Source organism: Puma concolor, chromosome D1 (genome assembly GCF_028749965.1).
Source record: "Puma concolor isolate L17-30 chromosome D1, mPumCon1.1.hap2, whole genome shotgun sequence".
NCBI classification, from domain to species: domain Eukaryota; kingdom Metazoa; phylum Chordata; class Mammalia; order Carnivora; family Felidae; genus Puma; species Puma concolor.
The window spans coordinates 27,172,713-27,233,660 of NC_141676.1; the positions used below are offsets into that span (position 1 = coordinate 27,172,713).

The following is a 60,948-nucleotide window of genomic DNA, read 5'->3' on the forward strand; positions in this document are numbered from 1 at the left end:
TCAATGGGACTCAGCAAATGAGGCGGTGGAGTATGAGGGACAGCACATGTTAATTTTATCATCTTTCAGAACAAGGAGTCAGCCAATAGTGTCTTAAGTGGAAACATGTACCCTCAGAAAGCATAATCACCCCAATGTCAATATTCTTTATTGTCATGAACTTAGAAGTTTCTGGTTTGAACTAATATGTTTCATATTAAGGAAACATTTATTTGAATTCAGAGATCCCTTCCATTTCGTTTTCTTCAAGTTGAGTTCAAGTCAAATTGAATGGTATGTTTTCATTGTTAAGCAGTATTTAAGGTCACGGTTTTATAAAATTCTTTCTGTCTACACACCCATTTTTTACTGAGTAGCTAATACATTAATATGGTTCAGATATAAGGTTTTACAGTGAAATCTTGCTTTCACCCGTATTCTCCACCACCTTAGTTCCAGCTCTCAATCTGTCTTTCTATTTATTTTTTATTTTTTTATTAACTTGTTTTACTTTTCATTTTTTTAGATTTATATCCAAATTAGGTAGCATATAGTGCAACAATGATTTCGGAGTAGATTCCTTAGTGCCCCTTACCCATTTAGCCCATCCCGCCTCCCACAACCCCTCCAGTAACCCTCAGTTTGTTCTCCATATTTATGAGTCTCTTCTGTTTTGTCCCCCTCCCTGTTTTTATATTATTTTTGTTTCCCTTCCCTTATGTTCATCTGTCTTGTCTCTTAAAGTCCTCCTATGAGTGAAGTCATACGATTTTTGTCTTTCTCCGACTAATTTCACTTAGCGTAATACCCTCCAGTTCGAAGGGGCACATGCACCCCCATGTTTCTAGCAGCGCTATCAACAATAGCCAAAGTATGGAAAGAGCCCAAATGTCCATCAATGGATGAATGGATAAGGAAGATGTGGTGTATATATCCATCTATCTTTTTATTATTCTAGAGACCTGGAATGGTGTCTACCAAATACATACACCGGTTATTTTGAGTGTTGGAATTTGAGGTATGTTTTTAACTTTCTGACTATTTATATATATAAACTAATGATTAGACACTTTTTAAAGTTGTCATATTAAAAATGAAAATGCTGTCTCTCCTCCAATGGCCAGTTAAATCCCACTCTTGTAAAGGTTTTGCAGGTGGTTGGGACCAGAAATTACCTTTCTCTTCTCTATCACTCTGTATTCCTTATTTGGCACCACTCAACTCACACAGCACACACATATTCTGTGAGACCAGCACTGTCTGTGGACGTAGAACGTCTGCCTCACGCAGCAGCTCCTTGGGAGTCCAATCTGTTGTTCCACCATTAGCATTACTGGGACCCATCAGCTCGAGGAAAGGTGGTATCTCTTGTAGGTTTTGAATTTCAGACTATACTCAACGCCTCAGGGTCCTGTTTATTTTTGCACTTTTGGCAAATTTTACTTCCTGCTTCTGAGCAAGCCTACTCAAAGAAGGGACTTAACTCAGCAGTTGAAAGCTCAGGCAGTGCTTCCCTTAGTAGCTCAGGAATTTATGTGATAGAAACATCATTGCTTGCGGGATGGGTTCACGTCCTAATTCTGCCATTTGGCAAATGGTCGAATCCTTCTGATCCTCAGTTTCCTCATCCAAAGGGAAAGACGGTAATAACGATATTACCTACCTCACAGGATTAAATGAGATCATATAAGCACAGTGTATGGGACTCTGCCCAGCATAGTAAGCGCTAAATAAATATATGCCATCACTGTCGTGCATGAGCCATTTCCCCAGGGAGCAGTCTCACCAGGCGAAGACACAGTTCTTGGATCCAGAAGGATGGCTTCTGCTGAAACTGGCTGCGTGAGTCCAGGGCTCCCGACTCTGCTGCTTTGTCACCGGCCGCCTCCTACTTCCACAGTCCTACAGAACCGCCAGAGACACCTCCGTATTTACTTTAGCAACCCAACTCATCCCAGGGCAGACTCAAACATTTAAATAAAATTTGGACTAGACTCAAACTTATTTTCATAAATTCCTGGAACTTTCTATTCGGAAACGACTCTGGAGATGATCTAGTCCAACCAGCCAATTAATAAAGGAAGAAGCCAAAGCAAGAGAGTTTAAGACACTTCCTGAAGGGCCATGGCTGGTCGGTGGTGGAGCCATGACCAGAACCCAGGTCTCACCTAACTGCATTTTCCCATCTTTGATTACACTACAGTGTAATACCTGGTTATTTGGCTGTCTCCCCCGTAAAGCATAAGCTCCAGCTTAGAACTCCTGCTTGTTTATGAGGAAGCTGAGCTTCAAAGGGAGAGGTTAAGTCAATTGGCCAAGGTCATCTAGCTTGTAGGGGAAGGTATGAGATTTGGAACGGGGGTTGTTCTGACTCAAAAGCCTATGCTTTTTACTCTGTTAACCTGTTTTCCAGTCCCCATGACTCAACGATGTCTCCTTCTTAAAGAAAACGTGGACATTGATGGAGACAATACAGCAAAGTAGGACCGGAAGTGAAGTGGGCTTTCACACGAATCTGCGATGTGAACTTGGACCACTTGATTTTGCCTTTAGTCAATCTGGTGCCGTGCCTGGTACCTTGGCTGTAATCGTCACGGAGTTGGAAACAAGTGAAGTATTTTTTCTTCTTCACCATGCTGCCACATCCTTTACTGCTTGCTTTCCCTCTCATGGGAAACCTCAATGGAAAGTCCAACATGGACCCAGAATCCTGTGCATTCCCATTCAGGTGAGACGTGTCCTCAGGTCAAACTTAAGAGATCACCTCTGTTTTCACAGCTTTGGCAGGGATCACCGACTCCATCAAGTGTGAATACACTGTTTGTTTTCCTTCTTCTCTTTCTATTTGCCGTTGGAAAAGTCCATTAATGCTGAATGACATGACTAAACAGTCAAGGGGAGAACAGTTGATGTGTTAATAACTCTTAGGTAAATACCATTTGTTATTGTCACCAGTGAGGCTTTCAAAGAGGTGGCTCCATTCCTGGTCCAGGACTGTCCTCTTGTCAGCCCTCGATCTTTCAGCAACCTGGAAAGACAGGTTTGGAGTGGGAAGGAGTCCTAAAGGGACTGGTGAGCAAGAGGAAGGAAAGGTATGGGAAAGAAATGAAGACTCTGAAAGACACACAGAGAGTAGGAGAGAGGAAGGCACACACACGCACACACACACACACACACACACACAGTGAAGCTTAGGAGAGAAGTCAAAAAGCTGATGATTAATTGGATCTTTTACTAGATTCTATACTGTCCCGTGCTCCTTCCTCAGTGATGCCAGGAACCTCTGAATTTCTGGTGTCTTAGCAGCTCTAACTTGGTCTCCTCTGCTATTTCACTAATGTCTAGGATGTGTGGTTCTCCCTCCCAGATCTGGCTGGACTCCGGAAGGAAGATGATGTTGGCCAGATTCAAAAAAATCAGCATAAGAAAGTTGTCTGGCATCGCCATGGAGGCAGAGGAAAAGGAGCTTCCTTGAGGACGTCTCCGTGTTGGGGACGAAAGATCGCTGTGATTAGGAGACCCCAGGACCCGTGGGTGTAAGGATTCATGAATGGGAAAACAGGAAAACTGGCTTCCCCTCCTCGTTACAAGCTTGCATGACCTTGGGTCTGTGCATTATGCTCTCTGTGTTCTTAGCATGGGATTTTGCAGCAAATATCTTCCAGCTCTGAGTGTAGGTAGGAATGGAGACGTTTTGAACTGAAATCTGCATGACCAGACGTAGCCATCCACATGAAGCTCAAAAATGCATTTTAGGTAGCGGGAAGAGCTAAAGCGAACTCCCTGGGGCAGCAATGAGTTTGACGCTGACCCTCAAGAAAGCATTTTCAGCGACTTTATGTGACCAGACGCCAGGTCATGCTAGTTCATAGAAGAGAATTTACTTATAAGGACATAGCGAGCTGATGGGTAAACTAATGATTCAAGAAGTTAGTCCTGAAAAGAAGAAGGAAACGGTGTTAGTGTCATTTGTAGCAGACAAATGACAAATGGCTGGCGTGCCAGCAGACAAATGGCTGGAGTGCCAGCCATTCCTATTTAAGGATCTTTCATTTCCCTGCCCATTTCAGTGATCTTCCCTCAACGCCCGTATTCTCAACCAGAAAGCCACATCCTTGGAACGCTCATACGAATGACTGTAGGGTATGTGTGGGGTTTGGAGATAAGAATAATAAAATCTTCCCACTCAAAAGCTCCACTGACAGCATTTAACTTGTTTGCACTCGCAGGTACTGTCACCATTCCAGCAACTGCAGAGATATTTGCTTTGGATCTTTATTTTTATTGTTCTCTACCATTCAGGGTCACCTTTAGTTTCTAAGGCTCAACGGATCTTATTTCACCCTGGGTTAGATTTGCTCGCCACCCTTTCCACCTCTACCCGCTCCTCCTAGCGTCAGATTCTAGAGCACCGCTGTCCAATAGATCTTTCGCTGATTACGAAACTATTATTCCACATCTGCACTGTCCAGGGACCGTAGCCACTAGCCACGTGTGGCTGGGCAGCACTTGGGATGTGGGTCATGTGCTTGAGGAACTAAGCTTTCACTTTATGTCATTTTAGCTAGTTGAAACTGAAATAACCACATGTGGCCAGCGCTTATAGTTTGGGACAGATAGTTCTAAAGAGTTGACATTCATGAGGGTTCACAGTTCTCAAAGAGGACTCTCACTCTTTGGCAACCAGCAAGTTCTCTGTGATTGCTGAGAAATGCATCGATGCAAATAAAATAATGCCCAGGGCAGGGAGGGAATTTTTTTCTCAATGAGAAAAAAATAGAATATATTCAGAGTGGGTCAAACGTGATGTGCATGAATATTATCAGCATACTAATTTGGCCCAAACATGAAAACACCGCTTCTTCTAAGTCAGAGAAGTAATCTTTACATATCATCACGTTCCTGGGCATCTAAGGGTGCTGTTTTCATCAAGACTTCTTTGATGAAAAGGGTCCATTTTATTTTATTTTTCAAATTACAAAGACTGTAATACTTTATTCAAGAATTTATTCTTTAAAATGTAGTTTATCGTCAAATTGGCTAATACACAGTGGGTAAAGTGTGCTCTTGGTTTTTGGGGTAGATTCCCATGGTTCATCGATTCCACACAACACCCAGTGCTCATCCCAACAAGTGCCCTCCTCAGCGCCCATCAGCCACTTTCCCCTCTCCTCCAACCCCCATCAACCCTCAGTTTGTTCTCCATATTTAAGAGTCTCTTACGGTTTGCTTCCCTCCCTCTCTGTAACTATTTTTTTTCCCCTTCCCTTTCCCTTTGGTTTTCTGTTCAGTTCCTCGAGATCCACATATGAGTGAAAACATATGATATCTGTCTTTCTCTGACTGACTTATTTCACTCAGTATAATACCTTCCAGTTCCATCCATGTTTCTACACATGGCAGGATTTCATTCTTTCTCATTGCCAAGTAGTATTCCGTTGTATGTATATACCACATCTTTATCCGTTCACCCGTTGATGGATATGTTTGGGAAATTGGGAACCCTTTTCCCCGCCTTATAGATTTACAGTGTGCACTGTCATAATAAAGATTCTAATAATTCCTACAGTAAATAAGTCTGTAGGACATTGCTTAACACAGTATTACTCCAACATATTTAACCACAAAACTGTGTGTGCGTGTGTTGTGTAACGGTAGGATCCTGATGAACTAGAGAATATTACAGCTTTACTGCTTATTACTAGCTGTGTGGCCTTAAGAAAGTCATGGAATCATTATGATTTTCATTTCCTTCCTTTGAAAACTAGAGATCATACCTATATATCAGGGACTTACAGGAGGATGAAATGTAATAATGTATATACAGAACATATCGTAGATCTTCTCCAAATGGTCAGATATTCGTTTCATGTTATTGTTTACAGAGTTAAACCAAATGGCTGAGGCTTTCTGGTCCCCAGGAGAAACTTGTTAGGAACCTCTAGAGTTCACTTACTGGCTTGAAGTATTTGTAAGTATTGTACTGGAAGCCCGGATGTGTGATCTTTTCTGCCTCCCTTTGTTCATCCTTCAGGAAGAATGTGTGCTCAGCATTGAGTGCCTCCCTGCAATTCATTCTCAACGCAACACCCAGAGGGGTTCTTTTAACCCAGAAGTGGGAACATGTCACTTCTCTATAGCTCCCCACCTCGCTCGAAAGAAAAACTGGAACTTTCATAACATCCTCCAAGTTCTATGTCATCTAACCTGCCAGTGCCTATTTGACATCATTTCCTACTATTGCTTATTTGGCTCTGGCAAAAAGTCTTCCTTGCTGCTCCTTGAACATGTCAGGAACGTATGTCAGGAACCGCAGGACCTTTGCACTTGCTGGTCCCTTCTGTAAGGTATCATTCCTCCAGTTACGTGCATCACTCCTTCCATCTTGCAGGTCTTCACTGAAATGTGAGCTAAACTTACATACATCCCTACATACACCCCAGCATTTTCCACTCCTTTTTGCTCTACATTTCTTTACTACACATCTAATATTTGCCTGTTAGTATTTTGTTTCTTGTCTGTTTCCATTCCATGAAACATGAACTTCATGAGAGTAGAGATTTTGTCCCTTTCATTCTCTACCATAGATTAGTGTCTAGGGTAGTGCCTGGCACATCATAGATGCTCAATAAATGCGTATTAAATTAAATATATGCAAGAATTACACGCATTTTGTTGCTATGGACTAAGTGCATTTCCTCTAAGCCCAGTTTTGGATGGCTCCTTGAAGCATGAAACACACAATTACAGGCTGGTCTTGGGTTTTTATTAGTGTTTTCTGGGACCCATCAAACAAAAAACAATACTTTGAAAAATATAATTCTTTCATAAAACAAAAATACTCAGTGTTAATTTCACATAAAGGGCAAGATTTCTGATTAAAAAAAAAAAAATAGCGGCAGTAGGATTGTTTTTCACCAACTGTCAGCCCAGAAGCCAAATGGGAAGAAAAGCAAGAATTATGCAGATACCTACAGAAAGATCAATCCCAATTAAGCTAACTGTGAGGGCTTATACATTTCAGGAGCTCATCAGGCACAGTCTTGGTGGGGTTTTACCAAGTGCTATCTTAATCCAGAAATGGAATCCTGAGAACCAAAGCTGAAGTTAAGTCAGCCCTGATATCATCGTTGTTGTGCTGTCCCTTTTTTCACACAGTATGTGTCCACGCAATAGGGTCCTATGGAACATCTGGTACATTTTGTCTAATTAAAGAAGCTCCTCATGTATATGGCTCCCTGTGCACTTAGTAGGCACTCAACAGTAACTATAGAAGAATAACATAATTGCCTTTCCCTCTCACTATTTTACCTTCTCCTATATTTTATACATTTGAAAAACAGCACACTTGCACAATGAAAGTCTAACATGCATGACTAACCTTATCAAAAGATCCCTCAGCATTTTTCAAAAAGACAAAATATATATATATATATTTATATATAAACCAACCCCCATATACTAAAATTCAGAACTGCTTTACACTTAAATAGCAATTTACATCGTATAAACACATTCATAATCTTCATTGGTTAAAACAGGTCAAAGGTCCATTACTGGCTTCTTGTACTAAATAAGGCTCACAGCTCCTAATCAGGCAACAGAATTCTCCTCTGATGTATGTTGGCTTGTGGAACCAAACAACTTGTCTGTTTGGTTTCATTTCAGCACAAGGAGGAAGGCAAAGTAAAAAGTCTCACAGTAGAATGTTCATCTAATAGATAACATGTCCTTGAAGTTGTGGCCATTGTGCTCCTATTCCAGTGAAGAAACGATTCACATCCCAATTATGGATATGGAGACATCTTCCAGAAGACATTTGCTCATTAAGTCAACAAATGTTTGCTGAGGACCTATCTCATGCTAGGTGCTGGGAAATATGGGTAAGATATAGTCCCTGCCCTCAAAGAGCTTACAGTCTAGAAAGACAAGGACTTTAAGGAAGGACCGGCATGTTCAAAGGAAAACTCATCACCCGGGTCTGCCCTGGTCAGAAGGCAAGTTCAAGAAGCCGCAGGTGTAGGTCTCTGGGATCCAAGGCCTAGCTCAAATTTCATCAAGTCAAATATCCAGGAGTCTCAGATTATCTAAATCTGGCCAAGTCTTAGCAACACATTTCCTGCCTCGGATTCCCATGAAAATGACAAATTAGAGCCCAAGCCTTGAGAATTCAAGAGACCAGGTGTGATAACCATGTAAGCATCCAACACAGATAAGCGTCTTGAGTGAGAAGCTATGAGTCCCCAAGAGAAGGTGGGGGGGGGGGGGGAGGGTGCTTCACCTGATGCTGGCTACTCTCTGGGATTTTGCTCTCCCTTGCAACACTGTGGTGGGAAGTATTCCGTTCACACCCTAAGTTGGCATGGCCCAATTGCCATGAGTTCTCCAAGTCACGAACAGCACATAGAAAATGCATCAACTCAAGCCAAGACAATAGAGAGATATGCTAAGAACTTAATACTCCAGCCTATTTAAGCAGGAACCAGGTGCCAAGAAACTGTCACTTTCGGCAAATAACACAATCTGTTAATTATCTGCAGAACTGTTCCAGTCGGTACTCCCCAGATTTACTTACTACCTACCAGAAAGTGCTCTTGATGGAGACGGTGCAGAAAGAGCCAAGGCCAATTTGGAGGAGTGTGAGAAACGTACAGGTTTGGGGAAGGGTGAACTCCGGGAAGGATCTAGCCACTTTAGGTGAAGAGCAGGCAAAGCCAGGGGGGAAAAGGCAGAGAGCACGTGAGCAGATGCCCCTAATGACGCCGCATGGTTCAGATGCACGCAGATGTGCAAAAATGCATGCGTTTACACCAATTCAGATATTTGGATGTTTAATTCATTCCATGTGAAAAGTGCTAAAATGCTGGAAAGGCCTCACACTTCTTTCGCTTCACTTGGAAAAGCACCTTGTGGTTTTTTACGCAGGCATGTTTCAGGTCTGTGTTGCTCGTTGTTATTTCCCTCAGTTTCCTCAGTAACTGTTATTTGACAACGTACGTGCAGGTGACCGAGGCAGGCGGAAATAAAAATGGACTTGGTTGTAACTTCAGAAGATCTCCTTAAGCCGGGCCTCCAAGGTCACCGTCCATAACGGCTCTCATTATAATCAGGACAAATTCTTAATTCTTACTTCCTACCTTCTGAATACATTACAAACACTTCACAACCTTCGACTATGAATCACTCGCCTTCCCTGGGTGAGACACGGTGGTAGGTGGTCCATTAGCTGATGAAACCCATTGTCTTCACCCCCACATTTTTGCTCAAGGTAGAGAGGCAAAAGGGGGGGAGAAAGCCAAGGACATGGGAAACCAAAACGAAAAGGTGCAAAAGGGATCTGAGTGTTTAAAGTCACTTCCAAAGTGTCCCCAGGCTCACGTTCCTCCCAGACTGCAGGGCCCAGTGCTGAGTCTCCAGGAACCTCTCAACAATTCCACCGAAGAAATCCCCAACTTCTTACTAACCATAACTCCGGAGCTGAGCTCTCTGTTTCCCTTCCCTCTTCCTTTCTTTTCTGTCTTTCCTTTTCAAAGCAAACAAAAATATCCCTCTGGACACGAATCTAGGCGACATATCATTCACTTTGGGATGAGTCGAGATGAGACAAGAAAGAGATTATCCAAAAGAGGAATGATGATAAGAATTAACATGTGCAAAGATTTTCCCTGGAACCCTCTCTCTTTCTCTCTCTCTCATTTCCTCCCTTCTTCTCTCTCTCTCTCTCTCTTTCTTTTCTCAGCATTTCCTTGTGCAATTTAATTTTTACTCCTTTTTAATTCTAGTGAAATGTCTTCTATTATAGTTCTTTGCTACATTACTATGTTTAGTTTGTCATCTGACTTTGGTTCTCATCTGGGGTTCTGAAAACTCCCTCTAGATGTCCCACTCCTGAATTCCCAACGTCCCTAACATTTTAAAAATTAAAAATTGATTGACTTTGCAGTCTTGCTTTTACTTCACTCTAGGGACTGAAAGATCTACACATAGCTTTGTCCTGAGAGTAAATCACCACCTTCATCTTGACTGGTTACATCAGTGGTTCTCAGCCAAGGACAATTTTGCCCTGCAAGGGATACCTGGCAATTTCTGAAGATGTCACAACTTTGGGGATGGGAGTGCTATTGGCAATTAGTGGCTAAAGGTCGTGGCTACTGCTAAACATCCTACAATGCACAAAACAGCCCAATAACGCACAACAAAGAATTACTCAGGGGCTATAGGGCTCCAAGAGCAAACTCATCACCACCTCCTTTTTCCCATTTATTTTGGAGCAATTGGGATAAAAACAACCAAGGCTAGACCCTCTCTTAAATATCTAGAAGTGAGCAGAGGTGGCAACTGAAGTTTCCACCCCCCCCCACCCGCCAATCATCCAAGCAAGGGAGAGAGAGAAAAACAGCCTTGGCATCAGGTAAATCATTCTTGAATGAGTAGAAAGCCCCCACCATTATTCTTCTCGCTGATTTAAGCATCACAAGTCCTGTGATTATGCAGTGATTATAGTCCACTTGGATTTCAGAAGGCTTCCTGCTCCACTCACCGGCTCCCAAAGCCCAGGTTAAACTTCCCAGCATCCTCTGGTTCATCCTGGCAATCTGAGACCTCGGGGTCCATGCTAACAACCACACCCACCTCTCTTGATGAGACCACGTGGATTCGTAAGCGCAGAAGACACATCACCTTTCCCTAATCATTTTGCACATAAAAACATTTAATGCCCTCTAATATTTTTTTCTTTCTTTTAGCAGGAAGCACAAGGCTACCAATCCTGTCATTCTTGCAGTGGAAAAGAACTTCAATAGAGGCAAAAACAAATCACGGCCACATACAAGCCTCATATTTCACAGAAAACTGTGTACGTTTGTTCCCCATATAGGACATACTTCAAAGTAACAAAATAATTTTATCGACTGTAGTGTTCCTTCTTCCCATTAGAAGCGGATGCTGTTCCCCCTCATGGTACATAAATATCAGAGAAAAGTAGTCTTTGAAATACGCATGTGCAGGATTTCTTGGTTTGCTATTGTCTGGGGTATGTGTTGGCTTGAGTTCCAAGTGTTGGCAGATTCAGTTTTCATTTTCTCTCCATCCACGTGCGTTTTTCCCAAATTTATAGACCAGTCTTCGTCCATCTACACGCTCCAGAATTTCTCTCTTGTAGTAATATCTGTAACAAAGGACATCGCATGAGGTGGCTGGTCAGACCCAGACCGCCGAGGAAACAACCGGTCACGGTTGGGACTGGAAACTCCTCACCTCATCGCTCGGCTGAGTTTTTCGTAGGTCATGCTGTTGTTGTTCTTCTTTTTTCCCCACAGCTGAGCCACAGCCTCCGATTTCAAGAACCTGAAGATGCCCTCAGACCGGTCTTCCCACTTGATTAGCCCTGGATTCTTGTCTGGGTTCAGGAGGATGTCACGGATGAATTCCCATAAGTGAGTCCCTCGTGGATCTGAGGAGAGGTTGGAAAAGTTGTGTATCAACGGCCTAAGTCACGGCAAAGAAGGGGCAGAGGAGGCACAGAGTTGTGACATTTTCTAGCAAGTAGGACACATCCCATTTCCCCCTACCCACCAGCAAAGCCAGACACGGGACGACCAAATATCGGATCGAAACAAAAGGCATTTGAGAATGAACTAGCACAGGGCTTTAGCTTATAAATCAGGAGTCTGAGACACAGAGAACGTAAGTGACTTGACCGAGGTCACCCAATTAACCAGTGTCAAAGCTAAGACGGAGGCATAGGTCTCGGCCCTCCAATGCCAGGGAGAGTCTCTTCGAATTACCGTGGACAAATTGTTCAGGATTCATTTTAAACTGTTATTTCCCTGAAGAGCGAATTTCAACCACTTTCGTTTAGGACCTCAGCCCAAGTAAATCGCTCTCACCCGGCAACTGTGCTTTAGTCAAATGCGCATCGACGGGGCTCTGGAACTTTGACTCCTAGAATATATTGGGGCAAGGTCTTGTGGGAGTTGAGGGGGCCAATATGAAAATGAAGCAGCTCCTATAATAAGATTAGCAACCAAATCCCACTTGACTCCCACTAGACTTGGGCCGCACAATTCCTCCCGCGATTTGAGGTGCTGTGTTCATTCGATTCCGTGGAGTGATGTGGAGTACAGATAGTGAAGATGTCCGATTCCCTATCACTTGTATATCACACCGTCTTGATTTCTTTCTGTGCCCTCTCCTCCATGTCTCTGATATTTCCTGTATCTTCATGAGGTTTGATTATTGGGGGAAATGCAACTTCCAAAGAGCTCTGCTGCATCTTCAGAGCAAACAGTCACCTCTTGGATCAATAACTTGACAGAGGTAGGAAGTCAACAGTCAACAAAAGGGAAAAAAAAATCTCAGCTGTTTCTTCCCACCCTTCTTCTCTTCCCACCCATTTTTCTGGAACGGGGGGAGTCACTAACCTCATGACTGCAAGAAGCGGTTATTCCTTTGGTATCTCAGTTTTAGAGCATATAGAGCAGCACGAGGAGGAACTCTCTGGCGGTGGGGGGGGGGGGGGTGTCTCTATTTGAGAAACTGCTTACCCGGGCAAGCGACGTCCCTACTCTCTCGCCCACACAGGCGGAGGTAGAAAAGTGGAGGCAACAGGCAGAGGCAATATTTGCCTAAAAATTAGCGGCCTCTAATTATGACCAACGTGAAAGGAAGGGCCAAGAGCCATCTGAAAGCCCGCCAACTTACTGTGCTTTTTGGTGTGGGACTTTGCAGGGTGGTCTTGGTCCTTTTTTATCTCGGGTGACTCTGCTAAAGGAAAAAACAAGAACTGTTTAATTTACCTCTTTCCTACAATCGTGATTTCCATTCATTCATCCACTCATTTAACCAATATTTTTTGAGCACCTAGTACATGCCTGGCACTGTTTGTATATGCGGTGAGTAAAATAAAACAGAGATGATAAAAACTATCCCCCGCGGATAAGGGGACCAGGAGGATGTGAGGGAAACAGTCAGCCATGCAGAGAGCTTATGGAAGAACCTGCTATGAATAAGAATAGTAAGTGCAAAGGCCCTGAGGTCAGTATGTGTTTGGTACATTCACAGAATAGAAGGAAGCCAGTGCAACTGTGACAAAGGGGTAAAGGTTCAGGCTTGATGGGACTCTGGATTTTAGCTCTTATACTCAGATAAGAAGCCATTGAAGGATTTAGGTCATTGAAGTAAGTTGAGTGTGTGTGTGTGTGTGTGTTTCTTTTTTTACATAATATAAAACGTAAACATTTATAACAAAGAAAATGGCTTTTAAGCCAGAGGAGTGCCCTTTTTTGGCATGCAAAGTTACATTTTAATCAGCCTGACAAAGGGACCATTGACTGGCCTGAGCTCAGTACAGAGGGCCACCAGTGGACTATGGAAACACAGATTAGTTTAACAAATGACTCATTATGGTAACCCTTGAGAGTATCACCAAAGAGAAGACGGCAGAGGCAGATCTGTGAAACGAAACTTCTTAAAAAGAAAACTAAATGGTCTAGCAGTACATGTATGCATGGGTATATGGAGTGTGTGTGTGTGTGTGTGTGTGTGTGAGAGAGAGAGAGAGAGAGAGAGAGAGAGAGAGAGAGAGAGAGAGGAGAGAGAGATTGGACCCCTCAGGTATTTGGAGGACCAAAGCAGATCTCACCAAAACTCTCTGAATCAGAAATCCACAATTTTAATACAGAGTAGTCTCTAAATGCAAGCCAATCCTGTTAAGGAACTGGGCCAGTAAAATGCATCTCTTCTGTGGGCATTACATCGGGGCTCCCTAAGCTAGGGTTCACTGACCCGTGTGGCCTTCAAGGGCATTTCAGACTGACTGAAACTGTATGCAAAGGGAGAGGGTTCTTGACGTTCATTCAATTGTCAAGAGTGTCATCATTCAAAGAGTTAGAATAACCATTAGCTCCTAATTAAAATGGTTAAGAAGCATAGCTACTGTTTATTGAGCACTTACTATGTACCTGTGCTAAGCTTTTTACCTGAATGACCTTATTTACTTCACTCCATGACCCTATGAGGTGGGTACTGTTATGATTCACAGATTATAGCTGTGGTGGAGCTAAGACACAGAGAGGTCAGATGGCTTGTGTAAAGTCGCACAGCCTGTGAGGAGAGTCAGGACGTGAACACAAACAGTTTGAATGCAGAGGCTTCATCCCAACCACCACTCGGTGCCATTTCCAAAGATGGTGGCACAGCACAGATTTCACAGATGTCTTCCCTGCCGAGAATCAGGGTCAGTTCTATAATGCTCTAGCTGGGGTGGGGGGGAGAAGCAATTCCGACTTGAGGATTCTGTATTTTCCAGCATGCATGGACACGTCCACCTATAGGAGCACCCGGCTTATCACGACTCAGCGTTCCGAGCAGTTTCTCTGTAAGCCATGGTGGGTGGACGGGGATTTCACCAGCTCTGGTTAGCAGAGAAGCCTCTCACTCTGGTTAAGACTCTCTCCCCAGGCGCTGCTGGCAAGAGGGCCTGCGCCTGACTTGGGTTTCTCTGAAATCTGGAAGGGCAAATTCACAGGAAATGTGAGGAGACTCCAGTCTCCCTCCCTGTAGGTTTCAGGGTGAGGTTGCAACATCCCATCAGGATGTGACAGTATTGCGACAGGCCTGGCACCCACCCCGGTTTCCAAGTGATACATCACTCTGACAGGGCCGCGTTGTTCTGCAGACAAAGAGTGGCATTTACCCAGGAGGCCACAAGCAAAGCTCATTTTCCAATGGCATCCAAGAGGGATATGGGGCCATTATTTCAGAGCCAGGGTTGAACTCAGAAAAACCCAAGTGTTTCTTGGCTTATTGGCCTCAATAATAATATTGGCCTAAATAATATTTAGGGGTTCCAAGCTGACATAGAGTCAATTACTTTGGGGGGAAGGTAACTTAGCGAATAAGATGGAAACCTCAGACCCTCTCCCCAGAAAAAATGCACATATGTGCATACTCAGGGAGAATCTGTGAACAACTTTAGGGGTTTAGGCTCACTTAGCAGTCCGTGGACTCTAGACTTAAAGACCCCAGACCAGACAGACCATGAGGGAGTTTCCTCTGTGAGATGTCAGCCATTTACGGAGACTGGACCTCTATCCAGCTTCAAGAAAAACTAAAAACAAAGAATAAAACAACTCTCCTAATAAAAGTGTTTCCATCATAAATAATACGGAGGACTGACTATACAGCCAAAGGCAAAAGGAAACTAGAGATTTCTTCCAGCCTCCTCTTCCTGTCCCTGGTGTGTGTGTGGACAAGCTGTGGAATCACCAACCTGCCTTAGCACTAAAGTCTTTTGATCTGAAAGCTCACTTTAATACGATGGCCTCTCCCCCTGTGTCTTCCCCTCACCCCAAAATAAAAGTCAAAACCTTTGAAGTTAGCCATGTGGTTGAGTGATTCACTCGTATAAAATAATGGCTCGCTCTGGGGAAGTTGTCCAGCTTGGCTTTCTCTTGCTCTGCTCCCAGGTACCTCAGGCCAAGGTCCAGTCTGGGCAAGGGCAGCACCAAGCCACAGGTGTGTGACGCAAGTTCCAGAGCATGACTTCAGCTAAGTCGCTTCGCAAGAAGTGCAGATTAGAAGCATTTGCATGTGATTCAGCTGTGAGCCATTTCTTTACGGGATATCCAAATGTCAGTGTTATAATAGACCGTGCCACCCTAGCTCTAGGCTCAACAAGTCAGTGAATAAACACATCAAGCCCGAGTTGGCATGATTGGCTCGAGGACTATCGGGCAGATCAGGAACACTGGCAGCAGCCATTTTGTGAAATGGGCAGATGACAGAGAAATCAAAACAAAGCCTGCTTCCCCACCTGCGTTTATCACAGAGGGCATCAGTTTATGTTGGGCCTCGCCTTCGCTTGGCTTGTAACTGGCATTAAAACATAGAAAGATATTTACCTGCACCCGATTTAATGGGAACTGAAAATCTAAAGACTCAGACAAATGACAAAGGTCTTTTTACAGGGGTTCGGCAGAGACTAAACCTTTCTGGAAGGAGTGACCCCATCACACAAGGCTGTAATTCACTATCCCACTGGAGGGCCGTTCCTCCAAAGAATCTCCCAGGCCCAGACACTGAGCTGATTCTTGCAGTAATGATTCTGGTAGAGGTCCCGGATTGTTTCACTGCGGTTCCATCGTAGGATAGGAACAGTGGACGGGGGAATCCAGGATCAATGGAGGCAAAGGTGTGCAGATCTGCAAAGTCCATTTTTCAGGATGATTCAAAGGTGGGATAAGGGGACAGTGAGTTCCCGGTTACTGCAAATGTGAAAGCAGAAAGGGCCCCTATTGGTTCTGAGACTCTAGAAGATAAGGCAGGAGACAGAAGAGAGAAGCCTGGACAGGCCGTGAGGGCAGGGGAGCTGTGACATGGCTTTTATGTATCCCAGGTGCCCGAAGACCTAACAACCTCTGAGCTTAGGAAGTGGTTTGTGCAAGTTTATTCTCAGCTGCCGTCTTTCGCCATAAGCCAGAGACCCAACCAGAAGGACGCAGGAGGCGCCACCTTGCAAAGCGTGAGAGGGAGTCAGAGTGCGACCGGATGGTTTCCTCAGCTCTGAAATCCTGGGTCTGGACTGGGTGGCAATGACTGCTGCAGAAATTTCCCCCCAATTGTTTCTGTTCCCCCAGAATGGCGAACCCACTGCAGAGCCTTTCCAGTGTCTGATCTATTTCCTAAGTTACACAAATCCTTCCGGTGACACATAACAAACACTCTGGGCCATCAGGGGAGGGGGAAGTAGGGAAACGAATTGGCCTTCATTCTTCACTTCAGTTCCAGATGCATTTACGCCGGCTCCCAGCTCTGTTTCATTCAAGGGGTTTGACCCGAAAACAGAACCTGAAATCTTGTTACTTCAGTTCTCAAACACAGTGAACAAAAGCAAAAAAAAAAAAAAAAAAAGGAGGGGGAGGTCAGGGGAGGAGAGGCCATTTGATTCCAAGTTCTTCATTTAAATCCCAATTCTTAAGATGCCCCGAATTCAATTCCAGCAAAAGAGCAATTGACTCATGACAAGTCTAAGCTCCGAACCTCACAGACCCAAGCAGAGCTACGGGTTCGTACCCAGGTCAAGGGACAACATGGAACCCTCTGTTCACCTCCCCAGTTCTCACATGGCACCTGCCAATGTCCCTGTTTGTGAGGGGAGGGAGAGAGAATCTGAAAGCGCCTCTCCAGACTCCCAACAAACCAACCCCCTCCGTGGAACCTTGACCGAGAGCTAAGGGTAGCCCCCCAGTTGCATCCAATTTTAAGCAAACACAACTAATGTGAACGTAGTTCATATAAAGTGCAGGTGGTCTGACTAATCTGAGCCATCAGGGGCAGACTTAAAAACTGACCTGTGAAAACCAGGGTTCTAGAAATGTCCAACTGCCACCCTTCTACTCAGAGACCATCAGCAAAGGTTCGCTGATCTCTGAAGGCCACTTTTAGATATCCTTCCCCTAAAGTCAGATATAGTTTGTTGAAAATTAGATATGGCCTTCTTCCCCCATAACTATGCCCAAGTCTGAATAGTTTTATCAGATAGTTTCCCAAGAGCAAGTCCGTGTTGAAAAGAGAGGTTTTTGTTGTCACGAGAGGGTGACTTGGTTTCACAGGAGACAAACACTTTTCCTAGAGGCTTCCCTGGTGGTCATTTTCGAGGTACAAATATTGGCTGGCAAGCAAGCCTCTTCAAAAGAGCAAGTCTTTTCCTTTCCTAGTCTTTTAACGAGAAAGACTCCATCCAGCAAAGTGGAAACCTAGGATGTGGGTGATTCTCATTCATTCTCAGTAAGGACTTGCAGGTGGCACACTTGGGCCCTGAGGTCAGGACAACTTACCGACAGGAAGGTGACCGGTGGTTGTCATGGAGATCTGGGCCCGGCAGAAAGTCTTGCTGTCCAACAGATCTGCGGCAATGAAAAGACAAAGGACATCAGGCGCCCCCACCTTACAATGTAACTTCGTGGCTGTTAGAAAACAGGGTAAAAATGTCAAAGGCCTTTAAGTGTCAGGGAGTTAGTTACCTACTGTGCTACCATAGCTGGTGTCATATAAATAGTTTTCTTCTTTCCAGGTGTTCATGACGGAAGGGTCTACAAAAGACGGAAAATGGGAATGGTCAGCAAGCATCTTCCCCTGGGTGATGAGTTTGCCTTTTCTAACTCCCTGCTCCTCAGAGAGGGGCGGGACATAGTGGGTGGTCCTCACAGAGAAAGGGTAAGATTCTGTTTCTGCCACATGTAACTCACTTTTCTTCCAGGGTCCTGGGGGAAATGGGCTTTATCACGGCCCCAGCCAGATGTTCTATACCTGCTGCCTCTTTGGGGACATGAGACAAGTTACCGCAGTGAGACCCGGTCCCAGACCATCGCTTTGGCTTCCTGGGAATTTTCCCAGTCCGCACGTGGCAGGGGCTGGGCTCGGGAGCCTGGCATTGTCTTGCATTCTACTAGATAAAATTCACATTAGGAAAAGAAATTGTTGGCGACAAATAATTCCTAATTAATGAGCGTCTTTTCCTAGAAATCTCTTCCTGGGAGAATTAATGTTTCCTTGCAGGAAGTCTAGCTAGTCTTATCACGGTGTCTTTGTGGCTGAAATTCTGGAAGTCCCCCTCCAGTTGGATGACAGCTCCCTCCCCCCAGGATTTCTCCAATTATCTTAAGGGGCAACATAAAATTCTCAAAACAAAATAGAGAAGGAGAAGAGCGTGTCACCTAATCAAGCAAACAACTTTGGAGAGTGAGGCCCCATCCCCTCATCTTGGAAAAGAAGCGTGCTTCTTCCCCCCACCCCCACCCCTGCAGTGTGCTGGGTAAGCATGTCTGACTCTTCAGATTTCAGATTTGAAGGAAACTCCCGCCCACCTACCCCAAATGGAGCCCAACTCCTACACAACCCCCACGTCTGGGCTGATCGCCAACAGAAGCATTTTCTTTCCCGGCCAAGAGCTGTGAGACCTGGCAGGAGCTCTCACCTTGTCCCCACCAGGAACGTCCTGCTTTTCCCTCTTCACCGATGGAGGCTGCCCTCAGCTCCCCTCCTGTCTGGGTTCTGAATTTCAGGGTCAGGGTGGTAAGCCACTGGCCGAGTTTCATTTTGTTTTTATAGCATAGATGGCATAAAACCTGACTCACTGGCTAAGTCCTCCTGTTTACGCCATAGGGATTTAGCTGGTATTTTAGCTAATAGCTACGTGTTTGGCCACCCCAAGCCCAGTCTCCTGGAGTCACACCCTCTCTCCTTGTTGGGTCACCTCATACACCTGTTGTTGTCTCTGAAAACAAATTGAACCGAAAAGTTTTGGGGGGTGTTGTCCCCTCTTGAGCCTCTTCTCCCCTCCTCCTAGGGTGGACCTTCTTCTCCACCCTTTGGCTTAGCTTTTCTGAACTGGCAACACAAGAATGTCTGGATGGTCAAGGAGGAATTATCAAGTTATTTGGGCCCTCTCCAATACCAGCTGGCTCCTCCAGTGGGGCTGTCAGGTCCTGGTGGGAGTAGGGGCGGAACCCCAGCCTCTGGGACAAGTCCAGTGTCTGCCTCTAGGGCAATCAGACCCAGAAGCACAGACCATCTGGGGAACCCAAGCGCTGGTCTCTGGGGGAGCAGGGGAGGGCAAGGCTAGGAAAACCTAATTAACATGCTTAGCAGCTATTGTTTTCTCTTTACTAATGGGAGACTAGCCTCAAATAAAGAGAGCAAATAACGTGTGGGGTCAATTTCAGCCCCTAGGGACTCACAAACCACCCCAGGTCAAATCCTGTCCTCCGTGACTAGCGTGCAACCCTCAGGGAGGCCTGTGGCAAACTTGTCCCACAATCTCACTGACATGCCTGTAGGGAGTGACCCTGGAGGAGCGGCAGCCGCACGATTTTATCGTGGCCAGTAGACTTTGGGGGACTTGCATAGGTCTCCCTAGATGGAGAGGTCATAGGCCAAAGGCCAATATGCAAGGAGATCTGATTGGTGCCAGGCCCTGGGGCGCAGTTTCTCAAGGCAGCTCCTGCCTGCCCTCTGCAAGTCCTACAGACCGGCAGAAAGTCCCCAGGAGAAAGATGTGGGACAGAGAAAGGAGGGTTGACTGGTCAGGGGAAGAACAAAAGTAAATGTAGATACTATGAAATTGCATAGCCTACTCAGAGCCTAGAATAGTGTCTTTTGTCTAAAAATGCACCTGAGGCAGGAGTTGAGTTCTGCAGCTGCTCTTAGATGTCCCCCCAGGGCCTTCCAGAAGCTACAGTGTCTACAAGAGCACGTCTGTATGTTCCTCCTTTTTGTGAAATATACCCCCATCTAAAGAGGAGCGGGGAGGAGACACTGGCCTTTGTCTCTTCTCTCCCCTTGCTTCTTCTAACTCGGCTCAGCCCAGTTCCCTGACTCTCTTCCTACAAGAAGGAGGCCCACCTAGGCTCTGCATTTTTCCTTGCCCTTGGACCAGAGCCTGCATGGTGCCTTGACCAGTAGTGGGAAGCAGAGAAGTGTGGGCAGCACCAGTCTAGATCAGAAATAGATGGCAGTCACTGGTCCCAAAGGCAAAGAACGAGGTTCATGGTGGAGTGGCCCGCTGGAGGTGGCCAGGGAAGAGGCATCCTTGGGTTTCCTGCCATCACACTGGATCCGTCTGCTCCCACGCTCTCCTGACTCCCTCCAACTGTCCTCCCCCGGGGCTTTGACTACCGAGTTGGCTCCCTTTGTCTGGGGCTACTCACCAGTTTGTTCCGTCTTGACAATGACATTGTGTGTGGACTGGAACAGGTCACTGCTGCACTGGCCTGTGAAGGACAGATTGGGAAAGTCTGAGCCGGCTCACGTGGAGCCAAAACTTAAACAAGCCACAAAAGCTTAAACAAGGATAGAGCTGGCTTCTCGGAAGACCTTATGCCAGTCCTGCCACCTGTCCGCCTCTGTTGGCTTATGCGAGGGCGCTTCCCTCTCAGCACCTACAAACTTGAGCCTGGAGTCCCGGCCCAGAAAATCAGTAGCTAGGGCATCTACATCGGATGGAATTATTTGGCCTTGTACAGGGACGCCATCCAGTATGATGGGAATAGAACTTCAGAAGTCAGCGGGCCAGTTTTCCCACTAATAGCTGCGAGGCACTTCGCCTTTCTGGGTCTTGCTTTCGTCATCTGTAAATTTAGGGGATTAAACTAGATAAAGTCATTAGATGGCCTCTAAGGTGCTTTCCCCTACTAAGATATGATACAAAATGAAAACAAAAATAGGCTAGAAACCATTTTGACTGGCTTGATTCTTCTTTGATCTTAAATGTAATGAAACCCATTTGATTAGATTCAATCTATGAGGTATGTCCACATAAATGAATACCAAAAATAAACACACACACACACACACACACACACACACGTGAATGAGTTGAGTATGTGTGTCCTCTCCAGACAGATTTTAAATATCTCAAGAGAAGAGGTCATACCTTTAACCTCTCTGACCTTTGGGTTTCCCGTCTGTAAAATGGGTACAATGTTTAGTTTTTGTCATAAGATCATTAAATGAATCAAGTCACTTAGAGTGTCCGGTATAAATAAACACTCAAAGAATATAAGTTAATATAATGTCTACAAAAAGGCGAACAAGGAAACAAAGGGAAGAAATCTGGTGATCAGGCACTCAGAGGCACCAACAGAATGCAGTGGGACCAGACAAGTCATAGGAGGTCAAAGATGGCCGCAGCACCTTCGCTCTCTGCCTCCCAAGCCTGTCTGCCTTAGGTTCCAATCAGGGCAAAGCTTTAAAGGAGTGGATTTAATTGCAGGTAGGGAGGTAAATATTTTTAAATCTTCAAGTGTAAGTCTGCTCCTTCTGAAGATTCCCGAGGGTTATTTATAGAGCCTTGTTTGGTCTGGTTCTAGTAAAAGAAAAATGAGCAACCGTCTGTGTGAGGTACTTGGGAAGAAGGGAGTGCCCGGGAGCTGGATGAGGTCATCCAAAATGGCCACCCCAGCTGCCAGCTTTGAGGCCAGACCCTGGGTCCTCCTCAGTGTTGGTAACGGCTGTCACAGTCTGACTCTGCTTCAGAGCCCTGGAACTGACGCCTTCCCAAAGTTACAGCTACCTGCCCAAACATAGGTTCTGCTAAGACAGACATGCCCGTTCTGATGTGGACAGGCCAGCTCGCAATTCCTACAAGTTACTGCCTTCCAAGATGCCCACGGTTCTCAGAAGAGCTAGGTTTTTACTGGTATTATCAGGAGACCCTTATGTCAGTGTCAAAGACATTCTGCAAGGTGAGTTGTCTGCCCTAGCGTGTCTGATGAGCCAGTATGGAAGGTGTGTGAATAAGCTATCACTGATGCACAGTGTGCGAAAGGGTAGCCTGCCTGTGTTCTAGGCAAGGCTTCAAGAAAGACACTTCTGGGGCGCTAGGGCGGCCCTGACTCCGGAAATCGCTGCAGAAACATCCCACACGTGCGCAGACCATTAGTTCTAACCCCACTTCTCCCCCTTTTTTTTGAGTTTCAGATCTTTTAAGAATCTGTTGAAATACCGCGAGCCATCTCGTCCCCAAAACGCAAACATAGACCTAATTCTGCATTTCTTCTTACCCCCCGTAGGTCCCATGTTAAGAACCTAGGTCCAGAAGTTTCAAAAAAAGAAAAAGTATCCATGATGATCTTAACAAGCAAGTGATCGGGAATTAAGCTATTGAAACCTGCTTGCGAGGGAAAGAAGAAAAGGTTTTCTGATGGCGAGTCTGTGAATATCCAGTTTAAAAATTAACCAGAAGGAGAAATGAAATGATCTTGGGTTTATATGGGATTAGACACACCTGGAACCCTAGACTTTGTGCCTATTCTCTCGCCTCCTTTCTCCGTCCCTCCCTCGGGACCCAGTCATTTGGAGGTGAGACCGTCCTCTGATGTCCCTGACAAGGAGCCCTGCCAGCTGAGGGGTCCCTGCTCTCTGCAGCTGGCTCCCAGAGGGGTAGACAAGAGATAGTCACCATTCCACTTGAGATGCTGCAGGTTGCTGTAGAGGAGCTGGCCCGCCGTGCCCGCCGCCCGGGTGAACTCCTGCAAACTCATGCTGCAGAGATGCTCGCCGTTGACGTCGAACTCCTGGAAAGGGATGCAGCTGGCATCGAGCTGGTTGGTGTCCAGAAGGTGCTGGAGCCACTCCCACACCTGGTACTTGGTCCAGTACTGAGGATGGACCTCATGCCACTGGCCTCCGAAAAACCCGCTGGAAACTGCAAAACAGGAGGCGGTCCCGTGAGCGCCCCGTGGTTCTTCCCGGACATCATCTCAGACACGAGATGCACCGCCGGCTGCCAGGCGTCAGCACCGCTACGGTCAGGGGACGGCAGCGTGGGGGCTGGGGCACAAGACGGGCCCTGCGAGAGGAGGCTCTCAGAAACCCAGTCCTTTCCTCAGTTGTGGCGGGGGCTGATCGTCAGCCTCCCTGCCAGTTCGTGTCCTCCCTAGTATAACACTTACCCCTGGGCACTTCGTGAGCACACAGACTTGACCTGAAGTACTCTGAGATCATGAGCTCATTCCCACCTCCTGCAAAGTGCCATGAAAGCTAAAGTGTCGCCACAGTGTCAGCAACCTAATAGCCTCTTGTCCACACCCACACAGTTCCCTTCCTCTCTTTTCTCTTTCTCTCTCCCACTTTTTCCTCTCTGTTACGCACACACGCACACACACACACACACACACACACACACACACACAAATTCAGACCATTTTCAACCAACAATGAAGCCTGAGAATAAGGTTCTTTTCTCTCTGATACCTTTGCTTCTCCCCAGAGTGGTCCAGACTAGCCATCTGCTAACGGTGCTGATATACCCCTGCCCCCCATGGATTATTACAGCCTCTATGACGTCACTTTCCTACTCAGCTACCCTCAGTGGCTTCCCATTATTCACTGAAATTAAGGGCAAAACTGACAAGTCCAGCACTGGGGCTCTTCAGTAACTATTCTTCAAGTGATCTATCACTTCTGAAGGTGTTCCTTGAGCCTGGTTAATATCCTGCCAATCACTCCCTGTTGAAGTCCTACCCAGCCTGCATATTCTGGCCACCCCATAAAAGCCATCACAAATCCCCCCAGCTTGCTGCAAGGGCTTGATGTCCCCTGAGTCTCCAGGAGATGTGCTTGGCATTTCTCCTGATGGCTGTTGTCATGTTCTGCTTTTCTTCACAAATCTCTAAGTTCTGTCTCATCCTTCTTTGCAAATTGTAAACTCAAGGTCATGGACTCCGTCTAACTCATCTTTGTATCTCCTACCGAAAGAGACTCAGAGACTAGGCCATCGTAGGTGGTCTCTCTCCATTTCTTTGGTGGAATTTGTTGCTGAAGAAGAAATCACGTAGGACTCTAGAAGAGTTTGAGGTGCATTCACAAGATGGTTAGATTAAATACCAGTAAAGAAGTAAAATTCATCAAAGGCAACAATATCACTGACCTGGATGTGGGCTAACCTACCGCATCTGTGACTCTCTTGTCTCATTCAAGAGAACCTCACAAAGTCACCCCAAAGTCCTGGTCCTTGGCGGGGGGGGGTGGTGGATGGAGAGGGTTTCTTTCTATTTCTTTGGTGGAATTTGTGCCTGGGGACATGGTAATAGGGCTGAGATCTTACAGTCCCCTTGAAAACAGAGGTCAAGGGGAGGAGCTCTCATCCAAGAAAAACGAGGGGCAGGGACAAGGGGAAAACACTGTTGTAGCCCACCAAGGTGAAGGGAGTCTGACTGAACATGGCACACAGATACTCCCACAAACTGAATGATGGACCAACACGGGAAAGCACAGCGCAAGAAAACCATCTCTAATTTGTTTCTTCAAAGGCATGCTAGGTGAGTACTTCTCAAACTTTAATATGATTGTCAATCACCAGGGAATGTTGTTCAAATGCAGATCCAAATTCCATAGATCTAGGGCGAGGCCTGAGTTTCTGCATTCCTAACAAGCTTCCACAAGATGATGATGATGATGATGATGATGATGATGATGATGGTGATGATGACGATGGTCTGTGGATACAGTTTGAGTGACAAGCAGCTAAAGAGCTCCAAGGGTTTGATTCCCTTAATGCTGTTTGCCTAGCCCTCAACCCCTCAGAAAGGCTGAAGGGGGAATGTTTCACCCCGTCTGAATTCATCCCCTGCTTCCAGAGCCCAGAAGCATTAACAGCAAGAGATAGAGGTCATTTAGGTGCGAAGGTGACTGCCACGGGTCATATCTACACTCATAGTATGTGCTTCACTCTTTACCCGTCATGGCCAGACAAAAGCAGCCCTAAACCCTCCACTGGGGCCCTGAAGGGGAAGCCAATTGTGATGGGGAACAAGGACAAGGATTGGAACAATCTGGTCCCCAAATTTAATTACACAGAAATATTCCCAAATATACAAACATGCAGAGCTTACACTGGCTCTTTCCACGTCCCTCCAATTTTTTGGTGTCTCACAAAAACAGCTGTTTCGGGATGAGGTATATTTTTGTGGCTCCCTGAGTCTTTGATCTTTTTTTCCCCAAGATAATTACTCTGCTGTGACAGTATAGCTCTGAGTTTACAAATAAGAGAAATAACTCTCAATAACCCGACAACAGGCCTCTCCGTTTCCTCTCCCAACTCCTAGAATAAAGGATAGTTCTTGATATTGTATCCTATTAGAACTTGGGAGAACCAGAGAGTTTTGTCTAAAGATGGGTTCTCCCCATCTGCCAGGGGACTCATCCAATTCCTCAAGTTTTAGGAGAATCCCTGAAAATCCCATAAGTTCAACTCTTGTCTATTATTCAACTGACCCCTGTCAATCATGACCAGGGACTGGGACTTCTTTGGGGCCCCTAAGTTCTATTCCCTGCTAAAAACACTGCCCCAGCTTTCTCCAAAGCACACAGGAGGAAGGCTGTCCTAATCCGGGGTCCAGACTGGGGACTCTCCAGAGCCAAAGACTCTCCAGGCTGAAGAAACTTCCTACCCTATTTGGAATCCTCCTTTGAGGTCCTCACGAGGAATCTGAGGCCTGCATCAGAAAATGCCACTGCCCGGAAAGCACAGCAGTTCTGTGGACAGGTGGCCAAATGAGGGAAGGTCACCTGACCATGCTTCCCAACCCTGTTTGACTGGGGTTCCAAACTGAAAGGGGTGGAGCTGCACTTCGATCAACCGCTCATTGGAGAACACAAGCCTTCCATTATCCTCCTGTTCTGCTTCTCCGGATATGCTCGCCGCAGACAGCACATTTCCACATCTCCAGAGGAGCAAGAGCAGCAGATTCTCTTGCAAGGAGACTAGCAGCCAGTTTGGGGCAGGAGAGGAGCCTGGAGCTCCTTAAACCCGCTGCAGTCTGATGCAAGGCAGTCTGCCTTCACGGTGGGGTTGGGGCCTGATTCAGCTACTGTCTTCATCCAGTTCACTTCTACAGTAAGCCGTGGGCTTGATCCCCAAACCCTCCGGAAGCCGCATCAGCAGGCCCTCCCTCTTCGAATCAATCGGCTCCAAATGAAAGCCCCAAAGGGAGACACGTGGTCCCACAAATCTCTCGCCTTACGAAGGCTGGTCACGGAAGATGAAATAGAATAAGCTGCTGTAACCCTGTCTTCCTTAAGTTCCACGCTGCCACACAGCGCGCGCGCGCGCGCGCACGCGCACACACACACACACACACACACACACACACCCTTTTCTCTGCTATCCTATCCTGATACCCCAGCCAAACACTGTTAAAAGCTTCCCTTTGGGCATATCTTCTACCACCCACTCTGCCAGGCTGCCTTCAATATTGGGAGGAAACAATGGAATATCTGGAGCCGGCTTCTGTCTGGAGCCCCAAGAGCCTATGGGGACCTCCAGCACGCAGTTTGCTCCATTTCCCCTCGTCCCCACACCCCTGCTGAATAAAACCTGCGTTTTTCAAACATTAAGTTGAGAAACGAAGCGTAATTAAAACAGAGGAAAAAGCCCCACGGGGCGTGACACTGACGCCCACTTGGTCCCCTTACCATTGCACGTGGGGTAGCTGTCTGTCCAGGTTGGCTGCTGGTGGAGGAGATTGTTGCTGGGGTTGAGATTCATTACACCACTTCCTTCCAGAATCATGATCTGTAAGGGGATCAAACAGTTCATTCGGTCAGTGCCTCTCGGACAAACGTCATTTGGGAGCACAGATCATAGAGTTAATTCAGGAATTAAAAAAAAAAAAAAAAAAAAGAATTTGTCCTGCTATCCACTGCCTCCAAAGCACGTTACCACAGCCCTTTCAGTAAAAGCAAAACTCACTGGCAATTAAAAATTTCCAGGTTCAACTTTCATATGCATGAGGCAAGTTTTTACAGCCACCCATTCATAAATGAATAATCTCTGATCAGGAATGAAGCAGGAGGAAAATGCAATACCTGCTCACAGGGCGAGTCTGGCCAGCAGCCATGATTTTTTTTTTTTTTTTTTTTACAAAAGTGAAAATGCCAAAGAGATTTCATGTAAAGTGAAATTGCAATCAATAAAATCCAAGCCAGTGGCGGCATAGACCCGGCACCTGCACAGGCCCTCGGATCTGAAATCAGACGTTCACAAGTCCCAACACAACTGAGCAGCCCTGCACTCGAACACCTAACCGAGTTTCCTCAGTGTAGATACCTGCCACAGCCCGTGTCCACATGTCAAAGAACTTCAGACGTAGGTACTTAGAGCTCCTCCAGTATTTGGCTCCATGATAATGTCAGGAATCCCAGTAAAAATTCTGACGAGCTTTCTCTCTCCTTTTAGAGCCCTGAAGAACACCACGGGCTTGGAAACTGACCCGAAGGTGGCTCTCTCAGTCTCCTTTTCTCAGCAAAGGACACAGGAGAAGAGCCTTTCTCTCATGGGGAACTGTTTGGGTTTTTTAAACAACATAAATATTCTACACTTTAGAACAATGCGTCTCACCCCTTCGGCGTTTATAATATTCCCTATTCTCAAGTCGGACGCTCTCCTCCTTTTAGACCCAAGCCCTAGAAGTAGGTTCAGTCACTCAAAAGAAGAGCGGCCTGTTCCAGAAGGCAATTGAGCATGACCCAGGGCCTGTAAAGATAACTTGCTCTTTCTAAAATGTTGGGGTGAGGAGAGGAGGTAGCCTCATAGCAGCGACTCATGGAAAATTTTCTGCCTGTTTTAGGGAAATCATATCCTTGGGTGTCACCAACGTCCCCCAGATTGAAATCGCTCCAGTAGAGAGCTTCCAGCCCCCAAACCCCTTCCTCCAACTTAGCTCCTACTCCCCCGGTTCTAGGTAGGGCTTCAGAGGGGAGAAGAGGGGTCTGGAAGAGGCATAAAAGTTTCATTCGCATATTGATTCACTCAACAAATATTTACCAGCCATACAATGGGCTGGGTACTATTCCAGGCACCAGGGACAGAGCTGTGACTAGGAGTCAAGCTAGGCCAAACAGGAACATTCGTGATGATTATTAACATCATCATGGCTGTTTGGTAAATAACTAGGCCTGAATCCAGCCTAAGTAGAAAGTAGCAAAAGAAATATAGAAGAGAATGGTGAGCACCACAGTAGACCAGGGGCCGGGAGGTGGGCAGAGCCGGGATCTGTGTGGCGGCACCATATACATGAGGTTCAAAGCCAGAAGGAACAGGCTTGATTCCAAGCTCTACCCCTTACCGGCCGGTTAGTATTAACTCAGACAAGTCACTGACCTCTCGGAACCTGTTTCCTCACAGGCAGAACGCAGATCACCAGACCTACTATGTGCGCTGGCTGGAGATTGAGTTTCTATACCTGGAGCGGTTGGCACAAATTAAGACACGGCTATATGGCAGGTGTTAGGAGGAGGAGAGTCACTCCCCCCCTGGTAACCCAAACCAGAAACAGTCTTGGGCCTCAGTTTCCCTGTGCAAAAATTTTAAAAAGGTGACTGAATCGATTCTTACGTCCCCTTCCAGAAACCTCTTTGCTTCTCTCTCTCAGAGAAGGCAAGCCCTCTTCTTCTTTTCCCATTGAGCTTTCTAGAGCAGTTGCCCTCAGCTAAGAAATCCAATGGGCGACTTCAGGGCAAAAGAAACCTGCAGGCCCCCAAAGGGGCAGCTGGGGGAGGGAAGGGGCACGGCCAGGTCTCCTGTTTGCTCAAGGCTGGGCTTGTTCCTCGCCAGCATTTGCTCAACCACAAGCAGTAGAAAGGTTACTGTTTAACCCTGAAAGAGCCGAAGCTCAGGGCCCAGCCCATCTGCATGGAGGGATCGGCCCTGCAGGGCTGGGGTGGGGGAAGTCTTCCCTGAAATTCTTTCACAAGGGTTTGCCTGCAGGGCTGTTTCAAAGTGACTGTTCCGTGGGACCCAGATGTGCCCTGGGCCAATCACCAGCTAGCTACTTCTCAGACAGCTCAGGGTTTCTGTTCACCACTTACTTCCCCCAAATCTAGAAGGCAGATTGATGTGAGGGCTAAGCAACCAGGCTTTAGATCTGGGGAGAGTTGGGCTCAGATCCCGGGTCCCCTGCTGTGTGGGACTTTGAGCAAGTTCCACGTCTGTCTAGCCAGAAACTTTCTGATCTTCACTTTCCCCACCTATAAATTGAGAACAGTCGCAAACTCACAGGGCTGAGAGAATCAAATGAGGTTGTGCATGTGGAAAGCTTAGCAATTAGTAAAAAGGGATCCCGTAAATACCACAGGACGACGCAGGCCAGTTCTCCACTTGTGACCAAGTGCCCACGGCCCCTTTCCTTGGGACAGGCATCTTTTCTGTCTGCAATCCCCTGACTGCATCCAGAACCCTTCAACCCACAGGGAAGCCTTTAGGATAAGGCGGCCACAGCTGTCCCATTACCACCTGCCCCCCTCCCGCCCCAAGAGGCTCCTCTACCCATGAGCACTGCTGCTCCTTGCTGGTACCCCCTTTGCTAGGGAAAGCAGCCAGAACAGAAAGGGGCCCTTTTTTTTTTTTTTTTTTTTTTTTTTTTTTTTTTTTTACGGGGCACAGTAAATGGTTACTACTCATAAAAGAGTTTATGTGTCTTAACCCTTACTGAGTCAGAGTTCACTTGAGCTCACCCAGGCTTATGAGGGAAGAAGGTCAGCGTCTCCAACCCATCATGGCATGCTGCCTGGGCAGTGCCCTGGAGGTGGGCACAGAGGGCCCGGGGCTAGCATAGCTGAATGACTTTCCCCAAGTTCTATTCCCTCTGAGGCCCAGTTCCTCGGGTGGAAAATGAGGACATTTGCCCCCCACCGACAGCCTCCCAAGAGTCTTGAGAAGATCAAATGAGATAATAGATAATAAACGTGTCTTGAGAATTGTAAAAAAGCATTATTATAACCAACTCACCCACACTCCCATATACTAATATAGACTTTCTATGGTACATGGTGATTACTTTATGGGGTATAAAAAGAAATCCTTTTAATTACAAAGTAGGGGGATTATTTAATGTTCCTCTTTAAGCTTCCCAGTTTACCTTCAGCATAGCTTTTATTATTTCTTTGAGAAAATGTATCATGTAGATACAGGTAGAGACTTTGGAACCTTGGAGGTGTGGGTTAGAATCCAGACTCCCCATCCGAGGCCATGTGATCTTGAGTATGCTAACCTTTCCAAACTCAATTTCTTCTCTGGCCTCAAAGGCGGCATGGAGGGGAATGTTGATGTCCTGTGTTGAAGGATGAATAACCCAATGGAGTTAAAGCTGTCCGGTCTGGCACAGTACACGTGGCCTCAATGAAAAATCAGTTCCTTTCCCCTTCTTTAAGTATCAGTTCTGAAGATGTTTCTCGAACATAGTTAACTTCTTCCGAGGTTGGAAAAAGTAAATTCAGAGCCTAAATAAGAATGACTCCACCTTTCAAGTCAAAAGCACGTGGAGAACAGAACCCACCTCTCTTCATCTCCAGCTCAAGGTGGGGGGGTTCCGGCAACTATCCTCAGCCAAGTGCTCTGGGTGAAAAGCAGATTTTCTCAAGTCTGCCTGAGACTGACATCCTGGGCTGGGAATGTTGTATGGCTGCCCTGGGCATTGTAGGGTGTTGGCTGCATCCCTGGACTGTAGCCATTAGATGCCAGATGCAACCCCTTCAGGCCTCCCCCCCCCACCCGCCCCCACTCTCAAAATATCCCCTGGGGCCAGATAACCCCCAGTTGAGAACACTACTTAAAAGAGAGCCCGTGGAGGCCGGCCGCTGCAGCTCAGGCTTTGATCATGCTGGTGTGGCGACCTTGGGCTGTCCCCTAGCTTTTCTGAACTGCTGTGCCCTCTCCTGGGAAAAAGGCCTGGCATTTGTACCTGCAGCATAAGTTTGCTAGAGGATTAAAAAAGATAAGGGGCTTTAAAGCCCCTAGGGCAGTGCTTGGTACAAATAAAGAGTAATTACCTCATATACACACACACACACACACACACACACACACACGCACGCACGCACGCCTGCACGCGCAAGCACACAACCTGTGAATTCTATTTCAAACCCAAAGTGGAATGAAATGCGGATTACCCAGAGGGTTTTTCCATCTGCATTCTCTTATCCCTCCCTTCATGAGCAACAACAACTGGAGAGAATGGTATTTGACTCTGTGCCCCAGTGATTGCCCAGACTTCCACATCTACCCAAGAAATCACCCTCTGTGCAGCAGCTCCTTTCTTTCTTCTTTTCTTTTTTCTTTTTCTTCCTTCCCTTCCCTTCCTTCCTTCCTCTTCCTTCCTTCTTCCTTTCCCTTCTCCTTCCTTCCTTCTTTCCCTCTCCCTCCCTCTCTCTCTTTCTCTCTTTCTAAATTGTTTTTATTTTTAAGTAATCTCTACACCCAACACAGGTCTCAAACTCACAACCCCAAGATCAAGAGTTGCATGCTCCACCCACTGAGGCAGCCCGGCGCCCCCTGCGCAGCATTTTCTAAGACTGACACTTCTGGAGACAGAAGTCCGCTCTATATTTGAAGAGGAAGAGCCAGGCACGCTACCCAGTAGACCCTGTACAGATGAGTACTTCATGCCAGGCTTCCAGCCCGGACCTATTCAACCTTAGGCATCAACTGCCCTGTAAATGATGAGCCACTAGCATTTGGTCAATCCAAAACCCATTTCTGCAGAGAGATAACACTGCACTGTGCCGGGGTGGCCACAGCCCACATTGATGGGGGAGAGACAGGCCACTTTCTCCTTCCCAATTCGTCAATGGGAAGATGCAGGTGAAACGCAAACCCCCACGGTGCCCCAGTTGCTAAGGACTAGGGCCACTTCTGTGCCAGTCAGATGTGCAGACGAGTCACTATCTTCCCCCGGTCCTCCTCCAGGCTTTCATCAAAGGCTAAGTTCCTATCTGGTACCAGCTTGACTGATGTGTGGGTTAAATGAGAATGTTTCCAAAGTTCTCACATATTATCTCGCACATGGTAAGTGCCCCCAAAATGTCAGCTATTGTTATAAGTTCTGCCCATGAGTCTCTCGTTAAACTGTGTTGATCGCCTTGCGAGGACATTCTTGGGGTCAGGGTAGATCCTTCAGAGGCAGGATAGTGTAATGGTTGGGAGCTCTCATCTCTGGAGTCAGACAAACGTGGTTCGAATCCTGGCTTTGCCAATTTACTAATGGGGCAAGTTTGGACAAGTTATTCAGCTTCTTTGGGCCCTAATTTTCTCGTTTATAAAATGAGATGATATGAAAAGGGTTGTTGAAAGACAAAATGAGATGATGCCTGTAAAATCCTTGGAAAAGTGTTTGACACATAGTAAGTACTCGATAGATGTCAGGTGGTGTTTATAATTATTATTATTATTATTCTTTATCGTGTGATTACTGTTATTTTACTGCATCTCCAAGGAGGAAATTGAGAGCCAAGTTCATTTCAAGCAAGGCTTGTAACTTCTACCATCCATACAATGCTTTGCAATCCCAGGTTGCCAGCATAGTCAAGTCGAGGCTGGATCTCCGGCCTCCCCACCTCCCATTTTGGACTGCTCTATGGATGCGCCATCAGGCTGAGCTATGACCAGCATCTCTCAGCCTCTGCTCACAGAAGCTGTGCTCTGCCCCTCCGGGCATGGTCCCTGCTCAGGGACTAAAAGCCATCCCTCCTGTTCCTCCTTCCTCCTACCAGACACACCATGCTGCCGGGAGCAGTGGGACAGCACAACCCCACCAGCTCTTCATTACCGCCTTGGCATCGTACTTTCACACACCAGTTGGTTTGCAGGTGCAGAGGAGAAGGGCAGGAGCTCCTGGAAGACCGTGGCCAGAGGGCTTCTCTATCCTACGGGGCCCCTTGGCCCAAGGAATGCTCGATTACTGCAAATCTAGGATTTGAGTCTCATAGGGACAGAAAAGCAAGGGGAAGGAGGCACGGCTGGGACTCTGGCAGGGAGCTGGAGCCATATACCTTAGAACCTAGAAGGTCCTGCCCAGTCTTGGGGCTCCTAAGAAGACCAAGCACTGCTCAACTGATTTCTCTTCCTTTTGTTTTCTTACATGTTTATTATTTATTTTGAGAGAGAGAGAGAGAGAGAGAGAGAATCCTAACCAGGCTCCATGCTGTGAGTGCAGAGCCTGACATGGGGCTCAATCTCACAAAACGTGAGATCATGACCTGAGCTGAAATCAAGAGTTGGGTGTTCAACTGACTGAGCTGCTCAGGTGCCACTCTCTCTTCTTAAATATACATAGAGAACCTGCTAGCAGAGACAAACATGACCTAGTTTGGGCATGCTCATCTGGAGGGATGTAGGTCTTTCGATCCATGGTGTGGCTACTGAGATCTAGGACCGAACACTGTAAAATAAATAAATAAATAAGTAAATAAATAAATAAATAAATAAATAACAACAACAACTATAGTATAGCCCTTAGGGCTTAGTGAACATTTAAAATGTGCCAACTCTATGATGATAGTCTTTTTTTTTTAATTTTTTTTTTCAACGTTTTTTATTTATTTTTGGGACAGAGAGAGACAGAGCATGAACGGGGGAGGCGCAGAGAGAGAGGGAGACACAGAATCGGAAACAGGCTCCAGGCTCCGAGCCATCAGCCCAGAGCTTGACGCGGGGCTCGAACTCACGGAGCGCGAGATCGTGACCTGGCTGAAGTCGGACGCTTAACCGACTGCGCCACCCAGGCGCCCCTATGATGATAGTCTTAAATGCGTTATCTCAGTCAGTACTCACAATAACCCTATAAGGTATTATGTCACCTAACAGATGGCCTATCTGAGGCTCAGAGAGGTCAGGTAACTTGTTCATGGTCACACTGGTTAGCAAGAATTGGAGCCAAAAGAGAATGGAAACTCGGACTGTCCAGCAATAAATCTCTGGGAACTTAGCCGCTTTCTGCTGAGAAGCGCGTGTTTGGCCAGAAGACAGAGTTGCTTTCAACCCCTCCCCCCTTTCCATACAGAGTCACAGCATTCTCCCTGTGCCATCTGGGGCCTCACACCTTTATTGAGCTTCTCCAAGGTTATAAAATTCTCTGGTCCATCCAAGCATGCCAGGACCCCCAGTGAGTCTCTGTCTTCTCTCTTGCCAGTATATCAGAGAGAGCCTTCAGAATGAAAGAATAGAAAGCTGCTTTCATTTTGCCACTTCTACAAGATGCTCAGGTAGGAATGTGTTAGTAGCCTGAAAACTGGGCCATGACAGCCCTATAGCCATTAAAACAGATCTATGTATATATACGTATCTATGCGCACACGCACATGTATATATGTGGATACGTATGCCATCTATATGAACATGTATACACATATAATATAAATACTCTTTCTATGACTCAGTAAAGTAATTTGTATTTTATATTTTGGAAATAAACTAGCCCATAATTATTTTCTTCCTCTGAATGAGACCTCAGGACAAAAAACATGGTTTGCTCCTGCTGTGAGGGTGAAAACACACTGGGAGCGATCAGAGTCACAGAGTAGATCTGAAGCAGGGCTCGGCCTGCATTCCCTGTCCCCAGCCCCAGAGGACTGAAGAGTCAAAGTCATGGTCTGCCCTCTTCCCAACTCCTTTATTCATTCAACCACATCATCCCCGAACTGCCACAGAATTGGCTGCCTCGTGGGTATTTTTACTCCTCAAGCCAGAGGAGCAATTAGGCATTTTAAATAATTACTTTTGTGATGACGGCGATATTCAGACCATTCTGGGTCCTTAATCAAAGTTACCAGCAGGTGAATTCACAGCATTTGCCCTGAGGATATTCCACCAGCTTCCTGACTTCCTGTTTCAATACGACTGTCATTTCAAAAGAACTACTCCCAAAGAGGAGAAAAGAAAATTCATGTACGTGTGAAATTTAACTGAATGTAAGACAGGCAATAATTCATGTTTTCCAAATGAATCAAAATGTGAATCAAGCTTGGGGAATGTATTTGATCCTCTTGGGATTACCTCACAGGTAATTTCATACCCTCATAATGTGTTTTGAAATAGACATTTCACGTTCCCAGGGGCAATATCTGAAGCATTATTCCTGTGCTTTCAAGCGTTTTCATGAGTGATGATGCAGTGTTGGGAAGCCAAGTGTTGATCCATTATAGATACACTTTACTGACTGTAAGCCATTTGGAAATATACATATCATGCTGATCTTTATCATTCTTGGTGCCAGACTCATACAAGATGCAGATACTGACAGAGGACAGGCACCAAAGTTGATTAAAAGATTGCCTTATATGACCTCCTGGGCCTTTATCAATCCCTTTCAGATATGACAAACTAAGAATAGGGCAAGCTTTGAATCTTCAAAGGTCATAGAGCCTTTGGAAACTAGGGCTCTCTTATCCCAAAAATGCACATTCACACCTTGCTTTGCATATATTTTTGTGGGTCCCAGGCCCTCTAAAGACCACTGACTCCTACAGATCCCTGTATGCTATGGATCTTTAAGAAATCTCTCTTATACTCATGGTAGATTGAAATTTAAAGAAACCTTTGTAGTGGAGTCAGGGCCAGGAGACATAAGTTTATTCTGACACATGAGAGAAAGCCTGAGAGACTCTATTCTTACCCTCTTACTTGGCACGGACGTTACCCTGTTTCCCTACGGTGATAACAGGAAGAGCCCCACCAACCCCCTCCGTCGGCAGTTGAAGTAGGAACAAGGCTTCATTCATTCTGGACCTCTGTTTGGCAATGCAGTAAAGAATTCACCATTTTCCCCACACCCTGAACATCAGTATCTGTCTCCCTGCTAATCCCCTTTCTCCAGTCTAAAACCAAATGATCATAAAATAGAGAGGAAACTGTATAGCAGAAGAAAAACAGGCCTCACTTCCTATTACAACCACAGGTGTCTACAGGTCTTTGGAAAGACCCAGGTGTGGAGACTAGAGCATCCAGGCTGAAGAGGTCACACAGGTGTCCCTCAAAGTTTGGTCTATAGACCACCCGTATCATCATCACCTAAGGAGGGCTTAAACTTAAAGTTTTCTTGGGTCCCACCCCAAACCTCTGAATCAGAATCTTCATTTTTAAGAAGCTCCCTTCACCAATCTTTAAGCAATATTACGGTTTAGAACTTCTGGTCCTAGACTCACTACTTGTCTCCCCTCAAATTTTCACAACAAGATAGCTAACTCCGGGAGATATTATCTTTGAAGGGAACACCTCGGAGTGGAAATCCTCTCAAAGTCAGAGATAACTCCTGCAGTCCAGAGAACTCAAGCTCCAAGCCACCTGTGGAGAGTCTATCACATTATTTGCTAACTTGAAATAAAGCAGGCCCTAATGCTCAGTCCTACTGAATTGTTAAATTCAACAGTGCTCAGCTATTCACAAGTATGAGCCTTTGAAGACCTGAACCAACAAACCTTGCCTCAGAACATAGCCTTTGCAGAGGATTTAGATGACGATCGCTTCCATCACAAAATCTCATGGCTAGCTTACCCAACCCACTCCCCATCTTAGGCTTTCAAAAGATTACTCAACCACCCTAGATTTGAGGCTTCATACCCAAGAAAATTGCTGTCTTAGCCTTCAGTGGCAAGAAATGGTCATCAAGAAATGCTTGTCTTGCTAATGTACATATTTACTCATCCCCTTCAGTTAATATACATTTATGGAATGTCTACTAGGTGCTGGGCACTCTGCTAGGTGCTGGGGACACAAAAATGAACAGAACATAGACGCTGCCCTCCCCTGATGGACTATTCAGCAAAGACACCACTTCCGAAACAATGGTAGCTCTTTCCAAAGTCGCCTGAGCTCATTCCCCACCTCCTGTTGGGGAGAGCGTGAAGCCAGAGCAGAGGGAGCCAGGCAGCCTGCTGGCGTTTGGAAACAACCAACCTTGGAAAGAACCGTGACTACATTTAAAAGCAGGACGGATTCTCTCTGGCAACCCCATGCCCTTGCCTTCACAGGACACCCGTACTAAGATATCGAACTGGCAGACAGGATAATGCCCCCGACTGTCACAAAGCAGCCTCAGCCAAAACCAATTTCCACTCGGGAGAGAATAAGGTAGTTAGTTGTCTGGCTGGCTGATTGTCCGTCCCCAAGACAATGGCACGTTTCTGTGTGGGAGGGTTAGGAGCAAGCTGTTAACATAAAACCCACCGTAAACAGAGCTGTTAATTCAGTCGCTGGCAGGGTCTTCTGTTATCTTCTGAATACCTCCCAGAGGGTATAAGCCCTACCTTTTCATTTGAGTTGGCAGCAGAGTTATTTTTTTGCACCTGTTGCTCTGCTCCAATAACAACGCAGTTAAGCATTGATTTGTTGGAAAATAAACAGAAAAAGGCAAAGAAAGGCATCTGCCCGAACAGCCTGAGCTGGTTTGACTGAGCATTCATGCCAATTTGTTTTTCCTATAAAAACCAAAGAAAAACCTGTGCTTTCAGTTTGGATGCTCCCTTCCCACTCCCTCAGAAGAAAAGGAGGTATCGAATAGACTGGCCAGAGCTGGCAGGGCCACGAAGCCAGAAGACTGGCTTCCAGTCTTTTATTTTTTTTCCATCGGCTGGCTCTGCGAAGGCACTGAGGGGTGTCCAAGATCTGCAGCATGACACGGCCTGCCTCCAGTCAGCCCAGGTTAAGATCATGAATCAGATTAAGAGGGGCAGAGAAGGGGCTGCCAGGATACGATCAAAACCCAAACCCCGCTCTTCCCAATGGTTGACTTCCGAAAGTCAACACGGCTCAGGGAGGAGGTGTGGTCTCCAGGTTACCTCCTAAAGCCGAGACTCAGCGTGTCGAGTCTCAGTCCAGCCTCTCCCACAGATTTCCTCGGTCCAGCCCTGGGCAATAAGCAGAATGTGAAAACCTCTGGTCCCTGGACCATAGTTTTTCCATCAGGGAAACGAGGCTATCCATACCTACCTCGAAGGTGGGCTGTGTAGACTCCCTCATGTCCCGCCAAGTGACTTGAGGTCCCACGTCCAATGTGGAAAGGACCCGAGACGTTGAGGATGTGATTTCCGCATTAATTCAAGCATGATTGCCCTCCCATTTCTCATCACTCTGTCAATATCACATGATGAGCTCAAGCCCAAAAGGGCCACAAAGAGCTAAACAAATCACTCAAATGTAGATCACAACAACACTAATTAAGCAATGGCATCACTACCCAGCCTTCAACGTACACAATCAGAGAAAGCCTCTCAGTGTCTCTTTCGAAGCCTTGAGAAGCAAGCACAGGACGTGGGCAATGTGTGATGTTCCCCTCGATTACCACCTACCCCCGGCTTTCTCTCAGCCATTCGGTCTTCATCATCACCAGACAACCGGCTCAATGGGGGAGTCACGGCAGCTGGTGGGGCCTCAGAAATGCCGCTTCCCAGGGAGCGTTAAGAGCTGGGTGTTCTGACAGGGGAGGGACATGGCTGGCTGAGCATTCCCCAGCATTCTTGTCATGAGCAGGGCGGGAGTGGAGTGCCTCCGAACCAAACTGGGCAGCCAGAAAAATAAAAGATTTAACAACACCCTCAGTTGACTGAAAAAAAAAAAAAAAGAAAGAAAGAAAGAAAAAGAAAAAAAAAAAAAAAAAAGAAGACCGACTGTGCAGGAATGCGGGAAGGGTGGAGAGAGGTAAGAGGTGGGGATTGGAGCCAGGGAGGGGTTGGGATGCACTGGAACAATGGATTTGACCGTGTCGAGATTCGAGTTTCTTTCCAGGAAAAAACCAAGATGCTGCAGCCAAAGGAAGATCGATAGCCACTAAGTGGAATCTCTCAGACTAATTACAAAACAACAACCAAAACTATGATAGCAACGATAGTTTCTATTTATCGAGCAGTCCTGACGTGCTAGGAGTTGAGCTAGACTTTAAATGATCTCGTTCAGTCCTTGCCATAACCCCGGACATTGGTACTAATAATTATCCCCATTTTACAGCTGAGGAGGCACAAGAGTGTAGGCAACTTGCCCGGGGACACAGAGCTAGTAAATGGGGGACTGGATATATTTCAATAAATGTACGGGGCCGGGAGCGGGGTTCTGGGAATGACAGGAAATGCAACAGAATTCTCTGTAACTTTGAAAACGGATCCTTTGTATTTCTGAAGCGGGGGTGTCTTTTAGGACCTCACGCTTTTATTTTGGAAATTGAGATTCTTTAAGGACAGCTCCCATAATTTTTGCCCTAAATGTGGATAGGAGGCACACCAATCAGCCTGGTGGCATACTACAAAACGTGCCTCTGGTGTCCATCAGCCCAGATGCTACAGACACAGCAGCACATGGCCCCTCAAACCCATCTGTCAAACTTTAGTCCGGCTTCTCGTCGAAAGCCCCGCATTGACTCAGGGGTTGGGCTTGGCTGCTCGAAGCCACCTCAGACTTATTAGCCATGATAAAAGAGCAGTCATAACAACAAGGAAAAAAACACTGTTGAAAAATTAAGGGGAAATTATGGCTCCTTTGGAAGAGCACCTTATGCCTGAGCCGTCACACATAGGTCCTGATGACAGACCTGCTGTGTTGTAGACATCACACCAATGAAAGAAAGGATGTGGATGTGTCATTTAGAGCCTGAATCCCATCACTCTGACAAACGAACCTAGGAAAGGTCCCCCATCTTCCACCAGGTCCACGATCCTGGGACAGTTTGTAAAAACAGAGCTGTAAAATGCAGACAGAACCTCATAAAGCTTATTCCATGATCATCTTTGAACTTGAGAAGCAAATGCTATTTGAATTTCCTCACAGACGAGGGGATCTCCTCTTTAGAAGTAGGGCTTTCTTTTCCCACAGATAACCCTTAAATGACAGTGGGCAAGAAAGCCAAGTTCATTCATAGCACCTTCCTACAAGAATGACAGGCTCTCGGCACACCGGGGCTCATTTTCCCTTGCAGAGCACACTTTGGAAAGTAAAAAAATGAAGACAACTCATCATCAAACCTAGGTAGCTCCCTACCAGAAAGGTAGGGAACCAGGTGCCTTCCAGCCTGTTACTCAGACATTCCTCTAGTTGCTTCAGAGGAAAGAAATCTTTGATGTTCAAAAAGAAAAAAAAAAAGAAAAAAATCATAAAACTCACCAACTCAGAAACTACAGCCTCCCTCTGTGACAGGCCTCAGCTTTCCACCAAAGGTCAGCTAGATGAGTAAGGAGGAACAGGGGGATCTCCACAGTAGAGTCCCAGCTTCCGGGTATCAGGAGTTGTCACACATTACAACATCGTCACATCCAGAGACGGACCGAGCTACATAATTCGCAGGGCTTGGCGCAAAAGGAAAATGCAGAGCCCCTTGTTCAAACTGTATGAATTTCAGAGCATGAAACCAAGCACAGAGCCTTTCTAAATGTGGAGCCCTGTGTTACTGCACAGGTTGTATACTGAGGACATTGGCCCGGTCCAGGGGGTCAGTCCCATCCCCTGTCTTCACCTGCATCTATACTCAATCAACATGGGGAGAAGAGGGAAATCTTTTGTCATTGCCCCAGGAATGATCTCCTGGAGCATTTGGTAGTATTAAGTAAAATATGACATTGAACATGCCTTAATAACACCTAGCTTATGGCCGGCACCCAACAAATGTTAGCTGTTATTACTATTACTATTATTATTATTAATTATGATTAATCATTATTTTCATTATGCCGAGGTCCCTCCACAACTCCAAAGCTACCCATAGGCAAAAGCAAAGAGTGGGAAGAACATATACCCCTGTTTTTACAGAGACCATCTGTTAGCTGAAGTCATTCAGAAATCATTTCACTGGCCCTGTGCAAGAGAATGATCTAAATTAAGGGTTCCTAGCCTTTTACTTGTATCCATAGACCCATTTTTCAGTCTGGTATTGACCTATGGACCCCTCCTCAAAATAATGCTTTTAAATGACAAACTAAAATAGCAAGATTAGGAAGGAAGCTTATATTGAAATACAACAATCGGCTTTTTAAATACTTTTACAATTAATGTGATATAATAATAGTATATATGCTTCTTAACACATTAAATAAGAATATCTAGTGCAGGTCAAACAACCTCCATGGCATCAAAATTATGACGAACATCGATATTTTGAGGCATCTGCAACAGGTGTAATGTATATTAAAATGTCTGTAATTTCTCTTGGTGACAGTCAGTTACAGCTAACATTACTGTAGAATTTTGCCTACATTTACATTGAAAGAAAATGTCAGATTTTAATTAGATGATTAAAAACAAAAATATCATTTTTTTTCCACATCCAGGTTGACAAACCACCTGTATTTTCTCCATGTACACCAGGAGCCTCTTGGATCCCAGGTTAGAGTCTTGCTGTTTTATTAACAGCAAACACTTCTTGTTTGACTCAAATAGCCTCTAGATACCGTTTCCACATGACTACAAGTGTCATCTGACCAATTTACCAAGAGGCAGACCCCTGTTGGGTCTGGCAATGGTATCTTGGCAATTGTTTTCAAAGCCTCCAGAACACCCAGGGTGGCGGTTAGTACACACCTGGAGGTAATATCAAGAATTTTAGGGGTGGGCAATGGTCTATGAGGTTGCAGCTAGTCAAGTGAACTGCCTTGTGGGGGATCAGCTTCTTCTGGAGGCCCCTTCTATGGCAGGTATCAAGACACATGGGTAGGAACATGCTGTGTGCCTGCACCAAGCCTTGCTTGGAACTCCCACAGGCGGTGGCGTGCAGCCAGCTTAGGACAAGCTCCATCTGGAAGCCCCCCATGAACACGGTTCACTCCATGTCCCTGCTGCCTGCCTTCTCCAGTGAAAACCTTATGGCATTTATTTCCATGGGCTAAGTGCAAAACCAATGTTGATCACTTTGAAAACAAAATCCCGGAATTATCCATCCACTCTCACCCAGTCAAGAGTCTTTGAGAACACCCCTGTTGAGGACTTAGCCTCAATTTCCATTCCACAAATTACTAAGTATTTACTTACAAGCATTTGTCCAGGTGTTTTTAGATAGGAGGGGGGGTGGTGGCGGCTCTAATTTAATCCTCACGATAGCCATGTGCAGATGTGATTAACCTCATTTTCCAGAAAGGAAACTTAGAGTCTAGAGCTTGTATAACTCACCCAGAGTCACTCAGCTACTCAGTGGCAGGGTCACATTTGAACCCAGGTACTCTGACGCTACACCTGGTGTTCTCTGTGCCACATTCCAGCTGCTTCCAGGCAACAAAAACTCACAGCCTCCTGCCCGTTCCGATACACAAGTGGTCAAAGTCTACTCTTCATCAGTGTTCCTCAACCCACAGCCTTCTGGCTGGTGGAGTTAAGTTGGGTGAAAGATGAGCTAAGTGCTGTCTGAGTTTCTAAGTGAACACAACTGAGACAGAGGCTGAACTTGGGGCCAAATCTAAAGCCCCTTTCAAAGACAAAACAAGTCTTGTGAGTAGTCACCATGAAAACAGTGCCGAAAATAGCCTTCACCTTCCAGATCTCACTTACCATGTCCACCAAAATATATCATTTGCCCTATTGAGGGAGGTTCGTTTTGAAAGGTTCCTAAGAGGGATCCCAAAATAATCTCCACAAGACAGCCATATTCTCCAAGCTCCATTGTCATACACAAAAAATGGAAGACCCCCTTCATATTTCAAGAAAGAGCCAATAGACTATTAGAAGAAATTTGTACCAAGCTGAGAAAGGGCTGGCAGGGTGATGGAAATTTCTCATATCACGGTTGGGCCAATAAGGGCCCAGCCCCCAAGATTGTTCATTTTGTGTCCATGACATAGAGTGAGGTGGAAGGGACAAAAGATGCAATTTTAAGTTCACCACAATCACATCAACTTCAAAAAAAAAAAAATGCATCGAGACAGGGTCATACAAAAGTAAAAATACGTAGCTATGTTAAAATAATGGGCTTAATCAGGTGGTCTAGTAGAGTAATAATCAAAATATTATAGAAGGCACTTCATTCTCTTTTTATTTTTGGCTTCGTTTTCCTCCGAAAACATGTTCAAATGCCCCCATGCTGGCCATATTTTAAATAAATAGGCAGATACTCTTAATAGTGTTGAAGATGCTTCTGAGAAGGAGGCTCTAAGGACAAGGGTGTGTGGAAAGATCGGAAGAGAAGAGGTAATGTGAATCCGATGAACCAGAACAGGGGGCCCAGTCCATAAAACAAACCAGAGTGTGGTTAGGTGCTAGTGAAATCAATTTTCAAAGGGGTATTTTACAGGGTGTCTCTTTTAAAACAAGGCCAATTAGAACCCCTGGAGCCTCTTTAAATGGGCCACTCTGCTTGACCCTGTTGTAAGCTCCGGCTGCTCCAGAGTCATGCTGAGGCCCTCTGAGAGCACCAAGTCTCCAGGTTGGCTGCCCAGTGGCTGGGCCAGCCACACTCCCCTTCTGATTACCTCTTGGGTCTTCCTCTAGAACAAGTGAGTCCATATCCATCCAATCTACCCAATCATCCATGGGCAATCAGTCAAGCAAGCTGATCAGCACCACACAAATGGAGTAGACTCCACGGGTGCCTGAATGTTCGCCTTTCAGCAGGCCACTTTGGTGTTTTACAGAAGATATCATTAGAGTCCCTGCTTGTGTCCACTGGCTGCCACAAAACACCTGGTTTTCATCCACTTCTATACTCCCACCAACTTTGGACACATGAGGCGAATCGATAAAGACGGGACGTTGCCACGGGAACAGATACTGACGCCCTTCATAAAGACTCCAGGAATCCGATCTTAATACCTCCACCAGGTATATCCCTCAGCCAAGGTTCTGAAGACCTTAAGGAAGCCGTTGAAGGGCTCCTACTCTCTTCCTTTCCCATCTCATCCTTAGGAGGGCAGCTCCCACCCCTTCTCAGCTGCTGCCACTCAAGCTAAACCAGCTGACCACTAGGCTTACCTGCTTTCTCCCGGTCATCAGCATTTGAGGGTGGAAATGCATCTTAAAGATAATCGGGTTCAAACTCCTTTGTTTGAATGAGGAAATGGAAGCCCAGAAAGCTGGAGCGTGCTGGTCTGGGCACACAGCTTTACCAGGACTAGACAACCAGGTCTCCTGACTTCCAGTCCTGTATACTGCCTTGTACACACTGTGCCCCAATCATTCAAAAGCGTAAGTCTGAAATTCTTCAGGGAAGATTCTTAAAGAAATATCCTATCCGCCACCCCCCACCCACCCCGCCCCGCCGAAGTCCAATAAACTTTTTGTCAAATAACTCTGAGGGATCTGTGGACATTTCTATTCCAGCACATCTCGGCTTCCTGACATCAATGCCATTTGGCCTGAACATACCTCTCATCCTAATATTAGCTGCTGCGGGAGCCATTCTCCCCACTGCACTATTTGTTTCCTGCATAACCTAAGAGTCTGGCCCTTTAAAACCCTGTTCAATGGAAACAAACAGAATAGCCACCTATTTCTAGCAAGAGCCTGCACCTTAAAACAGATCATATAATTTAAAATCATACTATTAAAAATTAGAAGGGTGCCTGGGTGGCTCAGTCGGTTAAGCGTCCGACTTCGGCTCAGGTCATGATCTCACAGTTCGTGAGTTCGAGCCCCGCGTCAGGCTCTGTGCTGACAGCTCAGAGCCTGGACCCTGCTTCAGGTTCTGTGTCTCCCTCTCTCTCTGCCCCTCCCCTGCTCATGCTCTGTCTCTCTCTGTCTCAAAAAATAAACATTAAAAAAAAATTTTTTTTAATTAGATAAGAAAACATTAAGAAAAATTTAGTATCTTCTTCATCTCCTCAGTTATTCAGCAACAGATTTTAGAGAACACAGGCAAGATATGGCTGCCTTCCTGCTTCTGTCTTCAGATGACAATCCCCCCCACCCCCCACGGACTCAGTTTACCCAAGCCGAAAGCCACCGCACTTCATCGGTTACTCAGGAACAAAGCCAGGGTGAGAACTCGTGGTCTCTAAACATAGAGCCTGAAGTGGAGTCAATGCCTCCCCACCAGGGCTCCACCCACAACAGAAATGACTGTCGCTTCCATTTTACCAGAAAGAGCTGTCAACAAAAGAAACAGGCTGAAACAGCGGCAAAAAGGTGTCACTGAAAATCAGGTTCCAAGTTTGTATTTGGTCCCTTAAAATTGTGGCACTGCTTCTCAAGTGCGCTGGCAGGTTCTGCCGTGGCATTCTTGGTATCCACCCCACCCCATCTCCCACAGGTCTTTGAAAATCACATCTGTTAGATAGGGTGTGGGGATGCCTCCGTCTGGAGAAAGGGGAACAGACTGGCTTTTTACTGATTTGTATAAACCTCTCCGTCTATGCCTCCTGTTTCACATCAGGCAAGGTTCTTACACTGGGCTTTCAGAAGAGCGAGGGGGTCTGAAAAACACAGCCCAGTGCTAAAATTCCCTAATTTAGGGGATCGGGGAAGGACAAGGAGGAAATAAAATATTACAAGATTGCAGAGAGCTAAATTGTCCTTCCTGAAAGTGAACTTTGGCCCAGAGCACTCACGTTTGGACCTAGGACCTGATATGAGTTCCTTCCAGTTTCCAATGAGTTAATTGGATGCATTATCTCAGCCTCTCAAGGGGTCAAAAAGATATTGAAAGAGGATCTAGGTAAATTGACGGGGGCATAAACACAGAACTATAAGTGTGAGTGTAGGACTTTTCAGAGGTTCAGAAAGGCCCCAGGCGTTTCCATTTGGGGAGCTCACGATATATTAAAAAATGGAAAAAAATAATGAAAACAACATTGTTTGAATTTAACAACTAGATGCTTTTTAACACAAAAGAACAAATATAATTGAATTTTAGATCTTCCATACATATGAGGCCTGAATCAAATTCATTGCCCTGCCCACGGTCACCCTAGAAAGGGCCTGGCTAACACTGCCATCTTGAACAACAACGCGAGAGAACTCACAGCAGCGTTACTCCCTCCAAGTTACCTTCTTTTAAAATGCCTCCGCAAAATACTTCGGACACATGCAGAAGGATTGTCTCCATTATATTTGTAATTTTTTCAAATGTGATCACAGACTTCCAAAAGACCCTCATTTCCTGTTCCCATTGTTTTTAAAAGCTGTCCATATCAGTCATTAGCAGTTGGTGTAGAAAAGATGTGACCCTACACAACTTTGTGTTATAAGAACATGGAATGGATGAATTATTTCACAGCCTCGGAATTCTAGATCTCATAAAGAGGACAAGCGAAGAAGCCTTCCGCAACTCCAAATACAGTTATTAAAATTATTCTTGAAATCTTTTAAGAGCCTTTTTCTGGTAGGGTCTCTAGCCCACGAGACGTTTCCTAACGACTTCGTCTTTCCTATTGGAAATTAGCGCTTCCCTCGACCTCGTGGAATTAGCACATGACCACTCGTGATCCCTGACTACCTGTTTACACACAGAAAGGCTCTATCTGAACACATCCTCACACGTATGCCTACAGAACCAATTCCTGAATTAGACCTTCCATCGGAAAGTTCTCAATCCAGTCACTTACTTACACTTACACTGGGAATATACTAAATCCACTCAAAGACAGATGGTGAAAATGTTACTTCCCAACACCATGTTGTCATGTACCAACAAGATTAATTCCCCACTGTTCCCAGTTCCATCCACACTGAGGCCAACACTTCTCCACGGTGTCCAAACAATATTAAAAGAGTCCCTGTTTTGGAAGGCATTTGGTGCTGCTGACTCACAACTGCCTGTCTGGTCTCAGTAGCCCATTATGGCACAAACAAAGGGTTAATCTGTCCCCTTGCAATATGGCAAAACTCTTTGCCAATTTTTTTTTTTTCTCTGGACAGAGCCATTTTTAGGTGTACATTTCTCCCCAGTGCCCTTGCCTACCTGGACTGCCCGACCACTTTCTCCAGTGTGGATGCGTGCGCCATTGCCCGTTCCCAGCCATTTTCCAACAACAGAGCATGTTACAGACAAATCTGCCTTTCCCTACAACCAATGAGTCAGAAAAATTACCGACAGAAGACCTCTCTCCAAAGTGATGATGTGTGCTCCGAGCCCCAACAGCCATTTAACCAACCAGCTTTTCATTGAGCTATATCAGGGTCACCTGTCCCTAGCTTCCTTTTTGTTTCAGAACTCAGCCCAGGGAAATGGCTTTGTCACGCAGAGGGAACCCAAGGGGCTTTTAAATCCACAGTGATTGGGAGTCCGAACTCAATGCAGCCAATTCACAGATAATATCCAAAGAAGCCCGGCTGCCTTCCAAAATAAAATTCTAATAAGACCCAGTGAGGTGAGCGCAGGTGAGGCGAGCTTCACTTCCTGCCAGCTGCCTCCGGGAGTCTGTTTTATTTTCATCTGTCTGCTTCAAGGCAGGCTTCTCTTTCCACTCAGGTGTTTGAACTCCAGATTCAAAAGAAGGTTTAAAAATAAAGACTTACCTCATTTACCTAACGATTCTGGGTGGGAAATCCAATAGCTGTGGCTAATGGAGGGGAGACAGCATGTAGCACTCACACCAGCTCCTACAGGGATAGGGAACCAGGGGTGATATCACGTCTGAGCCCTCATCAGAGTGGAGATAAATGCATATGACAATAATTTTAAATCATTTTGTAGGATGTTAAGCAATAAGCCACCAACCGGGAATTCCCTAAGTCACTTCCCCCTCTGCTGATTGGCCGCCGGGCTCTTTAAAAAAATAAAATAAAGGATTACAAACATCGGCTCATTTGCATTTGGCCAACTCACACGTTAGTGTTCAAACAAAACAGGTCTAACCAGGTTATGCCTGTGTCTCAAGAACAGAGAGACAACCTGTTAATGGATGAGGAATTGATTTGGTGACTGTTCTTTTCAGCTTAGAGGCTGTTTGAGGTGAAAAGCACCCGCGCTGGCTCCCCCAGAACACCATCGGGAAGGGTGCGCGTAAAAGCAAGCTAAGCAGAAGTTCAAATCTGGAGGAAATGATGGGGGGGGGTGCTCTTAAACACCTGTCTTGTGTACTAATCTTTATTTAGTCCACTCTCCTTTGGCATCAAGATCAGTGCCCTGGCTGTGCAGGCACCAGATTCTGAAGCGGCTCTCTCCAGGTGCCATGACTGTCTCTTTGACAGTGACCCTTGGCAATTTCCATGGACTTTGAAAAACCAATCTCTCCCCTGGCCCCAGATAAGAGCTTTGGGAAGTTTGAAGGGAGAGTCCTGAGAGAGAGGGTTGAATCTGAGTTGTTCAGGTGGAACAGTCAACTCTCAACAATGCAAGAGCTGACTATCCAGTTGGTGGATTATCCAGGTTCTTATTCTTTCTTGATACTTACATGGTCTTTTTTTACTATATTATTGACGCTCCCTGGACGTCTCCCTAGGAGCTAGAGAGAAAAAGACCAAGATGCTGAAACTGGAAATGAAAGAGAACAGTTTGGACAAGAAAAAGCGGAATCCCGGAGAGGAGCTATGGATTTCAAGTGTCCTTGCGGCCCTGTCTCCCTGGGTCAAGGGCCTGCTTCACTAGGTCACAAATGTACTTCCACTGTGTAAGTGAGTGATGGCCCCTGGCAAGGAAAAATACCATCCCCTAACCATTAACTTTCTCTCCTGAGCCTTCCTGGACACTGACCTGGCATAAGCTAAGCGTCCAAGCAAATTTCTTCAACTCATCAGAACACCCCTTTGTGGGAAAGAAAAGGGAAATTGAGTTTTGGCAAAGACACAAAGATTTTGTGATCAAAACCAAGAAGTTCCTTGTATAAAAAAGAAAGTCTGCACGTGGGCAAAGACGGAATAGAACAAAAAGTACGCGGTTGTCCTACTCAGGTGAAATGGTGAGTTGAGTGGTAGCCATATTCCTTTCTCGCCCGTGTTCCTAGTTCACATAACACGAATGCAGAGGTTTTTGAATATGGGAAAAACTCAGTGGGAGAGCAGGGGTGGATTGGGGAGGGTCGTGGAACTCAGGCGGGTCTCAAAGGTCTTAAAGGTTTGGGGAGTGCAATTTAGGCAGGCCCTGAAAAGCCCCTTGGCCTCCTAGCCTTCACCAAACTTGCCACTGTCCCCTATTGTCAACCTGTGCATTTCCCAAGGGCCCTGTTAAAATTCAAATGTCTGATAAAAACAGTAAATGTCATTACTGCCCATTATCACATTAGCCCCAATTAGTCTATCAGCTCCAGATCTGAGAGCAGGGCCCTGGGGGAATAGGCTGGTGACTTTTGCTTGAGAGATGAATCAGGAGCAGTCTGAAGTAGCACCGCCACCCACTACAGGGTATTTGCATGGGTGCCTGTGTGTGTGTGTGTGTGTGTGTGTGTGTGCACACGTGCACACACGTTAGAGGAGGTGGTTACTGTGGGCTGTTACTAGTACCAGTGTGACTCCAGGAAGTAAACTTGGCCTTCTTTACAATTTTGCCTGAGATGAACCTGAGACAGTGGTGGGGTAGGTGGCAGGCAGAGGTTGTGTGGTCAAGAGGTGGTGGCACATTTCAAAAGCAAGCCCCAAAATGATGTGGCTCTCCGGTCCAGTCCCAACTACTTAGAATTTACAGTCCCTTTCGTTTCTGGCTGAAGAGTTCTGGTTACGTCTCCATTCCTTTATCCACTCTTCTGCCTATTTTAGATCAAAGGACTGCTCCATTAAGGCATTCCTGACCAGGGTCGTTTGGGAATGGCGGTGGAAGGGGATGGAGAGATGTCACTTCATACTCACAAGCCATTTTATTTGTGGAGTCTTTATGTATATAAAGCACCTGACAACGTGTCTGGGACTTAGTGGGTTCTTATTAAGTATTGGTTCTTTTCTTTACGTGGGTCTTAGTCAAAACTTCTGGAAGAAAAACAAAAACAAAAACAACACCTCCCCTCTCAAAAAAAAAAAAAAAAAAAAAAAAAGAAAGAAAGAAAAAGAAAAGAAGGGAAGGTAGATTTTTAGGCATGTTAAGTCCAGAGAGAAATTCCTTCAATCTATGGTCAGCTTCAACAAGACAGCACTTGCATCAAAGAAGATGAATGATAGATGATGGATTGATGATTAGATAGATAGATAGATGACTGAGAGATAGAAAAAAATGATAGAAGTCCCGATTTTTAACTGAGAATGCTAAAAATTGGACTTAATGCTGAGACCTTCTATTGCAAGAGTTTCAAATATATCGAGCATGTCTCTCACAGACAAGAAATTTAAAAGTATAAACACAAAACATCAAGTGCACCAGAGCTCTTATATGGATTTGTTTCCTAAAAGTCATAACCTTCTTGAGGAAGAATCAGCCAAGGGTCTCACTGTCACATCAGACCTTCAATCCTAGCACAGATTCCATTCATTCTGTGCTCCCGGGACTCCCTGGGAGACTGACGAAGACGTGGGGATGTGAATGAAGTGATGAGGGAGAGCTGTTTGCCTGGGATTTACAGCGTGTTTCTCTCACATAAGAGAAAGTGAGGCAACACAGGCTGCCCTCAGGTCAAGGTCAAGATAATTTGGGGAACAGGAACCAACCCTACAGACCCAATTATTCTTCCTGGTCTCCCCTGCAGGCCAAGGCCCTATCCCTGTCCCAGATCTGCACAAAGACACTTGAATCAAGTCCCAATGCTCGTTCCCCCAGAGGAAAAGACCACATCGTGTGCGATAGCACGGCGACCCTGAGTTCAGTTGGGTTGTCTACTAGAAGACTCACCTCTTGTCGTAGACATAGAACCAAAGAACCTCAAGGGACCTTACTTCCTAAATCAAGGCCAAGACAAAGAATCTCTCTAAGCCAAGTATCAAGCCCTAAGGGGTCTGAGTCTTAATATCAACACGGGCTGTGGTTATGAGGTTAATGAGAGTTCTGTGCTTGCTTTGCAAGAAACAGGATGCTTGCTTACTTTACACAGCACCTTTTAACTAGAGGCCCCCTGTATTTATTTTTGAAAGCAAGTATGTGTTTGTGTATGTTTCTGTCCATCATCCCCTCTTGATGACATGGAGTTACCTTCAGGGCAGAACCTGACAACTATTTAGCGAGAGCCACACAAGAGCATTACTGTAGGACTGACAGCAATGAGAACCCCTGTCCGGTGGTGGAGAGGAGGTTCCAGAGAGCAGAACATTACCATCAATTAATTACCTTGGCTGGTGTCAAATAAGGAACTAGGATTAATAAATGCCATCTTCCCTCTTACCCTATGCTCCTCTAAACGCCACGTTTCCAAAATCCTTACTTTTTGACTTAGATTAGATACCTGGAGAATCTTCAAATACCCTGAGGAGAAGCTTTCTGGGCTCTGAAGGTGGCCTCTGAGTTCTATGTGGGAGGTCTGGCACTGACAGCTGTCCTAACCGATTTGTGTGGCACCCCTGATCATGCCCTTTGCCATCACGTCTGTGCTGAGCAAATCCTACACCAATGGCACCTACCACTGAACTGCTTGAGGTGGCGGGCAGGTGTCGTGCTGGAGTGAGGGAGGGCGGCTCACCATTTCTGGAAAGAAGGACCCATTTCATAGATGCATGCACGTGCGCACACACACATAGATACCCCTCGGGCATCAGAATATGTCCCCAGTCTCAGCTATGCACCGACAATGAGGTTTCAGAACTCCCCTTTCATATTTGATTATTCTCAAGTCCGTCTTGCCTAACTTAAATCACCCTGCTCTGTTTCTTCACTGTATCGTGCTTATCATGCCTTATCTTTCCTCACAAATTGCTCTACACTCAGTGCCAACTTTACTGTGGAAATAAGCACTTTGGTTCTTGAACCAAACTGCTTTGGTGTCTAAACAGTCCTCTCAGTGGGGTCTTCCAGAAGGCACATTTCTCAGTCTCAGAGCAGGAGAGAAGACAAGGCAAACGTTGGCCCCTTCCAGGAAACCTTCCGGCAGCCAGTATTTTCTTCTTTTTTGTCTGGAGAAGTTTCTTATAATTATAGCAGGTGTGTTTACATATTAGTTTATTATTGTAGCATGATAACTCATTTTCCACTCCCATGGAGCCCCCAAACAGAACACAGAACGAAGAGATACTGCTGTGTGTGGGTTGGGGGTGACAGAGCTGGCGCCTCCCCTAATCCGTTGCCCTTCCCGACATCCACCTGACGCACAGCTCTCTCCACTAGACCGTCGTTCCGACTCCGCTCTTTGCTCTAAGCCAATGGAGCATCAGAACCACCCTCCCAACTCAGAGGTTCCTCCCCACACCTACCAAATCGGGTAGGTGGGTGGGTGATAGCAGAGACAATAATCAGCTCTTCATTCATCATGATCTATTCATGTTTTGTAGGCTCCCATATTATTCTACGGATGGTAAACCAGAAGACTGGGTTTCTAACATTTAAGGGACATTTTGATGGAGCCAATCTCCGGTGAAGGTCTCGGTGCCTGGTTTCTTTCACCCAGGGACCACGAGAGACAGCAAACTCTCAGACCCAAGGAGAAACGTATAAAATCACCATCTAAATGCCTACTTATTTGGGAGAGCCTGTGGCTTTGGAAGACTGGGAGTGCTCAGAACCTGCTCTCTTACCCTAGAAAAACAAGATGGCTCAGCTTCCTCGGGAGCAGCCTGGTGTGATAGAGAGGGAGCGAGGACAACCTTACCACATCTATTTAAACTTTTGGTCTCAGTTGCCCTGTCTGTGTTATTGGGAATATTAACTTCTCAGCGAGCTGTAGGGGATTAAGTGAGAAACTGTATAAGGCATTAGCAAAGTGCCCGGCACATGGTGGGCTCTCAGGAAATGTTTACTGTCTCCTCGAAGTATGAAGCTTGAATCTTAAGCGATCCCCTTAGTGACATAGGAGGTTACACACAGTGGTCAGAAAATGAACTCTCCATGTTTCAAAAGACAAAAGAGGAGAAGGGAGTGAAACTGGAAAAGTCTTAGGAAAGACAGAGTAAAAATGACTACTCATCTTTACGAAGTTTTAGCCATGTCCTATCCTAGTCACTGGCCTAAGAGTTTAATTTGCACCTCCTCGTTTAATCCTCATGCAATTCCATCAGAAAAGGGCTATTACTATTCTTCCTTTACAGATTAGGAAAACTAAGCCTCATAAGCCTGAAAAGCAATTTGACCAAGGTCACACAGTAAAACCAATGACGGGAGCTCAGGCCAAAGTCAGTGTCATTCCAAAACAAGATCTCCTAACCACAACCCTCTGCCAAAAAAGAGAAGCTTAACCGCTTGTTGAAATTTGGACTATAATACGTTACTTAGGCATGGAAAACTGAGCTCCTTTCTGGAAGGTTGTTGGAAATGTGACTGTTTCTTGGAAGATTGGGATGGTAAAGTTGAAGTGAAAGAAGTATAAAATAGGCAGACAGGTCTGGATCTTAATATGACAACCTTCTGCCCCTGCCCTTCAGTGTCAAATACTTAAAGAGCTAAATGCTCAGAATAAGAGTTGAGGGGAAACCCATTGGAAAGGTTGTGAGTAGGTCTTGCCTGGGAAATCATGAGATTCTTTTGATAGAAAGGTCACTCTTCCACCCACCAGGCTTAACAGCACTGGGCAGGCTGCATACCACAGCGAGAAGATCGTAGGCATCTGGGTCCAGCAATGACAGAGGGATAGATCAAAGAGTCAGTGTGATGATAAAGGCATCAAATGTGAAGATTGAGTGGAATCTAGTTGAGGGTACAAATTGCCATCAATTTCTAGTTTCTTCCATCCCCGTTCTTCATAAGCAATTGAGAGCGTCTCAAGGTTACACGAAATGCTAATCCACCAGATTCTGCCCCTAAATGTATTTCAGATAGAAATTAAGGATTCTGGATCTGGTCACGCCTCTGGAAAGAGCATATCAAAGAAACAATATCTGAGAGATGACAAGGGCATCCATTGGAACTGTGCAAAAGACATATTTGCATAAAGAAATTATCCATTCGGTCCACTCAAAACATGTGCATCCACACATTGGTGGAATGTCAACAGAGAAACGTTTGGAATTATTTCTGAATAATTCCATATTTGGGGGAAATCCAGATGAAATTTTCCCTCATGTATCATGGCGTATCTGTGATTTTTCTCCCCTATTTCTCCCCCACCCCCATTCTTAAAACTACATGTGAGTTCAGGGTTTGAAATTAGTCAATCTGTCTTCCTGGACAAGGACAGCGTACCAAACAGTCATATTTTGAGACCTAGTTTCTTTTATGACGGTGCCCCAGGAAAGTTTTATGAGAATCCTGATTTAAGGTTGGAGGTTAATGGCTCTGAAATTCTGAGAACCAAAAAATATTATGTAGGTGGGTATATAGTAAAACTGAAATAAGGAACTCCTTCTTTGCAAACTGAACCAAAAATCTGCACTGTCGGTTCATCTGAAAACTTCTCTGTCAGGGAGGACAGCCCTGCTGTGAAAGGGACCAGCCACAGTCTACCCACTTCCTTACAGTGGAAAACGTGGAGGCCACTGAGTTCTGTTATGCTAGAAAGAATGGGATACGGAGGGCCAGGGACAGGAACCACTCCTGACAAGACAACTGTGTGAGAAAGTCACGGTCATCTTGCTGGCGACGTTCTCCATCAATAGCAAAGATTGGTGTTGATGGACTTTTTCCAAAAGACTTCAAAGTCTCCGCAAGGTTCATAGTCCTCTAACTCACCAGTCTGTGCTTCTCCGAGTTGCCAAAGCCACCGGAGCAGAAAGACTCAGGGAGGCCAACCCTAGGTCTCACAATTGTGTGTGGTTGTGGTGGAGGAGGGGTAGCCTTGGCAAATGTCTTTTTGCTGATCCGTTTTCTTTCCAGCTTGGCAGGTCACCTTAACTTGGAAGCTAAATGCACAGCTAGGGAAAATAAGCCTGTTAGGGGATGGGTCAATGCTCTGTGAACTTGAGCCTTGGCTGGGGGAAACATTCTTTGAACAGCCAGGTAAGACAAGGCTAGGAAGCCACAACACTGTGGATACAGTCAAGAGGTATCCGGACCCCCCACGGGTCATGGCACGGCCCACAGCCCCCCTCGGAGTGGACCATCCGCTCCTCCAACTGTGCTCTTTCTCCAGCCCCCAGAGCTGTTAGCAGCGAGCATTAGGCAGGAGGGCTGAGCTGCTAGGAAAAAAGGGTGGCACGAGAAAGAAAGAGGCAGAGAGCCGGTCCTGCGTGTTTCATCCTAGTGCCCATACAGAGACTGTGAAATTCCCCAGAAACTCACCTTGGTACTACTGCTTACCGTTTCAGTCACAACCGTACCAGAATTGTATACACACACTCCCATTCTTTATGTTTGCAGCCTTCTCAGAAAGCCACTAGATCGTTGCCGTATTCAAAAATCTTTGCCAGTTCTGCAGTCCCTAGAGGTGCTCCTCGGAGGGCAGTGCACCTACAGAGGGTAGGAAGCAAGACGACAAATAGGCGGGTACACAGACATGGCGAAAATAGTGTTCAGGACATGTAGGTGACTGAAATTTGAGAAACGATGGCTTAAAGACGGGTAGTCCTAACTCCCTGGGGGCAGGCCGTTTACCGGCCCCCCAAGGTCTCCACCCATGCTTTAAGTCCCCTGGTCCCCGACCATACTTCACAGGGTGCATCCCAGACACGGTGGACCCACCTCACGTCCACATACGTGTGTTACGTGCTTCCCAGCTTCCCGCTTGCCCCGCCACTCGGACCATCCTTCCCCGTCTTTGCCCGGTGAAACGCAACTTGTTTTCCCCATTCCGCTTTGAACAGCTGCTGCATCAGAAATGAAATCTCCCAGGACAGTTTGTACGGATGGTCCCCAAGTTACTGTGGTTCGACCTAGCTATTCGACCTAACTTCACGATGGTGCAAAAGTGGTACACGTTCAGTAGAAACCATACATACTTTGAATTCTGAATTCAGGTCTCCTCCCGGGCTAGTGACACGGGGTGCCATCCTCTCGGGAGGCTGGGCAGCCGCAGCTCCCCGTCAGCCACGCGATCACGAGGGCCAACAACCCATACGCTCACAACCCTTCTGCACCCACACAGCCATCCCCGCTTGTCACTTTCAGTACAGTAATCAATGAATTACATGAAATATCCCATACTTTGTTATAAAACTAGACTTGTGTTAGATGATTGTGTCCAACTGTGGGCTAATATATAAGTGTCCTGAGCACATTTAAGGTGGGCTAGGCTAAGCTAGGATGTTTGGCAGGTCAGGCTGCCAAAACGGTGCGTTATCGACTTAATGTTTTCAATTTACAATAGGTTTACCCGGATGTAACCCCCACAGTACGCTGAAGAAGAGCTATACTTGGAACCATTTGATAGTTGACACTGAGCTTCTCCCATGTCCCAGGCTCTGTGCGAGGCAATGGGGATTCAGCCATAAGAGGAGGAAAAGGCAACATTCCCGCCATCACAGAATGGGCATTCTAATGAAGCAAGATGGCAGCATGTTTCCTATTCTGCCACGTGGGGCCGCTTTGGGGTACTGCCTTTTCCCCTCTCCAGCCAGCCTGGGGAACCCAGGCAGACAGTGTCTTCACTGACCTATTCCCAGAAAGGCCTGACATGACTCCCCTCTCAAGGAGCGGGACGTTGAATTGGCCGTTCCCAGAGGTTGAAACCCCAGAGCCGAGTCTCACGTGTCTAGAAACAGTGGCCTAACCCACACACCCTGTGTATCTGGTGGTTTAGAAACTCGTACCTCCGTGTATCTCCTAAGATCCTCCCAGCATCACATGTGATGCACACAAGATAGTCGAATTGATGACCCCATCAGGCTCAGCATCTCTCCAGAAGTCATTCAGTGCATGGCAGGCAGGGGCCTGAGGTCAGGTACACGGGTCCCGGGGGCTCCTCCTGCCATTGCAACTGCTCTCCTCAAGCCTCAGAGAGGGACACCTCTGGACACAGGCCACTCTAATCCCCACTGGAAATCAAATCCCCAGAAGCTATTGAGTCCCTCTGTGCAAAGTTCAGTAGCAACTGCGGGGAAGGAGGACCCCAGAGAACACTGTCAGGAGCAGGAAAAGCCCTGGACATCTTTCCAGAAACAGTGCAGAGTTCCTGCTGCCTTTCTTTCCCTGCATCTCTCTCTTCTCCTCTCTCTCACCCCCACCTCTTTTCCAGAACCACTGCCAAGCCTTGACAGGGAGGCTGTGGCTAAGCTAACCAACCCATCCCAGACTTCCCAGACTTCCCAGACTTCCCAGACTTCCTCAGGGTTAGCACTGAAACCCCGTGGTCCAAACAACCCAGGAAGGTTGGTCAATCTACCTGAAGGTGACAAAGATTGTGCTCCAATCTGCTCTTCTCTAACAGCTGTGTCCTTGGGCAGTTAGCACCATCTCATCTGCAAATGGAGATGATGTTATGCCCCAGGGCTGAGGCGGGGATTGAAGAAGTAATGTAGGAGGTCTAGGGGGCCACCAGCTCACCATAAATGGTTGCCGTTAGTACCTTTGGAGATGGCAGAGTAAAAAGGGGTTGCTGCAGGGGGGGCCAAAGGACCTGTGAGCTGGTTGATGCCCACTGAGTGGATCTCTTTTGGAGACCGATGTGCCAAGGCTCTTGTGGCCAAAACAGACAGTCTCACCAGGGTCTCTGAATGGGCAGGAAACAAGACACTTGCTAGCAAAGCACTTACTAAGTGCCCGATACTAAGCACTTTATTTACCAGCAATTTCTCACTTAAGCCTCACACAGCCCCTCATTGTAATCCCCTATTTTAAGGACGAAGAAACAGCTGAGAGAGGGTTAGTAACGGGCCCAAGGTCACACTTCTGGAAAGGACAGACAAAAACCAAGGCTGCCTGACCTCAGAACCTAGATTCCTAACCACCACCTACCCCTATGTAGGAAGCATCCTCTCCCCGTGCCTCGGCAGGAGCTGACTGCTGTTCTCCCCACCACACGTAGAAGGAAACTGGCATTTGACTGGGCACAGAGCAATTTGATCAGCCTTGAAAGGAAGGAGAATTAGCATGTGAGCCCTTGCTTGCTGGGGGATGGCTTACCCTGAACCCTGTTGGGTTTCCTCAAACCCCGAATAGATATTTACATAATCTCATTACATTCTCCCAGCTTCAGACCGAGGAGAGGACATAGAACCAACCCACGTCAATGAGCCACTGTAGTTCGGACCGATTGTTTTTCAGTCCTCAATACACAGACCCCTTCCTGCAGGCTGTCCATCACAGAGGCAAGGGTTCCTGACTTAGACAATTTTCATCTCAACTCTACCACTTACTAGCTATGCCATTTGGGACAACCTGAGGCTCACTTCTCCCATCTGTAAAATGGGTGTGAATTTCGTCCCAGCATCATCAGCCGATGCATCACACCTCACGGAATACCCATACTAAGCTAAGCATGATACTTGCATCTTTGTAGCGACTCTTCCCAAAAACTCTTTGGTGAAGTCACTATTTGTCTTTTTTGAGAGAGAGAGAGCCTGCGAGCAGGGGAGAGGGACCGAGGGAGAGAGAGAGAACCGCAAGCAGTTTCCACTCCCAGCTTGGAGGCCAACTCGGGGCTCAATTCCATGCCCCTGGGATCATGATCTGTGCCAAAATCAGGAATCGGACACTCAACCGACTGAGCCACCCAGACCACTGATGAGGTCACTATTTTAATCTGTTTTACGGTTGAGGAGATAGAGGCTTGGAGAACTTAGGAAATTGGGCTGAAGTCACACAGCTAGCAAGTGACAGAGCCTGGGTCTGAACCCAGGCTGTCCAGGAACCTTGCCCTCCCCCTCTCTCTCCCTCCTCACCCCCGTCCGCTGTCTCCTGCAGCACGTACTGCACAGCTTTCCATGGGATGACGCACGTGAACGTGCCCAACTCACAGCCTCCCTGTGGTCGCGTCCTCCCTCCCACCGTTCTCAGCCCCACCGTTCCTGAAATGTGCCTGGAAAGAGGGGCCATCTCCTCACGTGGGAGGGCCCTCGCGGTGGGAGCACGTTCCCGTGGGAGCACTTCCTCCTCTCCTAACTGCATTGTCCTCCCAGATGATAGCGAGGGGTTCCCCACTCCTGATAAGCACACGTGAGCCCAAGAGTGACAGGGATCCCCAGGGACTAAGGAAAGAGCATCTCCCTGCTGAACAGCAACCTGTGGCAGAGATAATTACAGTCTGGAGAGGCAACATGAAGGCCAAGGGCTGACTAGTTTATAGAGCAATGGGTCATAACCTCAAAGACTTGGAGGCCTGGGCGCCTGGGTGGCTCAGTCGGTTAAGCGCCAACTCTTGATTTCGGCTCACAGTTCGTGCGATCGAGCCCCCAGCCGGGCTCCGTGCTGACAGTGCAGAGCCTGCTTGGGATTCTCTGTCTCCTTCTCTCTCTCTGCCCCTCCCCTGCTTGTATGTGTCTGTGCGCATGCTCTCTCTCTCTCAAAATAAATAAACTTACAAAAAAAAAAAAAGACTTGGAGATCTAGAGGCTCCACCAGGCCACCGGGGACCCAATTAGAATTTTAAAAGTAAAAACCTCCCCCATCCCGACCAGCACAGCACACAACCTTCTTACCTCTCTTCCCTCCGAAGTCCATGCCAAAGACCCCAATGGTATTCCCCAACATTAACCCAATATTCTCAAAAAAGGTGGGAGGAGGGCTCTGATCACACTGTTGGGAGTGTAATAGAAAGTCAAATATACAAAAATCAGCCATGTGGTTGAAAAACGGAACTTGTGGGTCTTCGTGTTGCCCTACAATGGGACAGAAATAGATCCTTTTTCAAGACAGAAAATGAAAACCGGCCTCTATCATATCCAGCAATCCATGACAGCATCCTCCACCCCCAAGGTGAGCCCGGCCCTGCCGAAGCAGGTTCTACTCAGCATTTTGGTCGCAAGTCAGCGAGACGTCAGTTTTCGTTCCATATGCCACTTGCAGTTGCGTGACTTTGGCCGAGTGACTTGACCTCTCCGAGCTTTCACTTCCTCATTTGTTAAATGCGGACTAGAACAGTACTAACTGTGATGGGTAATGAAGGGGATTAAGTTAGATAACACATGTAAAGGGCTACTTTTGCCCGTTATTCTATGTGTGATTCCTACAATGCTGAATTCTGCCTCCTTGTTGCCCAGGACTTAGCCATCTGTCTTTCACGACTTCCACTGATCACCATCTCCCTATTCCATTGGGCTTGACTCCCCCCAAAATGCTTATGGGAATTTTAAAACAGAGCCAGTTGAATTGGGGATCAACCTGGTCTCGGGTTCCTGAGACATGCCAGCAGTGGGGCTTGTCGGTAATCCAGTCCTGGAAATTTCCAGTGGCCCATTGTTTTAGGCATCACAGACTAAAGATGCCCCCCTCCCTCCCCACTCTCACCCTCCTTCTCTTTCTGTGAGTGCTCAGTCTCTCACCTGCACACAGCACCTGAGGTCAAAGGCTCTTTCCATGGAAATGCTATTTGGTTACCTGCTGTTTTGCATTTCGTGACACCCAAGGCCTGGATGGGACCAGGACACATGACCAGCACAGCTTGACAGAGTCACACTTTCCAAAATTAACACCTCAATCTCTTCACATCTTCCTCTTCTAACTACTCTCCCTTCAAGCACAGCTAAGCTCTGTGAGCCAGAACTCTCTGTAGTAACAAAAACCATAACCATAGTAATATATTACTACTATGTGTTTAAAGTAGATTACTCTATTGCTTTAAAAAAATTTTTTTTTACATTTATTTTATTTTTGAGAGGCAGAGAGAGTCAGAGCACAAGTGGGGGAGGGGCAGAGAGACAAGGAGACACGGAATCCGAAGCAGGCTGCAGGCTCCGAGCTGTCATCACAGAGCCCGACGCGGGGCTCG

General features: G+C 46.3%; 1 protein-coding gene across 4 annotated transcripts; it reads right to left on the reverse strand.

Annotated features, from left to right (window-relative positions):
• Nucleotides 1–6,723: 6,723 nt before the first annotated feature.
• Nucleotides 6,724–47,833, reverse strand: EHF (ETS homologous factor). 4 transcript variants are annotated; one of them, XM_086677701.1, is made up of 9 exons: nucleotides 47,669–47,833; nucleotides 26,956–27,055; nucleotides 22,940–23,185; nucleotides 20,688–20,750; nucleotides 18,003–18,071; nucleotides 17,817–17,885; nucleotides 12,682–12,744; nucleotides 11,236–11,431; nucleotides 6,724–11,146 (listed from the first exon to the last, which is right to left on the reverse strand). In XM_086677701.1, the coding sequence occupies exons 2-9, from the start codon at nucleotides 27,050–27,052 to the stop codon at nucleotides 11,047–11,049; spliced, it is 903 nt and encodes a 300-aa protein (XP_086533827.1). In that variant the 5' UTR covers nucleotides 27,053–27,055; nucleotides 47,669–47,833; the 3' UTR covers nucleotides 6,724–11,046. The 4 variants fall into 4 exon arrangements, with proteins under 4 accessions (XP_086533827.1, XP_086533828.1, XP_086533826.1 ...); XM_086677702.1 differs by lacking the exon at nucleotides 47,669–47,833 and adding an exon at nucleotides 46,859–47,603; XM_086677700.1 differs by lacking the exon at nucleotides 47,669–47,833 and adding an exon at nucleotides 38,240–38,858 and having other exon boundaries at nucleotides 12,682–12,741.
• Between the last annotated feature and the right edge of the window lie 13,115 nt (nucleotides 47,834–60,948).

Coding starts and splice junctions, on each gene's coding strand:
- EHF (XM_086677702.1), bottom strand. CDS start 46,942: ATGCCTTCCAAAACAGGGACTCTTTTAATATTGTTTGGACACCGTGGA. Junction 12,745..17,816: donor CACCGGTCACCTTCCTGTCG/GTAAGTTGTCCT, acceptor TTTTTCCTTTAG/CAGAGTCACCCGAGATAAAA. Junction 11,432..12,681: donor GTCCCACACCAAAAAGCACA/GTAAGTTGGCGG, acceptor ACCTCTCCTCAG/ATCCACGAGGGACTCACTTA.